Source organism: Vigna unguiculata, chromosome 5 (assembly GCF_037176805.1).
Source record: "Vigna unguiculata cultivar grain cowpea cultivar isolate G323 ecotype 2 chromosome 5, ASM3717680v1, whole genome shotgun sequence".
Lineage (NCBI taxonomy): Eukaryota > Viridiplantae > Streptophyta > Magnoliopsida > Fabales > Fabaceae > Vigna > Vigna unguiculata.
The window spans coordinates 21,034,329-21,106,417 of record NC_140796.1 but is presented as its reverse complement, the minus strand read 5'-3'; the positions used below and the strand labels follow the sequence as shown (position 1 = coordinate 21,106,417).

Below are 72,089 nucleotides of genomic sequence, written 5' to 3'. Positions count from 1 at the left end.
TCCTATCGTTTTTGCTTTTGCAATGTAATCTGAATAAAACTTGACACTTTCTTCAGCAATATATCTTTCAATCATTGAAGCTTCTGGAAGATATTGATTTTTCACATACCCTTTCAAAATCTTCACCTAACGTTCAATGGGATACATCCATCTTAAGTATACTGGTCCACAAAACTTGATTTCTCTCACCAGATGAACAAGTAAATGTACCATGATGTCAAAAAATGATGGAGGGAAAAACATCTCTAGCTGACACAAGATGATAACAATTTTGGCTTGAAGTTCATATAACATTAAAGGATCAATGACTTTGCTACAAATTGAAGAGAAGAATGCACACAAACGCGTTATAGTTTGTCTAACATTTTTGGGTAAAATTCCACGAATAGCTACAGGTAACAATTGTTGCATTAAGATGTGGAAATCGTGAGACTTTAGGCCAACAAGCTTCAAGTATTGCATAGACACTAAACTCTGAATATTTGAAAAGTATCCTTGAGGTACCTTGACACTCTTTAAACATAAGCAAAAACTTATCTTCTCTTGTCTGGACATAGTGTAACATGTAGGGGGAAAATAAGTACGCCTACCAACCTCCCTTGGTGCCAAGTCTTCTCGGATCTTCATTTCAACCAAATCCAAACGAGCATTTACTCCATCTTTTGTCTTTCCCTGAATGTTAAGTAGTGTACCAATCAAGCTATCACACACATTCTTCTCTACATGCATGACATCTATGCAATGCCTAACTTCTAACTTCGACCAATATGGAAGGTCAAAGATTATTGATTTTTTCTTCCAAGGGCTCGATGCAGATGACTTCTTGGACGTTTTACCAAATACATGATGTACTTTATTAACTTTTTCATGAATTTGAATGCCAGTTAATTGAGTTGGTGCTTTTTCATTCTCTTGATGTCCATTGAATGCTTTCTTTAACCTTCGATAAGGATGATTAGCTTGTAAAAACCTTCGATGGCGCAGCTACACGGTTTTCCTTCCGTTTTTCAACTGATGAGATGCTGTGTTTTCTTCACATATAGAACATGCTTTATGACCCTTGACACTGTACCCTGACAAATTACCATAAGTTGGAAAGTCATTAATGGTGCAAAATAACATTGCATGCATCATGAAAGTTTCAGAAGCAACAATATCAAATACTTCAACACCATCAACCCATAACAACTTCAAGTCTTCAACTAGAGGATTGAGATATACATCTATGTAATTTCCAGGCTGCTTTGGACCAGATATCATCATAGACAACATCATGTATTTTCTCTTCATGCAGAGTCCAGGAGATAAGTTGTAAATGAATAATATAACGGGTCAACAACTGTGGTTTGTACTTAAATTACCAAATGGATTCATTCCATTGGTAGCTAAGCCAAAACGAATATTTCTACATTCTTCACCGAACTTGGGAAATTCCTGATCAATATTTTTCCATTGCATTGAATCAGCTGGATGACGAAGGAGTTCGTCACATCTTCTCTCAGTTGCATGCCATCTAAGTTTTTTAGCGTCTTTAGGATTTGCAAACAAACGCTTAAGTCTTGGCACGATTGGAAGGTATCACACTAGTTTCAAAGCAAAGCCTTCCTTCTCTATTTGACCATTATCTTCACTGTTTCTTTTCTGCTTGTATCGTGATGACCCACACTTTGGACATTTTTCCAAATCTTCAAATTCTTTTTTGTATAATATGCAATCATTAGGACATGCATGTATCCTTTTATACTCTATACCCATCGGACAAAGAATTTTCTTGGCGTCATAGTTTCGAGTGGGTAGAGTATTTCCTTCGTGAAGCATTTCATTCAAGAGCACAAGCAATTCTGTGAAGCTTTTATCTGTCCAACCATTGGTTGCTTTCAAATTCATAAGTCTTAAAACTGCTAATAATCGCGTGAACTTAGTTGAACCAACATACAATGAAGTTTTTGCATCAGCAGACATCGTCTCATACACATGCGCTTGGGCAAAAGCTTATGCGCCAACATCCCGTATCATGTCGTCCATATTGTCTTCTTCTACTCACTCTTCACATCGCTCTTCCCGTCGCTCTTCCCGTCGCTCTTTCATGGAGGAATCGGCAAAATATTCTGCTCGAGAAACAGTTGGAATGCGTATTAATTCACCGTGCCATGTCCATATTGTATAACTTCTAAGGAAATCATCACAAATGAGATGTTCCCTAACTTGAGTTGCATTCAATTTTCTTCCATTCAAACTGTTGAACAAGGACATCTGAACTTCACCTCATCATCATTTATAAATTCTTCTACTTCATTCTGATACTCAACGCTGATACATGGTAAATTAATCCAATCTCGATCCATACTGAAATTGCGTGAACAATTTCAGTAATCTTTGAATCAATGCTCACGTCGTAATCAAGGAGTGACCCTATCCCATTTAAGAAGATTCACTTTCTTTATTTTATTGGTACATATTACTTTAAAAATACATATCTTAAATTTCACGAAATTTTGCCAGCATTTCGCATTGGCCTTCAGGATACACGAAATGAAAGTGATTATAAACCACAATCAAATATGCACCCGAAGATCAATACAAAACACAATTGACAAATATTCATGAATTTTAAGAAGGGTATTAAGGTCATAAGATCTGACAATGGTCCAGAATTTGAGTATATTGATCTCTATAACAAATATGGCATTATTCATCAAAAGAGTTGTGTGGGAACTCCACAACAAAACTCTGTCGTCGAAAGAAAACATCAGCATGTTTTAAATATTACTAGAAGTTTACTTTTTCAATCCAATTTACCTAAATGCTACTGGTCTTATGTTGTTAACCATGTTGTTCACCTAATAAATAGAATGCCTTATACTGTTTTAAAGGATAAATCTCCTTATGAAATTCTTTACCAGAAACCTCCTACCTATCTTGATTTAAAAACCTTTGGTTGTTTAAGTTTTGCCTCTACTTCTGATGTTAACAGGAGTAAACGTGATCCTAGGGCAAGGAAGTCTGTTTTTATTGGGTTCAAAAATGGAATAAAAGGGTATATCCTTCTTGATTAAAAAACCAGAGAGATTTTTATAAGTAGAAATGTTCTGTTCTATGAAACTATCTTTCCTTGCAACTCTATGGATAATGACACTACTGAGAAGACTATACCTCAAGATCTAAATTTTTTGAATGATTCTCGAATTAATACAAGGAAGGCCATGTCTATCTTAACAATCCTGCAGAAGAAAATCAAGATGATGATGAAAGCATTACTGATGTTGTTGAAGACAAGATTATTAATGATTCTAATCAGGGACAAACTGAACCTGCACAGATTGAGAACCAATCTGCTCATGGTCAGGGCAATCAAAATACCAGCATAACCTATCAACATAATGAGGCAGAAGAAGACATTCAGAATCTGAGAAGATCCACAAGGAACAAAAAGCTTCCTCAATACCTAAAAGATTACCGGGTTAATGGTTCCTTTATTATTAATAATTCTTGCCAATCTAAACATACCAGTCAACTTAAAAACAGCTATAAAATTGCTTATCCTATTAATTTTGTTGTATCTTATGATGATTTGTCTAAGGAACATCTCAACTACACTCTTGTTATCACTGCCAATCATGAACTGCAGTCTTATACAGAAGCCAATAAAATTATTAAATGGATGGATGCCATGAATAGAGAAATACAAGCTTTGGAGAACAAAAAGACTTGGTATCTCACTGATCTTCCTGATGGAAAAAGGCCTATAGGGTGCAAATGGGTTTTCAAGACCAAATATAATGCAGATGGAACTATAGAAAGGAACAAGGCTAGATTGGTTGCAAAAGGATATTCTCAACTTGAAGGAGTGGACTACTTTGACACTTTCTCTCTTGTGGCTAAGCTCACGACTATGAGGATCATTCTAGCACTTCCTACTGCAAGGGACTGGTACTTATATCAACTTGATGTTGATAATGCCTTCTTGCATGGTGACCTAAATGAGGGGGTCTACATGACACCTCCACCAGGACTAAAACTTACCAAACAAGGTCAAGTTTGTTGCCTAACCAAGTCCTTGTATGGCCTCAAGTAAGCTAGTCGACAATGGTTTGCTAAGTTGTCTTCTTTTCTCTTAAATCTTGGTTTTGTTCAATCTAATTCTGATTATTCCCTTTTTACATATAAAACCACTAGTACTTTCACTGCTCTACTTGTGTATGTAAATGACACTATTCTAGTAGGGGACTCTATGGAAATCATCAATAAAACCAAGAGTATGTTGCATCAGACTTTCAAAATCAAGGATTTGGGCAAACTAAAATACTTTCTGGGTTTTGAAATCTCAAGAACTAAAAAAGGGATCCATATGTGCCAAAGGAAGTATACCTTGGACATATTAAATGAAACAGGAATGATCAACATCAAACCTTGCCAAACTCCCCTCATGAGTGGCATAAAACCTCTCTTTGACACCAACAATCCCCCAAGCAATGTTGAGTCCTACAGACGGCTGATAGGGAAACTTCTTTACCTCACCAATTCTAGACCTGATATCAACTACTCAGTGTATCTCCTTAGTCAATTTGTTCAGACACCCACTACTTATCATCACCAAGTTGCTCAACATATCCTAAGATACATTAAAGCTGTTCCTGGTCGTGGACTATTTTTTCCTAAAGAGAATGACCTACAAATTAAGGGTTTCGGTGACTCCGACTGGGCCACTTGCCCTGAAACCAGGTGTAGCATCACTGGTTACTGTGTTTTCTTAGGAAATTCGCTCATATCTCGGAAGTCAAAGAAACAGAACATTGTTTCCAGATCATCCTCTAAAGCCGAGTATATGGCCCTAGCCACCACTTCCTGTGAAATCCAATGGATCAGTTATATCCTTCGTGATCTTTGCACTCAGCTTCATCCACCACCAGTTCTCTACTGTGATAACCAGTTAGCTCGACATATCGCTCAAAACACTTAATTCCACGAGCGAATGAAACTTATCGACATCGACTGTCATGTGGTTCGTGAACGGCTTCAGAATAAACTCTTCCGTCTTCTTCCCATCTGCTCTGAAGACCAGCTCGCCGACGTCTTCACGAAAGCTCTCCACCGCACCAACTTTAAGCTCAACGTTCATAAGCTTAGAATGTTGAGCATTCACCATCCAGCTTGAGGGGAGGACATTGAAACCCTAACCCCTTAGGGTTTCTCCCTTTTCCCTTAGTTTGATTACTAGTTAAATTAGTAATCTAGGGTTAGTTGTTCCTCCTTTTCCCTTTTCTAAAAACCCCTCTCGATTTTCCCCCTTTATTGTAATTTTTTCAACAATACAGAAATATAATAAAGTTTTCGTTTTTCTCACCTTGCCTTACGTCTTCTCTCCCAGCGCTACACGATGTTTTGCTTCTGTCCTAGAGTTTCTCTCCTCCTGTGACAACCCTTTCTCCTTCTCTTTTTCGCCTTTCTCATTTGCAGCCATGAAACTCTTTTCCTCTTGCGAAGCTATGAGAAGAAGAGTGTGTTTGGTACTTCAATAAAGGCCATTCTCATTGCTTTCTTACTTTTTGCTTTTGTTTTCATCCTTCCCACTTCAACTATGGGTCGAGAATTAAAGGGTAATAAAACTCTCTAACTTCTCTACACTTCCTCAATTCTCATAATAATATTATTTTTCGTCAACACATATTTCCATCTATATATATTATAGGTTTATGATGTGAGAGATGAGCACTTTTGTTAATGATCTATATACGCTCTTTGTTATGGGTGTGGATAGGCCCAACCACGTGGCCAATGATCCGAAAGATGAGGTAACAAAATTGAGATGCATCAAGAGACAGAAATGCAAAACGTGGAAGCTGAGGGAATCTGACGAAGAAAAGGGCATAAAATGATTGGTGCATGACAGGAGGGGTGTGGGAAAATTTTGTCTGTTCCTTTTTTTCGTACTCTCTGGCCAACGTCTCCGACTTTTGGAATTTTCTTAATTGTATCTTTTGCTTTAATGTTTGTATTTTGGAAGATTAATATCAGAGAGGATTACTTTCTATTGGTTTTTGGCATTTTCTTTTAACAGGACCATAACATTTGGTGCTTTCATTGACCTCCCGATGGTTGAAAACACTCGCTTGAAGAATCTAAGTGATGATGTGTGAGCCCTCCAGGAAACGCTATGTTCTGGGCGTCTTGACCAGCTAGAACAAAAGCTTAATGCTATGATGCTAGCTAACGACCCTTCGCGTCTGGATCGTTTAAAGTCCACGATGGATTCGGTTACCAAGTACCTTGACAAGCTTACCTAAAATCTTGATAAGCTGGTGCGTTCGAACATATGTATCGTTGGTTCTGTGGCAAACTTTGTCGGTCCACCTCTCTGCTCTATGAAACTCGATTTTCCGCGTTTTGATGGTTCAGAGCCTTTGAACTAGTTGTTTCGAGCAGAAAAATTCTTTGCCCTCTATCAAACTCCAGAGTCTCAACGATTATCTATTGTCGCGATCCATATGGAAGGAGAGGCAGGGCCCTGGTTTCAGATCTTACAGCACAACAACCTTCTCCTTTCGTGGCAAGCTTTAGCCAATGCGATGGAGAAGCACTTTAGGCCTTCTCCATTTGATTCCCCACGATCCACCCTATTCAAGCTTCATCAAGTGGATTCTATTTCCCACTATTATACAACATTTGCGTCCTTATCCACTTGTGTGGAAGGTCTCATCGATGAAGCTTTGTTGGATTGCTTTATTAGTGGACTCAAGCCTGAAGTTAAACGAGAGGTGTTAGTCCAGTCCCCTCCTACCTTGTTGCATGCAGTGGCATTAGCAAAACTGTATGATGCCAAACTCATCTCCTTTTTGAACCACCCTAAGCCTCGTTATTCCCCCTCCCTTAGCCCAAATCACCAAACCCATCGTTACCCCACCTCCATTAGCCCAAACCACCAACCCATTATCAACCCTTCCTCTCTAACCGGTTTGCTTCCAGCCCCTTCCTGTGCCACCAAAGTCACCCTCCATCAAAACCATTACCCCAGTAGAGATGCAAGTACGTCGCGAACACGGCCTTCGCTACACTTGTGATGCTAAATTCACCCCTAACCATCGTTGCCCAAATTGACAATACCTGTTTCTTTGCCATGATGATGAGCCACCCCCTGATTCCAAGGCCTCTCTTATGGATGAGAGCAGGTTACCTATGCAAGAAGAAGCCCTAGCTGAATACCATCACCTCTCCCATGATGCTTTGCACGGTGCAAATGGGCTTACAACCCTTCGATTCCAAGGGTCAATTCGGGGTCATGTCGTCAAGGTCCTTTTGGATAGAGGCTCGTCCGATAATTTTATTCAACCCCGGCTTGTTATGTGTTTGGAGCTTCCGATCAAATGTGCACCAGAGTTTAAGGTCCTAGTTGGTAACGACCACTACTTGACGTGTGAGGGTTGTGTCCGCGACATTCCTCTTACCATCCAAGGTCATACTATTCACCTCTCGGCGTACCTGTTACCTGTTTCTGGTGTAGAAATCATCGTATGAGCATCTTGGTTGACAACATTGGGGCCACACGTTGCGGATTATAACCAATTGACGATTAAATTTTATGATGGTCCTTCTTTTGTGACCCTCAAGGGTGATCCGAAGGTTCGTCCTTCTGCCCTGCAAGTCCAATTTCATCATTTGCGTCGATTACAACATACAAATGCTATTTCAGAAGTTTTCACCCTGCATTCCCAACCACCGCCTGCATCGTTAGAGGATCCTTTTGTCCTATTTTGTCCTCGTCTTCTTATGGACTTATTGGGTGTTCTTCATAAATTTGCTTTTGTTTTTCGCAAACCTCAAGGGTTACCACCGGTTCGGAGTCATGATCACGCCATCCCTCTCCTACCAGGTACAGCTCCGGTTAAGGTCCATCCTTATCGGTATCCCTTCAGTTACAAAACAGAGATTGAAAAAACTGTTCAGGAGCTCTTGCACGATGGCTTAATCCAACCCAACACTAGTCCATTCTCATCACCTATCATTTTGGTGAAGAAGAAAGATGGTTCATGGCGATTTTGCACTGATTACATGGTTCTCAATTTTTCTCTAAACTGGATCTTCGTTCAGGATACCACCAATTGTTGGTGAAGCCCGTTGATCGCTATAAGACAACCTTTCGCACCCACCAAGGCCATTACGAATGGTTGGTTATGCCGTTTGGCTTGACCAATGCACCGACTTCCTTTTAAGCCGATGAATCACATTTTTCTAACTATTCTACGCCAATTCGTGTTAGTTTTCTTTGATGACATTTTGATTTATAGTGCTTCTTGGCGTGACCATTTGTTGCATTTGGAGAAAGTGTTGTCTATATTGCAGGAACATCAATTACACGTTAAATTGCATAAATGTGCTTTCGGAACAAAGCAAATCGCGTACTTGGGTCACATGATTTCTTCTATAGGTGTTTCTATGGATTCAGATAAAGTCGTTGTCGTGCTTCAGTGGCTTGTTCCTTCTAATATCAAGCAACTTCGTGGATTTTTGGGCCTCACCGGTTACTATCGTCGGTTCGTGAAAGGATATGTCGCCTTGGCCTCTCCGTTGCATGACCTTTTAAAAAAAAATGCTTTTGAGTGGTCTGAACAGGCTCAATCAGCCTTCCAAGATTTAAAAGCAGCTCTCACTAAGGCTCCAGTTCTTGTTCTGCCCAATTTTTCTATACCGTTCGAGTTGGAAACAGATGCTTCTGGAACCGTTATCGGAGCTATTTTGGGACAACAGGGTCATCCCATTGCCTTCTTCTCTAAGAAATTGTCACCTCGGTTACAAGCTAAGTCTGGTTATGTACGAGAAATGTTAGCCATTACGGAGGCGGTGGCTAAATTTTGCCATTATTTGCTCGAACATCGTTTTGTTATTAAAACAGACCATAAAAGCTTGTGCTCTCTCATGGACCAGGTTCTGCAAACGCCCGAACAACAGCAATGGATGCATAAACTCATGGGTTATGACTTTGTCATTGAATACAAACCTGGCCCACAAAATTCTGGTGTTGATGCCTTATCCAGATTGGACTATTTTGCTTTATCAGTTCAACATTGTGACTTCCTCAATACTTTGAGGGCTGAATTGCTTCAGGACCCCGAATATAGTTCCATTCTCCTTGCTTTGTGAAATGGCGAGTCAAATCCCTTTTATCGAGAATATCATGGCCTTTTGTATTGGAAAGATCGTTTGGTGGTTCCTACTAACTCTCCTCTAATTGCAACAATTATGAAGGAGTTTCATGATTCTCCCGTGGGTGGTCATGTCGGGTACCTCAGCACTTATCAACGATTGATTATGCAATTTTTTTGGCATAGAATGCAACATCACATTAAAAATTATGTGCGACATTGTCAAGTTGTCAACAGGCCAAGATTTCTCATTCCCTACCTGCTGGACCTTTGCATCCCTTGCCCATTCCGCAAAACATTTGGGAAGATGTTGCTATGGATTTCATCACCGGACTTCCTCCGGTGCACGGTTACACAGTTTTTCTTGTGTTCATTGACAGATTATCAAAATATGCTCATCTCATTCCTTTAAAAACTCATTTTACGAGTGCATCAGTCGTAGGGCAGTTCATCTAACATGTTAAATTACATGGGACACCTAAGACCATTGTGTCTGATTATGACAAAAAATTTATGAGTCATTTTTTGCAACAATTATTCAAAAGTCAGGGCACCACTTTAGCCATGAGTACAGCGTACCATCCGCAGACGGATGGCCAATAGGAAGCTCTCAATCGCTGTATTGAGATGTACCTTCGCTGTTTCATTTTCGAGCGACCTCGTAATTGGCTCCAATTTGTTCCATGGGCTGAGTATTGGTATAACACATCTTACCAAACTGTTGCAGGGTTCTCTCCTTTTCAGGTTGTTTACGGGCGGCTTCCTCTAGTGCTATTTAGAGACCCTATCGCCACTATTCCAGCTGATGTGGAACAGCTCCTTCAACAACGTGATGTCGTATTATCAACCTTTAAGATCAATCTTGCCCGAGCACAAAATCGTATGAAACAGATTGTTGATCGCAAGCGTGCCAATGTTGAATTTCAGTTGGGTGACATGGTCTATGTCAAGCTTCAACCATATCGACAAGTTACGTTGCGCGAACACCATCACCAGAAACTTGGGCTTTGCTATTTTGGACCTTTTCCTGTCATTGAACGGATTGGGACTGTTATGTACCACCTCCTATTGCCTCCTTCTGCTCGCATTCATTCTGTTTTTCATGTGTCAATTCTGAAGAAATGCATCGGTACTGGTCACCAACAGTATTATCCCCTTCCGTTAGCAGCCATAGTTAATGCTTTTGTACCTGTTCCAATGGCTATTTTAGATTCCCGGCGTATCCAACAACAAGGAAGCTGGGTTGATCAAGTCCATGTCCAATGGTCCCATCTAGATGCGTCTGACAGCACTTGGGAATCTGTCGCCCAACTAAAATTTCAATTTCCTCAGTTTGACCTTGAGGAACCTTGAGGACAAGGTCAATTTTAATGAAGGGGCATTGTTATGGGTGTGGATGGGCCCAGCCACGTGGCCAATGATCCGAAAGATGAGGTAACAGAATTGAGGCGCAACAAGAGAGAGAAATGCAAAACATGGAAGCTGAGCGAATCTGAGGAAGAAAAGGGCATAAAATGATTGGTGCATGATAGGAGGGGTGTGGGAAAATTTTGTCTGTTCTTTTCTTTCGTACTCTCTGGCCAACGTCTCCGACTTTGGAATTTTCTTAATTGTATTTTTTGCTTCGGTGTTTGTATTTCGGAAGGTTAATAACAGAGAGGATTACTTTCTATTGGTTTTTGGCATTTCCTTTTAACAGGACCATAACACTCTTATGCAGAAGGGTCATTTAAGACAGAAAACCCTAATCGTCCTGTTATTCGATGTCGTGCCAAAGAAGGTTATAGATTTTGCAGTCCAAAACTGACACTAAAAATGTCGAAATAGCCTATTTTTTAAATAATGTCAAAATAACATAATAATTGGTTGAGGAGAAAAATATATTAAGTGGCATATGTTTTTATCCATATAAATCCAAAATGCATAGCATATAGTTAATCCCAATACAAATTGATGAAGCAAAACAACTTTAACACGAGTTTCAAGATATAAATAATGTGACATAAGCTTCAAAACACGCCTTTTTGGTCAAACATAAGAAATGAACATTCCTAAGTATATAGAATAAGCGTATAAATATTTATGAAATAAGATTTTGACTTAGATTATGCCTCTATCTTCTAAGGAAGTGTTTCTTGAAGGTTTAGTTTTGATTGATGTCTCAACTTTATTTAGACTTAAATCGCATAAATGTGAGTTCTTTTCTTATGGACCTAGAAAACACTTGTTTTTCAATCTAATAAGGGTGTCTTATGTTTAAGAATCAACAAAGAAAAATAATTTGTTGTAAAAGTCCTTATTTCGTTAACTAATGAATTCAATCTTCTTTTTACTTGTACTTCAATGAAAATTTCATTCATAATAGAATTCATATTTTTATTTCCTTTTGTTTTTCCAGTAACAATGGATGAAGTCTAAGGTAAAAGTGGTAAAATATAAAAATACAACGCGTGGTGATATGAGAATTACACAAAGGGCAGTAAAATGAAAAGAACACCAAAGTAAATTGCAAGAAAGAAATTACCACGAAAAATAAAGAAACTTGTAACATAAATCAATGAAAGCGGTGACCCCAATTGCAACAACCAACACTAGGTTAGCCATTTGTCTTGTATGTATTGTTCCACAATTTGTAACCCTTATAAACTGCAAAATAAACCTTTTTTATATTTTGTAACCTTCTCTCGACAGTTGCAAGATTTTGAATTTGAAATTTTAACAAGTTACATGCCTAATAAACCTATAATTGTCCTTAAAACTACCTTTTAACGATTTTGGAGTTCACACATCTTAAGCGTTTAACACCCATTAAGTTTACATAGTGGTGCCTTTGCTTCGATAAGCCTTTTCTCGATCGATTACCAGTGCCTTTGCTTTGACCCTTTGCAATTTTGCTTTAGTTCCAGAACCAAGGCATATTGGGGAGAGGTAAAAATAAGACAAATTTTGACCTCGGGTCCCAACCAATTCTACCTTGATTCCACAGATAACCAAAGTCATATAGTCTAGAATTAAATAACTACTTTTGGAATACACTTGGCTTTTGGCTTCGGTTTAGGTATAACAGAAGCCATATGTCCCAACTTTTGGCCTCAATTCACACCACAACCGAGTCCTATGTGTGTTTCTGCTTCAGTTGGTGTAGTAACTGGGACCATATGCACTTTTTTTTTAAATAATTTTATGTTTTAGGTTATTCCCAAATTTTTTAACTTGTATATTTTTAGCAAACTAGACCAGAACAGAAACAAGACAATACATTTTATGAAACCTAACATCATCCAATGTCTAAATACATCAAAAAGTCTTTAGTTAAAACAAGTGAATATCCTAGTTATAATACTATTATACATTTGAATTATTAATTTGCCACAAGCTATCCTACCAAACTTTATGAACCTCGTGGGTATTGGTGTAGTACTCTTGAATGTCTGCAAAATAAGGCATTAACTTCAATTATTATATAGAAAGACAATGTTGTAAAGTATTTAATTCAATTAAAATATATATTATTGATTCCTAACTAGTTGTAATACGAGCACGCATAATGGTTGTCATCCATTGCATTACATAGTAACCTCACTCATAAGAGTCAGTTTGTTTATTACAATACAATATATGAACACCATTATAAATAATTAAGGAAGAAAACCCAATCAAACAACTATAAATATATGGATAAAAATACCAAACGTGGACAACAATGCAAGATCTTTTTCCTTAACCTTTGATCTCCTTAACAACATGTTGTGTCCAACAATTGAACTATGATAAAGGGAATGTGTTAGGATACTTTTATATAACAAAGAATATTCATAAGATTGACATTGAGGTTCTTACCAATCTATTACTTGTCTAAGATGGTTGGGGGAGGGTGGTGCAAGGTGCAAAACCACACAAGAAGGTTCTCCCTCAATGAAACCATAAGTAGTTGTCAATGACGTCTGAGAAGAAAATAAGTTCATTGCTATGCATTAAAATGATAGATTATATTCACAAGTTAAAAAAGATGACTTACCCAACATTATAAGGTACAAAATAAATTTCTTTTCTCCGTTGAAAGTATTTGGTTACATGGGTGTCATCAAACTTGTTGCCTTCATGAGTGAGTTGGAGGTCAATAAACCCATATACATCATTCAGCCCCGTATTTTCAATGACACCACACATATACCTAAACACAAAATTGATTTGATACAAGTGAATAGATAAATAAATCAAATAACGGTAATAAATGAAAGGCTTACAAAATCCATAACTAAATAATAGTAATATTTAGTTCCTCTTGTCCCGATGCAAACTCCAAGAAATCTTGTTTATGCAAGTAAAGTGGGATCTCAAGGTTTCTCCCAAAAATATTAGAATCACAGGGAACCTACATCAACTTATTAATGATGATTTCAACAAGTTGGTGTAATGCACCAAGAGGATCGTTCAAAGAGAGAGAAATCTTCTTTGTTTAAGGATTTTTTTACTGGGGATGATAATTAGAATCAACCAAATCTCTAGGCCAGGCGAGGAAACATTGGAATGTCTGTTAAAACAAATGGCATGGGAACCTCCTCCACCGTGAAGATAACCTCATCCTCCGTTAACTCCATACCATGAAGAATTGTGGCTTCCTGAAATGCTTTTCCACGAGCCATAGTGTCTTTATTGTACCATCCCAAATATATAGCTAACATGGATGAGTGTCATCCATGTCATCCCCTCGTATGGTTGGAACATAAGAACTCCCCTTTCCGCTTGTACCTGGCAGAGTCAATGTTTTATTAATGTTATTTAATTCGTAACTTACAAAAAAAAAAAAGATTGTTAATTTTACCCATGGGAGGCACAAATTATTCTGGTGGAGGAGATTAATGCGGACGGAGGATATAACTCTCAAATTGTTATTGGAACTAGGCCATAACGTTTTCAGTCACCTTTTTAGTGAATTCTTGTTAGTCTTTCTTCATGAAGATTGATGAGAGGAGACACCAATTTTGGCACAAGAAATCTTGAAGCAAAGAATTGATAAAGCCTAGTGCATCAGTATCACATATGTTTGATGTAGATTGATGAAGATCCACTTGAAGATTATGTTTTTAGTCTGTTAAATCTAGGAATAATATATTAATTGTAATTATTAGATGTTATATCATATTGATGTAGGCTACATGACATAGGTTATATGTCTTGTTAGTCTTAGTGTGTCTCTTTTAATTTCTTAAAATGGGTTTCAACTGGTTAAAAGTCCTGTAGTTTATAGTTTCTGGTATGAATGTTTTTAATTAGTTTAATTATTTTTCAATCGACTGATTTCACTTAAGTCGAGTGAAATCAACTAACTGTACGAAAAATTAAAACGACTTATTTCATTTAAACCAGAGTATATATGTTGTGTTTTTTAGAGTAGAGGTGTAATTCTGAGTTTTAGAGCATGAAAACTTGTCATTCTTCTCCAGAAAACTCTCTCTCTACAATACACATCTGCAGCGTGCTGATTGAAAATCTTGGTTGATCTTAGCGGCATTTTGGCTTATGAGTAGCTTGAAGAACACATGTATGGTTGGCTAGGGAGAGCCATCATTAGGTTTGGATGTTCTTGTGCCTCTGGTTGTTTTGCCTTGTGATTTCAAGTCTGTAAGTGTGATTCTTGCACGGTGTGTAAGACCCGTGGAAATTAATTAATTAAATAATTAATTAATTAATTAATAAATGCGGGTGGAGGGAACTTTGATGTCATTAAATGTTAAATGGTATGAAGTGGAAAAGTACTAGCTCAAGTGGTTGAGAATACTTGGTTTGTGTGAAAGGACTTGGGTTTGAGTCCTATGTATGTCTTTTATGTGTTGTTTGGATTATTCTTATTATTTTGATAATATATTTGTGACTAGTGAGTGATATTATAATCATAGGATTATAATAGTTATCACTAAATCTAAATTGGTACAATGGTTGTGCTTTGGCCTTACGAGTGGAGGGTCACGGGTTTAAACCTTGATGGACATAAAGTAGGCTTTATTTTTGCTAATTCTAGCTTGGAGTGGAGGTGAAAGGGCAAAGGTAAAACTAGAATGAGGAGCAGCCAAAAGGCTGGAAAAACAGTATTAAACCACTAAGTAATTACCCTTAATTGGAAATTAAAAACACCATAAAGTATATTTTTTCGTTTAGCACTTAAAACCCTCTTTAAGACACATATAAAAGGCAAATTCTATGTGAGAGGAAGGGCTTTTTTCTGCAGTATAGTGATTTTATTGTGAGAGGACAACGAATTGAGAGGGTGAGTGGTGTTTTGGGTGCACAAGGGGCTGAATTAGGGAAAGCTTGAGGCAAAAGCTTGGTGAGCAAAGGAACACTCCTTCCCAAATTTTTTAATCAAGGATTCCAGGTTAGGGGAAGTTGTCCATGTGTGTGCTAAACTAAATGTGCTGTGATTTTTCGTTTTGGATTTCTCAATTGGTTTCTGTATGATGGAAATTTCGTGCTACGTGTTATCAGACTGAGAATTGTGTTGATTGGTACTGTGTACAAATCTTTTATTATGCCTTATGAGACGAGAATGAGGGATTTTGGTACTAAATGGCTATAGTTGGTTAATTTTCGAGCATTGTTATTTCAATAAGATAAAATACATGTTTCCATAGTTTGGTTGTTGATTGAGATTGAATGGGAGTGAGTAAACTGTATTCTGGTCATGGTTTAACGAATTGTGTGCGTGAACAGAGATGAAACTTTGCAAGTTTCGCCCAAGCGAGTCCATCTCGCCTAAGCGAGAGTTGCAGAATCTCGTTCGTGGTATTGGTTCGCGTTTCTCGCTTAAGCGACCAGAGCAGTGTTGAGCGACAGGTTATCTCGCTTAGGCGAGAATGGCTCGCCGAAGCGAGGCTGCGAAAAGACCTGTGTGTGTTAAGCGTGAATCCTCGTCCAGGCGAGGAGTTGTGTGTGTTTGAGCGAACCAAGTCTCGCTCAGGCGAGAAGAGCTCGCCTAAGCGAGATGATGTGGGGAAGCCATTGTTTCACACTCGCTTAAGCGAGGTGGGGTAGCTTAAGCGAGGCTGATGGACCAACCTGGGCGAAGACCCATGGCTTAGGCGAGAATATGGGGAAACCATGTTTGTTTATGTGTTGTTTGAGCTGTTTTGCTTGATGTTTTATTAATTATAGGGGGTGTACCCATGTTTGGGGTGGTTGGGCTTGAAGGACTAAGTCCATAGGATTTGGGATGTGCTTGGTTTAAGTCGCGAGCGAGGAGTTCGTGATGGGTGCACCGCATGCGGAATGTGAACAGATTAGATCACCGGAGGTACTCTCGTTGGGATGAGTAAGCGAGGGATTTCATCTCATGCTCAACTTGAGAATGCTATGAGCGAGTGAGTTCATAGTAGGAAAGGCAGGTATGTGTGTCCGGGTCCGAGCGAGGAGTTCAGTGAACGGGCGTGAGAGTCCGTGAAGATGGACTACAAGCGGGATAGGCTTGTAGGTGGACCACGAGCGAGGAGGGTCATGGAAGCACAGGAAGTCCTAAGTTTTAGTGTACATGCATGAACTCATAATGATTAAATAATTGTGATTTATCGGGTGGGTGAAATTCATGTTTATTTTATACCTATGTGCATAGTTCACCCTATCTCTTTGTGTGTGGGGATGATCGGATAACTTGTTATCCAGGAGCAGATGATGTTTCAGGTGAGCCAGGTGCTGCATAGTGGCGGAGAGTGGGGACCAGTGGCATGGGAATTTTGTAAAATCTTTTATTTAATTTTCATGTAATTTGAATTATCGAATTTTACTATTTTCTTGTTCTTTATATTGTAAAGGTGGATTTTGGAATATTTTAGACTATGAATGTTTAAAGTTTTAAAATTTTCCCGCGTTTTTTTCTGTCTTGTTAATTTATTTATTTTTAAGTAATATCCTACCGTGATGTTACCGGGTGTAAGTCTAGATTTTTGTGAGTCAAAAATCTTGTGAGTTTCTTTTTCAAAATTGTAATCTTGGTGTGTGATTTGTAAAACTTTTGAATATAGTGGAAACCATGCTTAGTGATTGAGTGAACCAGTATAAAAACAATTGTGCAATTCTCTTTCCCTCATCTCAATCACTTTGAATCACTCTAAAAACTCAAGAAAACCAAGGAATCCACTCTTTATTATGCTTTAATGCGTTCTTCTATAATCTGAGGCTGTATACTTGTTAAAAATATTGATTGGAACAAGTCTTGTAGGTAAAAGTTTGTTGTTTGAGTTAAATCTGCGAATTCTGCATTTTGCATAAATTCCCAGTATTTTAGCCAACTGATTTGAAATTTTAATTGATTGTTTCATAGCTCAAGAACAAACTAGTTGTTGTTTTATTTTTTGACCGATTGAAAGTGTACTGATCTATAACTTTAACATTCTAATTCTCTAGTCTATTTGATTCAATTGAAAGGGGTTTTATGCTTTCAAAAAAAATTTAAACAACCAATTCAACCCACCTTCTTGGCTTAAATCACCATTTCAAAACTAACAACCAAAATATTGGCATATCCTGACTTCTAATCCATCACCACACACATATCCAGGGTGCTCAGGTCGTCCAGTTGCAGCAACAAGTATATGATGATGACCTTCTGGAGTGAAACTTCCTTAGGAGCTCTCCTCAACCAACCAGTCCTACAATGTAACAAAGAAAAGTTATAGAAAATCATAGAATAATAAAAGACTTATACATGACATATCTATTTAAAGAAAAGTAATATCTTAGAATTTTTTTAGGGATTTCTTATGCAGTGTCAGGAGTATAGGTGCCCAATGTGTGTAGACGGGTTAACTTTCACTTTTCGTAGAGGGATGGTGGTGAAGGAAGCTCTGGAACTTCACCTTCAGGAGGCGAGGGCCTAGATTTTTTCTTTTTTATCATTATCTTCTCTTCAATTTTTCAATACCCACCCTGAGACAATATATGTGGATGTTTATTTTGAGCACTTATCTCTTTTCCAGTAACAAAAAATTAACTTTATCAATTAGTTCAAAACAATTGATGATTTCAAATAAACATACTTGTCATCCCTCAGATGTTTGAAGCTCAACAAACTGACTACATTTGAAACAAGAATTTTCATTGTTTTTAGCTCCAAAGATAGACATGCCAAAGTGAGGCAACCCGGCTCACACGGGTTGACTCACCATGAGCCAAGTTGAAAATGAGTGAACCCAACCCAACTCACTTTATGGTGAGCCAAAAATTTTGCAACTCAGCTCAACCCACCACGTGTTGGTGAGTTAAGTGGGTTGGCTCACCAACCACAAAAAAGAATTATTTATTTATTTTTAAGTATTTAAATATTTAAATAATTTTTTAAGCAACCAATGAGATTACAATCACAATAAAAAGAACCAATGTCTTCATCATGCTCACCACCAATATATGATGAATTGTTTCCAAGAAAGTATTCATATAATCTAAGAAAACATCGCCAATATTTCACATTTTTTGTCATGCTATTCAACAAAATCTAAATAAAAAACAACTACACATTTTTGTCATGCTAATTTAGAAAACTTTGTTTATAAGACGGTCGTTTGAGTAATTTACTATGAAGATTATAGTTAAAGATTAAAGTATCACATATATAACTTGACAATCAAATTAATTAAACATTCAAACTATTCAAATATTATTAAGCAATATTCTAGAATTTAAAAATATGAAATTGTGAACCTGTATAATTAGGAGTAGTAAATAATTATTAAAAAAAACCAAAAAAAGGTAAAAAAAGATGTGTGGGTTAAGTGGATCAACCCACCTTCAACCCATTTAACCCATGAGTTAAGTGAGTCGGGTTGAGTTCAAACCACTTTTGAGAAAACTAATTTTTTGTCAACCCAACCCAGCTCAAACTCGTGGTGAGCCGGGTTGGCTCATGGGTCGAAACCCATTTTGACATCTCTATCCAAAGATTATACCTAGATGTCAACTTGGTCTTAAATCCAAGATATTTCTTAGCCACCGATGACAAACATTTATGTTTAAGCATCGCCACATTCGGAATATGAAATGTTATCTACAATATAGAAAATCACAAAAATAATATTTAATAAATTATCAATAAAATCAAACTATAAATTCAATACATTAATATTAGTTACCAATAAATCCTGCCATATTATGTTCCATTCAACTTCAGTCACGTGATCAAAAGATTGAGTAAGGATTGATATTTTGTTTCATGCCAATAGTCCTAAATAGATTTTGAAGATGTCCGCATAAGGACATGTAGCTTTACAAGTGTTTACATCAATATCAACAAGTGTTTTCTCACCATTAGCTCTTCTAATTAAGATTTGTCTTAACCCAGTTGCTCCTTTGTTGGGTCTCTTAGTGGGCCCTTCATACTCTAATGAAATATGATGTTCAGCCATATATCCGTGAAAAAAAAATATCGCAAAACATTAATAACCAACATATAAAATCACATATAAAACATTATTTAAGAAAACACGTAAATTTTTACAAGAATGTGAAATTCATACATAAAGTTATGGATTGGTCATATGTATATTCCCTCATTGTGATCTTCTCGAATTGCATGTACATCATCAACTAAATGGACTTCATCGAAATTTATCGTTCTTTTAAATGGGTGGGTGTCAACAATATTAAGATTGCTCAGATTCTTTTCATACACATCAATTTATTTATTTTTTGCATGAAGAGTGATAAACCAATGTTCAGACATAGGATCTTTAACATAAAAAACCTGAGATGCTTGTTGTGCCATGATAAATGGCTCGTTTGGATGACCCACCTTTCGAAAATCAACTAGAGTCATTCCTAATTTATTCATTTTGACAACACTCTTATTGTCAGCACATTTACATTTGAATAGTGGAATAGTAAACATAATATAATCAACCTCCCATATTTCTTGTATTATGCCATAGTATGTCATTAAACCAAATACATGATGTTGATCTTTAGATGTAGAAAATTGTAATGACTGAGCTTCAAGATTGACTCCACTATTTTGTACTGTGCTTTTATCATCCAAAGACTTCATATAGAATGTGTAGTTATTAATTTCATAACTTGTACAATAGATGACATCAAATTTCAACACATTAGCTAACCACATCAAAGTCTCAGAAGATTGCGAATCTTTCAAAACCTCAGATTTAAACCAAGGCATGAATGTTCTATTATGCTTCATCAATTGTCATTTCTCTAATTGTCTTGGATTGTTCTCTTTCACAATGGCTTTGTGTGCAGATAAGTAAGGGATCACCTCATTTGTGTTGTTCAATATGTATAAGTGTGCTTGCAACAAATCTTCGCGATCTTTTCTAACCAAATTCACACCTCGGATGCTCTTACTTATGAAACACATGTTCAACCATGACCTATGAGGAACTCCTATCGGTGTTGTTTTTGTCATGTAATCTGAACAAAACTCGATACTTTATTTAGCAATATACCTTTCAATCATTAAAGTTTCTAAACGATATTGATTTTTCACGTACCTTTTCAAAACCTTCATGTAATGTTCAATGGAATACATCCATCTTAAGTATACTGGTCCACAAAACTTTATTTCTCTTGCCAAATGAACAAGTAAATGTACGATGATGTCAAATAATGATGGATGGGAAAACATCTCCAACTGACACAAGATGATAACAATGTCTTCTTGAAGTTCATTTAACTTTATAGGATTAATGACTTTGCCACAAATTAAAGAGAAAAATGCACACAAATGAGTTATAGTTTGTCTAACCTTTTTGGGTAAAATTCCACGAATAACTACAAGTAACAATTGTTGAATTAAGAGGTGGCAATCGTGAGACTTTAGGTCAACAAGATTCCAGTAGCTCTTCCATGGTGGAATTGACAACATGTTCAGTTTGGGAAATAGTTGGAAAGTCTATTAATTTGCTATGCCATCTCCATATTGTATAACTTCTCAAGAAATGATCACAAACCCTAAACCCTAAACCCTAAAGCATATCTTAAAGTTCACAAAATTTTTCCAGCATTTCGCATTGGTATTCAAGATACACAAAATGAAAGTAATTATCAACCATAATCAAATATGCACCCGAAGATCAATACAAAACATAGTTGACAAATATTCATGAATTTTATGATATGTATATTAATATATATATATATATATATATATATATATATACACACACACACACACACACTCAAACAAATTACTAGGAAATATATATATATATATATACACACACACACACACACTCAAACAAATTACTAGGAAGTGATTAATGTTCTTAAACTGTCCAACCGGACAATTCAAGATTCAATACATATAAATTATTAGTATTATCTCCCCTTCTATTAATTTAAAGAAAATAAAAACTTTCTCAAAAATAAAACTCAGGGACAATACATAATTTTCATATTAAATCTCAAACAGGAAACTAAGGTTAACTCAATGTAAGAAAATCAAGCAACATATTTAAGCAAGTAATTAATCACATCTACCTATCATAAAAAAAATTATAAACTCATAGACTCATATTAGAAATAAGAACCTGGGATTGTGAAGAACGGATGACAACGAAAGAGGATGCAAAGTTACCCACGTTAGAGCTACACAATCTCAATGCAAGAATACTTGATAATAAAACGCAACCAAAAAAATGCAAAACACCATAAACACATTAGGAAAAAAAACAAAAGAGGAGACAGAGGTGGTGATGCAACGGAGAATAGTGGCGTACGATGGCAATACGTGGTAGGAGGCGTTGCAACGAAGGACGACATGTGAGGGAGGCGACGACATGACAAAGGACGACACACGATGGAGAACGACGACATTGGGAGGCACTACAAATACGTGGCGATGGAGAATAAGAGAGTTTGGGGAAGAAGAAGAAGAAGAAGAAGATAACACGCCTATACAATTCATGATTTTAAGCCCTAAATAAACCATAAGGCTTCGGTTCAATTCATAATCAGTGCCATAAGAGGCTTTGGCCTTGAGTTAATTAATAATTGTGGCCAAATGTCATGCTGCCAGTGGAAAATTTGAAATACTAGGCAAATGTTTTGGCTTTGGGTGCTTGAAAACCAAAGTAGAAAGAGTTATAGGCTTCAATTCTATTTTAATCGAGGCAGAAAACTCTTTACTGCTTTGGTAACTATGTGAATCGAGGTAGAAAAGTTTGAAAAATTCAAAAACAGCATAGTGTCCTTATATGCTTCGGTTCCGCAATAACCGAAGCATATAAGTGTTAAGACTTTGGCAAGTGTACCAAGTCGTGCAAGTAGTAACCGGTAAGTCCGGGATATCGTTTCCCAAGAGACTCATGTGTACTAAATAATTGCGTAATTAGTGACTAATTTAAACTAAAGAATAAATCCATAATTTGGGTTTTTGTGTGCAAGAAAGTAAATATTTGCATAAACAAGTAAAAGGTGAACTTGGATAGTTGAAAACTCTAGAAGGTGGAAAAGACTAGAAATGCAATGGATTGATATTGTTGGAGTTAGACTTCGCCGACTTCACTCTCATGTATATAAAACAATAAAACTCTTCTCCATTAAATTACTAATGTCAACCCACAAGTCTACTCAAACCATAATCCCTTAGTTGAATGAGCCTAGGTTTCTTTATTAAGAGTCAATTCCTTGATACCCTAAATAAGCAAACCTGCTTTACAAGCTAGGGTTTAAGACAACTAATGGGTCAAGTTCCATTCGTAGATACAAGTTTCATTAGGTATCTTGTTCCAATTCTAGGTTTCAAGAGATATTTTCCAATACCTAATGACCAAAATATCATGCAATGAATGGTTAAAACAAAGCAAGCTTTAAGTAAATAAACAAGGATACTAGCAATTAATGGAAGAAGCATATATATATTCAAATCATCCACAAATACATGAGAATTCAATGGCTACATCTAACCACAACAAAATGGGTTAGCTCTCCATTATCATAGAGAGCCCAAGCTTATAAAATGGAAGTGGAAGAGGGAAGAGAAACAAAGAAGAAGAAGTAGTTCCCACTAGCCCTAGCAGACCTCCAAGCGCTCCAAAACATGTTGCTCAAGCTCTAAACCGTCCAATATGAGTTTCCCCTCGCAAAATCAGAAGAAAAAGGGCCAACTTGCCACATCAGCGAAATTGGCACCTGGCGGAATCCTCTCACCACCAAGCGCAAGCTACCCAAACAGTGCAGGAAACTTGCGTGTACTGCCCGACGGTGTCCAGGTGCCGCCAGGCAGTGAGCATTTGGAAGCCTGGTTGGCACCTAGCATTTGTTATGGCCCGCCAAGCACCGAGTCCCTAGAAGAATGGTGTCGCATGGCTCTGGCCTTATGTCGTCAGGCGGTTGCTGTGTCTTTCAAATTTTAATGATTTTGGACTTCTTCTTGCTACTAATGATCACTCACTTGTCTGGATTTTTGAAATAAGGCTTCCCATCTACAAAAAGGACACAAAAATGGGGATTAATGGTATATTTAGATCAATGTAACCCAAAATGTATTTATTTACAAAAGTAAGGTAAAATTGAGGATTAAGTAGGATTAAAGCTTTGGAAGAGATGATTTTGCAAATAAAATGTAACTTGGATAATGGTAAAAATTAACATTATCAACTCCCCCAAACTTAGAACCTTGCTTGTCCTCAAGCAAAAAGGGGTAACTTGGCATAAAAAGACATCAATTCATCCATAGTCTCCTAACTCAGAACAAATCCACAAAATCAATTCAGATATTATTCATGCATGCTTTTCTTTGAAAACATCTTAAACATAGAAAAGTTGTTGCTAAGTTTCAACTATAGTGCCCACAAGATAGGAAAACCACAAAGTGTCAACACAAACTTTTGAAAGATCAACAATCATGGCAAAAATTTCAATTCACGATCAACTCCTAGAACCTCCTCTCACTAGAATAAGTGTTTCACTCAAGCTCACTAATGTATAAGGATGTGTGTTTTTCTCTCTTGTCATCACAATTTCCACACAATTCAACTTTGCTATTTGTTTCCACAAAGCTAACAACATTCACAAACATTTAACATCACAAGGACTTTTATGGGTTGTAATGTGGCCAAGCTAAGAAGGACAATTGGTTTTTCTGGATAACAAAAGTACATTGAGTGAAAGAACAAGTAGATCAAGTCATGTTGTAGCATTCTATTCACTCATCTAATACCAAACACACATGATTCCCATTTTTCTTCCAAAGTATTCATTTATTCACAAATTCTTTTTTTTTTAATTGTACATCCATTCATGAACCACCAGTATTTCAAGATTGTTCTTAATGTTTCCTCTTCTTTAGCAATCTCCCCAAAGTTGAACCCTGTTACTACTTGATTCACACTCATGACATGAAGTTCTTGCTCTTTCAACTCAAAGTGAGGTGGTCAAGGGTTTTTCTTACAATAGGGCTCCAAGGATGAAGGGAATCTCAATTAAATTCCAAGGATTGCATAAGAATACAAATTTAAAGAATATTGGCTGTTTGGCTCAGACAAAATAATTGAGTCACAAAAATGGCATTGATCATATGTTTACATGCAAGTGATGCATCAATAAGGAAACTCAAGCAAAATCAAAAGTGCATCAAAAGTGACAACACTCTATCAAACAATTTCAAGCACAACATCTCACATGGTTTGGCTCATGGGTTCTAGGAGTTGTCCACACTCTGCCACAATCATTAACTCTAGCAAAGAATGTAATTACTAATTCAACAAAATATAGCAACCACAAGTTTCTACTCAACAACGCCATCATCTCAAAAATTATCACCTATAAAAGCATGAGCAGCACAAATCATCATCATCAGCATCCAAAGTGTTTCAAGTCATGGATTCACAGGCATCATCTTAGTCAAATAAGCCAATTCACAGAATTTCCTAACTTCAACTGAAAACTAAAGACTGAAATTTAAAAATTGAAATCTAAAAACATGAATTAAATCAGGACTATCCACAAAACAAGTCCTGCAAAAGTGAGTCTCTCTCCAAGCCTAGGCATCATCCTCTCCTTCTCCATTTGGCTCCTCTTCATCATGGCCTTCGAAATCATCTTCAGCAGTTGTGGCTCCACCTCCCCTTGTAGAGGTGGCCTAGGCCCCAGGCCAAGCGACTGTGACTGCAAACTCCTTAGCTGATCGAGTGCTCAGCTCTGGAATCGTAAGGAAGATGCCCCTAAGCATATATGTGTTTACCATTCCTAACCGGTATAGAGTTTGCATCTGAGGTTTCAAAAGCTGAAGATGATCTAATTTCGCCTATAAAGCCTGCAACCGCATATCAATTGTGGGGGTTGCAACTAGCTTGGGCTTTGGCTCAGCCTATTACTGGTGGCGCCTCTGGGTTTGGGAGTAACTGAGCAGAACCTCTAAAAATAGGAAAAGTCTAGGTTCTACATTGCTTTCTCCAAAGGGGGTACTGATGAAGGATTATCTTGTTCCTTTTTAAGAATATTGAACATGGTGTGAGTTGATTAAGAAAGCTAAGTGAAATCCCCACTGGACATAAAGATAGCAAGCTATCTAGATGTGAAGGTTCCTTTCACAAAGCTCAAGAGAAGAAGATGATGGATTGATTCAAAACAAAAAGGAAATAGAAAGCACATAAACCATAGAATACCAAGAACAATTAAAGGAAGAAGAAAACATAAAATGGAAAGGAAAGAAATGGTAAAAATGTGAGAAGCACGCCACTACAAGGCTAGGCTAGAAGCCATGACAACCTTGAAGATGAGTGGATGTGTGCCGCCACTTGCTATGCAAGATAAGGCTTAAAAGTATTCACTCCCAAGGGAGGAAACTCTCACAAATGGTTGAGACACAAGAGTGTTTTTACTTCAAAATGTTCAACCCTTTTACATGTCTAGGAGCACCCCTTATATAGAAGAGTTTAGGGGCCTCTAAGCAAATAAAAGATACCTAAGGATGTCTCTACAAAAACCTAACCCTAGCTTCTAGAAGACAAAAGACCTAACTATGGTGTGTGCAAGGCTAATTTCGTTTTAACACAAAAGGAGACAAAGAATGTGTCTCATATGTCTCCAAAAAGTGGCCAAAGTGTGCTAAAAACAAAGGAGACCAAAGGTACATAGGTACACTTGTTTTATGCCTTTTACTTTATGCTTTATGCCTTTGCTTTACTCTCTCCTCCAAATCATTTATGCTCCCCAATCACCATGCGCCACCTAGCATTGCTTTCTTACTCCTAATTAACCTACAAAGCAAATAAACATAAATTAGCATGTTGGAATAAGCCAAGTCAACTATAGTCAACAAGTCAAACCTAGTTAAAGGTCAACAAGTCAACTAAAGTTGATTCAACTAAGTCAACTTACGGAATCAAAAATAACAAACACAAATGAAAGGGATGAAGGATTAGTGAACTTCCTTTCTAAACATGCTTAGTATTCTTAAGCATGTGCCTCCATCCTTGGTTGGGGTCAATCCTTCATCATCCTCCTCTCCTTGGAGAGAATTTGACCACAAATTCTTTAAGCCTTTGTAGATGGAGCTTGACTCGACTTGGGGGAGGATTTACATCTCCCTTTTATGAGCTCTTGTTCCATCCTTTCTAAGGGTATTACCCCTAGCCTTGGTTAGGCCATTTTTGTTTTCTAGACTACTCTTCCTCTCTTGCTTGTGTTTTGGGCCTTTCTTTTTGGCTTGGAAAGAGAAGGAAGGGTGATGCACATCTTGCTTTGGAAGAATTTTTTTGTAGGCAAGTAACACCTTGGTGAAAGCTTGCCCCTTTTGTTTTTCTTCTTTATCTTTTCTTATTATATTTTTATCCTTATTAACTTCTTTAGGTGATAGAGGTAGTAAAGTTGTCTTTTTCCCATTTTTGAAGAAAATGTATTGGTTGGTATGGCCATCATGTAAAGTTTGTTTATCAAATTGCCATGGCCTACCTAGTAAGATATGTGTGACTTCCATGGGAACAACATCACATAACACCTCGTCTTTGTAGCTTCCTATAGAGAAGTTAATTAGGACTTGTTTATTGACATCTATTTCCCCCTCTTTACTTATCCAAGTAAGCTTGTAGGGCTTAGCATGAGGAATGGTCTCTAAGCTAAGCTTTTCCACCAACCTTGTGCTAGCTACATTGGTACTACTTCCCCCATCAATAATAAGAGAGCAAACTCATTTGTTAATTTTGCATCTAGATTGAAAAATGTTTTCTCTTTTAGTGGGCTTAAGCTCACTTTGATCTTGACCTATCATGCGCCTTAATAACATAGGGTCTTTCTCAAAAATTTTAGTTTTACTATAGGAAGAAGATTCTTTTGAAAGAGAATGGAGAGATGAGTGTTCACTTTCAACATCATTACTCTTCTTTAAGATCATGGTCCTCTTGGTTGGGCAATTTAAAGCAATGTGATTATAACCCAAACATTTAAAACATTTAATGGAACTTGATCTTGAAGAAGTGGAATGGTGAATGTGATCACTTGGAGACTTACTTTTACTTGGTGGTTCTTGATGAGAGTTAGAAGGGAACTTAGCATGTTTCTTTTTATCCTTTCCCTTCCATGAGTGACTAATGTAGTGGTTGTGTGAGTAACTCTTCTTTGCCCTTCTTTTTCTTTTCAATTGAATTTCAATCCCAAGGGCAAGTGTGAAAACATTTTCAAGAGTGGAGTACTCATACAACTCTACTTGGTCTTTTATGTCTCCCCTAAGACCATTCACAAATCTTTTTATTTTCTCTTTGGGTTAGTTTCTTTTATTTCAACCCTACGCATTTGAGACTCTAATTCTTTAAAGTATTCACTCACACTCATAGGACCTTGGTGAAGCCTTTGGAGCTTCATAATAAGTTCCTTCCTATAGGAGGGAGGAACAAATCTAGCACGCATAAGAGTTTTAATGTCCATCCAAGAAGCCGCGGGTGGCCCTTGGTCATAATTCTTACAAACTTTATGCCACCAAGTATTGGCATACTCCAAAAATCCTAAAACTACTAGATCAACTTGTGTTTGATCCTTTACACGATTTTCAATGAAAATTTGATCAACTTTAGCTTCCCAATCAAGGAAGATTTTGGGATCACTTCCACCATAGAACTTAGGAATCTTTGGAGTTTGCTTCTCTTGTGATGGGTTGCGCCTAAAATGCCCTCTTTTCCTAGGATCTCTTTCTTTCTCCCTAGCTTCAAGCCTTTGAATGTGCTCTTGGATTCTTAGGTCACTTTTCTCCTTGTCTTTTCTCAATTGTTCAAAGGCCTCCTTCCTAGATAACTCCAAATCCCGAAGCAATCTCATCAATGTATTGTTTTTGTTTGGTGTAGGTGCATTTGATGAACTTGCCATGATTCCTACAACAAAAACACTCAAATCCGAGACAAAATAAATGGATTAAAGGTTAGACATCATGAAAATCGAGACCAAATCCAACCCAAATTGTAACCCAAGTGTTTAGATCACTCTCCCAAAGTAACAAGGCAAGGCTAGCACTCAAAATCCACCAAAGGAGTGAAGCAAACACTTTTAAAAACTTGTTCAAAACCTTTCAAATGCAAGACAAGTGATTCGGCCACAACATCCCAAGAGTTTCAAGAAAAGAAAACTACTAAGACACAACAAAGAACACCTAGTGACAAATTCCAATAATAACAATTTAATATGATTTATTTTTTTTATAATGTTTTATTAAAATTTATTAAATAATAGTTTTTAAAATTTAATATTTTTAACTAATTCAAAAATCATTTCATATACTTTTATCATCAAGGATATTTTAGTAATCTTTAAATTTGATCTATTATAAATTTTTATTTAATCTGTTACATTACTCAAATCACTCACTAAGTTTTAGAGTGTGTTCGCTTGACATAATTTCCTATTTGGAAGGAAATGGTAGGATGGATTAGGAGGTGAACATTAAGTTCGTTTGACTTGATTGTAGAGCGAGTGAAAGTGATAATTTGCAGGATACACTACTTTTTTAATCTTGAGTATTTTAAGCAGATTTGAAGGGATTGTTTGAGCAAATACCCTTTTATGCTCTAGAGGGATCTGATTCATGGATATTGGAATCAATCTTCGCAAGAAGTTTGTGGAAAGGGATCCATGCACTTTGGAACCAATCCACCTATTTGCGGAGAAGGGATCTGATCGCATTTGATGTTGGAACGAATCTAGCCATGGAAGAGATCCAATCCAGGTTTCTGCAGATCCGATCCCATAGCAATATCTATTTTTTTACAATTTTAGTATTAAAAAAATTAAGAAAATAAATGTAACACATACAAATATTAATTTATATTACTTTTATATAAAGGACAATATGGTAATATATCTATTACTTCTATTAAAACATTTTACATTTATCATATCAATCAAATCACTCATAAACTTTACTTCCAAATCCACTCATTATCACGTTTAAATCCCTTATAAAAAACAACATACAATTCACTCTCAAATCCATTAAAACCCAATCACTCCCTCTCTCTCAAACTCATCCACTCAAGTGAACAGAGCGTTACAAAATTTATCTCCAAATTTTACTTTAGCCTCTAAATCCACTAAAAAAAACACATATATCCATTCACTCAAAATCCTCACAAATTTATCTTCACACTCTCCTCCAAATTCATCTTCTCAAGTGAACACACCCTTAGGCTTTAGAAAGAAGAAGAGGGAAAGAAAGAAAAAAAAATAAGAGAAAGAAAGAAAACGAAAACAATTGAGGGCAAAATAAAATAAAATATATTAAATTTATAGTTTTTTTAATTATTTAATTATAAAATTATTAAAAAGTTATTTAATTTTTTATATTTACTAAGGTTTGAAATAAACCTACACTATTTCTCCAAGATTTAGAAATAAACCTCTAGCGGTTAACATGTGTTGTAAAAACCTCCCTTGCTTATATCCATTACAGGAGTTATATTATAGCCTATTCGATAAATAACCTCCATTAAATACAATTGTTTTTGTAGTGAATGTTTGTGTCTCAAGAAATAGGCAAAAACAATTGGAAATATGCCAAAAACTTAATGAAACATTATCAAATCATGCAAACTTCACATAAGAAGATGAACTAGTTAATGAGATAATAATATTTCTTAATTAACAGAGTCAATAAAACTAATAAATATTCACGGATGAAGCTAAAAGAGTTAGAATAGGGATATCTTAAAGAAAAAAAAAATTACTCAAAATCGAATTTTAATAGGCTAGAAATATTCTAGACTTGGGTACCTTCTAAATATGAGAAAATAAAGATGTGAGAAAAAATAGAAGTTCAAAAGCAAGGGAAAGAAAAAAAAAAATTAAGAAATAAAGATACTCACTTTGGAAGATAAAAAGAAAAGAAAAGAAGCCTCGTAAGAAAAGTCAATTAAGATTAGCTCACTCTCCCACGAGAACACACAAAGGGGTATTTGACTCTAAAAATGTTGATTAAACTGAAAAGTTGATTTTACATTGTCCTATTATGAGTTCCTATTAAACGATCTTGAGCACAAACATCCCAACTTCATATACAAATGTCCCTCTGGTAAACAATGCTTTTAAAGATAGTTAAAAAAAAAAATTAAAAATGGTTTTACAAGTTATTTCGATTAAGGACAGTTTGATCTGTTTGTTGTTTAAAGAATTTACAGCGACCTTTGTTTCTGCAATATTGTCATAACTCCTTAAAAAAATGGTCTTAAAAAGAATATAAGGCATTGGAAAAAATTATTTATCAATATTATTTTTCTTCAAAAAATTATTTATTCACCGTAGATATATGGTCTTCGTTCCTCATAAAAACTATTGTTTTAAAGTTGTTCGTCTTTTTTAATGACGAGTGAAATAAACTAATTTATCATGTAGCGACCGAGTCAAGTATTCTAGATAAAACAATTAAGTAAGTTGTAGTTCTTCTCGTCCATCAATCTATGATTATGAATTACTTATTTTCTGCAGCACTGTATCGAAGTCTTTGAGTAAGTCTTCTCTTACCATACTTCACTGAATTCAGACTATAAATACATCACAACACTCTTCACATCAATGCAAAGGGAAAAGTGAATAATATATACTAATCATATTATCAAACACTTTCCAAACATGAAGGCCATTCTCATTGCTTTCTTACTCTTTGCTTCTCTTTTTTTCCTTTCCACTTCAACTCTCGCTCGCGAACTGTATGGTAATAATACTCACTAACTCTCTGTACTTTCCTCAATTCTCATACGCAAATTCATCATAAAATTGTTTTCCATCAACACATATACGTACGCAGGCTTGTTATACTCCACCGCATAATACGTTTGTTTGAATCGAAATAAAGAACAAAATTTTGATGAGAGATGACCACTTTCGTTAATGATGTATATACCGTATTATGCAGATGTGTCGTTCCATGTGCCAACGTCACCACCACCACCCCCAGCGGCAGCAGCACCATGCCCATTATTTTCACGTAATTGTTGACCAATATCTGATTTGGATATCCAAAGATGCAATACCCGAATGAATTAAGTATACTTTTTACTTATTGCTACTGCCATTTAACACTTGTTGTGTTAAATCAACGTCGGTAATTTCAGTTTTTTTTAGTATACCTTCTCTATGTTTTTGCTTTAGAATTTCGAGTGTTTTGTCTGAATATGGTGTGTTTTTCGATTTTGCTGTAAAATAAACATTCGGCCTCTAGGCCAATCCAATAAATATGAATATGGTTCCGTTTCCTTTTAATATTTGTTTAAATTTGTTGATATATATATATATATATATATATATATATATATATATAACCTCAATTTTTATACCGAAATCAAGATAGCGAAAATAAATATATCGAAAAGCAAGATATAAAATTGTTTTTCGAGGATTTTAATTTGATACTATTCTCAATGTTAATTAATGAACCAAATCATTAATTAATGAAAAAAAAATAATACAAAATAATAAAATACATATAATAAAAGAGAACAAAATATAACTGTACTTATGTCCCATCGGTCAATCGGCCAAAGCCAATCCTCAGGCCCATCGGCCAAGGATGGAAAAAACTCGTACATAAAAGACTATCGGTCGAACGGCCTGGTAAATAAATTGTGTAGGACCATCGGTCAATCGGTTCTACAAACAAACCACAGCATCGTTAAAAGAATATCGGTCGAACGACCTGGTGAACAAACAGTAGGACCATCGGTCAAACGGTTAAACAAATAAGTCAAAAGCCACGTTCAAGCCCATCGGTCCATCAGTAACACCTAAACGAGTGACTCTGATCCCTAATGGCACATCGGTCGATCGGACAAGCACGAGCAGCACCTAAACATAACAAAGGACAATCAGTAAATCAACCATCGGTTGATCAATCTCTTTAGACTTGCGTAGTCCTTTACATGCGTCCATCGGTCGATCAACCATACACGAATCGTTCACGATAAAAACAGGACATAACTAATCCAGTCAAGCGGCCATCGGTCGCACGGTCGAACAACCAGTCAATCGGGTTAATTAACGCTAAACGAGTCAGTAATCTTGATTAAAGGATCATTGGGCCGTAATTAAGGAATCCTAATCAAAGGCCCACACCGAAAATTATAAATAGGGCCCAAAGGTAGGTTGGTGAGGATCTTAAATTCGCATTTATTACAGCAGTTACACTGATATACCGATCGGTCCTTTACTGACTTAAGCATCGGAGCCCTTTAGACAGGTACCCTGATCGTCGTCCCAACCGATCGAGCTAAGGAATGGATTTTCTTGAAGTTACAGTTGCAGAGAAGAGTGGAGTAAGCTTGAAGAGGTTCTTTAGTAGGCTCTTGGTCCCTACACCCGAAACAATAACTTATATATTGAGATATATAATAAATGCATACAAAATAAGAGTCCAATATAAATCATCTTATATATTGATATATATAATGGTGGAGCTCCAAAGGTGCATGAAGAGCTCCATGGGCAGCAGAAATGGATGGTGAAAGAGGTGATAGGATTTCCTAATCTATGCTAGCCAAAGGAAGGTGGCTAGAGGTAGAGAGAGGAAATCTCTAGAAAGTGGTGACTCTCAAAGGCAATAGAGGGAGGAGTGCTCTCAACTCAAGTTGCATCTATTGCATAAAATTTTAAGAGTGTCTACAAATGAGTGAAATTTTGGCTTTTATATGAAGCCATTTACACATGAGAAAGGAGAGCCATTGGATGGAGTGGGCCTTGATCTTGGCCCTTAGATGAAGCTTGGAGAAGGAGGCTTGATCTTGGCAATTGGATAATGCCTTGGAAAAGGAGGAAGCATTCCTAACCCTTGAATGCTTTGGATCCATGAGGTGTAGGAAGAAGTGTTGACTTCCACTTAGTCCACCTTGGCTCTTTTGATAGCTCATGGACAAATCTCTTATTGGGCTTAGTCAAGCCCAATTTTATCAATTGAACTACTCATTGTTTGACTTATTATTCTAGAAAGCAAAGCCTAAACAATGGGCCAATATTATTGCTATTCTATTGCTCTTTGAGACACCTATTCAAATCTTCACATCTTCTTTGGCCCATGTGAAGAGTATGAGAAGTCCATGTGGGTTTGGGCCATCTTGAATGAAACCCAATTGGATCTTTTTGAGCATGCTCCTTGTTATTGGGCCTCTTGATGGGCTTGGGCTTGAAGGTGAATGTGGGCCATGTATTGGGCCTTGAGCATGATTTGGGCCTAGGCGTTGACCTAAGCTATAAGCCTTGTTGGGATCACATCATATAAGAAGTTCAAACAAAATAAAATAAAAATTTTCAACTTTAATACCAAAAAAATGGATAAAGAACTTTGATATCTTTGCTTGTTCTTTCACTTTCAACTTCAAAAAACAATTCAGGGTGATCCTCTACAGAGAGTTGATGAAGAGCACAAAAGTCTTTCCAGCCAAATCCTATCTTAACAAACCTAGGTCTTATTATCAATTTACACTCGACCTCGCCCCTGGGTCTATGTAAAACAACAGAAGAAAGTCCACTCTTTTCAAAATAAGTAGCAAATTCTTTCTTCAAATACTGAAAAAAGAATGTGAAGAGATATTAATTATTAGAAAGGAATGGAAATTTAAAATAATATTAAAAATTCAAACCTTACCAGGTGGCTTGCTTGACAGTAGTATGTGGATAGTTCAACAGTAAAATGGATTAAGTTCGACATAGAGAGAGGACGATGTATGGCAACATTGTTGAGGAACTTGGTCTTGATTCCTGTGTCTGTAGACCGTTTAGAGACGTGGATTACGAAAGATGAATTTCCCACGTATTTGAACACAAGCAACTTGTCAGACTGATCTCCATAGAAAGATCTTAGTTGGTTCCAGCCTTGAGTAATCATTGGAGTGTGAATATCCATGTTGTAAGTAACATGGTGAACATTACTTTGGTAATCCACAACGGTCCATTTAGCACCAAGGTCCTTCCAATAGCGTATGATGAAGACTTGGTCGACGTGTCCACAGTCCTTAAAAGATTAGCAAGTTAAGAATAAATAAATAAATAAATTTAAATAACAAAGATAAATGTTATTGAATCAAAAAAATATACCTGGTCTTTCAAAAACATAGAAATGAATCCGCCAACCATGTCTGAAGAAAGTATGGATTGTGGTGTGGGCATGGGTTCCATTGAAGCAGAATAGGTTGGTGATGAAGTAAAATTGTAAGAGAACAAAATGGTTAACAGTAGAAAAATCAGATGTCTGACTTTGAATTGGTAAACACAGGGAATATATATATAAAAGCAATAGGAGAAGTCATAGCTGTTGGAAGTATTCGTACAAACTGAACAGTCTTAAGTGGTAAAAGTAGAGGTTAATAAATACGAATTCAAAAATTATACGTTAAATAAAAAAAAATATTATGAAACGTCGTAAAAGAATAAGAAGAATTATTTAATGTAAATTTGTAATGTTTATTTTTTTTGAGGATGGTGTATATTCAATATTGGAATATAATAAAGTTTAATAATTATAACGTGTGGTAGATGATGGATCAATTTATTTAATGCGTTTGAATACTGATTGACAGGTTGATTTGGAGATTTATAAAAGTAGTATTTGAAGGGGTAAAAGGTGATTTGAAAAATGTGAAAAACTCTTTGAAAAATGTGCAAATGAAAACGAAAATTGGGTAAAAATTTGTAGATTTGGTGATAGAATGAATTATTAAAAAAAACCATTAATGAAAAAAAATGATAGAGTTTAAGAAAGAAAAATAAAGAAGATGAACTATTTTTAGTGAAGAACTTTGCCAAAATATAGTGTAAGTTGGTAAAAATAAAGAGATTTGCTGATTAAATGCTTTATTAAAAAAAACCATGAACGAAAAAAAAAATGAAAAAGAGATTTGAAGGTAGAAAAGTAAAGAAGATGAACGGTCTCAAAAGTGAAAAAATACAGATAAACAACAGTTAGATCTACATAAACAGAAAAAAAAAGTTAGATAAAAAGTTTATTTCAAACCTGATGTTAAATCTACGGCAGTGAACCATATTAGAAATGTAGCAAACCTAGAAAATACAATGATGCAATAAACATGTTAGATATGAAAAAATAAAAGAATAATGAGTTGTTCGCTGGAGAAAAGTAGAAATAACAACGAAATCTGGGTAATAAAACCATATGTTGTAGTGAGTCATATTAGTCCTGTTAAAAAACGCATGAAAAAGTTAGATGTGACAAAATATAAGAAGAAAATTAGATGTTCGGTTGAGAAAAATCAAAATAAAAACGACTTCTGGGTTTAAAAGTCTAAAAAAACGATTGAAAAAGATAGATCTCACAAAAGAAGAAGAAGAAATGAGTGTTTCGATTGAGAAAACTCTAAATAAAATCGACTTCTCCGTTTAAACCTGTAAAAAAAAGAATGAAGAAGTTAGATCTGACAAAATATAAGCAGAAAATGAGTTGTTGGCTTAAGAAGACTGAAAACAAAAAATATTTCTCCGTTTAACCTGTAAAAAAAGGGATGAAGAAGTTAGATCTGACAAAATATAAGCAGAAAATGAGTTGTTGGCTTAAGAAAACTCAAAACAAAATATATTTCTCCGTTTAAACCTGTAAAAAAAGGGATGAAGAAGTTAGATGTGACAAAATATAAGTAGAAAATGAGTTGTTGGCTTAAGAAAACTCAAAACAAAAAATATTTCTCCATTTAAACCTGTAAAAAAAGGGATGAAGATGTTAGATCTGACAAAATAGAAGCAGAAAATGAGTTGTTGGCTTAAGAAAACTGAAAACAGCTGAAAAGAGGAAGATGAAGAGTTGTGGTATGTGCGTGAGAAAAACAGAGAAAAGAGGAAGGTTGAGAAGAAGATGAAGAGTGTGGACTGCGAAAGAGAGGAGAAGAAAAGAGAGAGAGAGAGAGAGAAAAAGAGAGAGAAACTTTTTGAAGGTGATAATAATTGCATTTTGAATTTTTTTAAAAACGCTGAAAATTGTGGTTGATTGACATGTTAGCCATTTTACCTTTTGTAGAATGAAAATTTTGAAATGAAGTGGATCAGATATATTATTTTATAGAGAAAGTTGCCATTTGTTAGTTTAGAATTGTATATAGTATTAGATTTAAACACCGTTAGTGAAAAGGACCAAATTGACCACAATTTGACGAAAATGAGGACCTAATTGAACATAAAATGAAAATAGGACCAAATTGAATAAAATCAACAAAAATAGGGACCAAATGTATATTTAAGCCTAAAAAGAATATAAGGCATTGGAAAAAATTATTTATCGATATTATTTTTCTTCAAAAAATTATTTATTCATTTTATCCGTAGATATATGGTCTTCGTTCCTCATAAAAACTATTGTTTTAAAGTTGTTCGTCTTTTTTAATGACAAGTGAAATAAACTAATTTATCAAGTAGCAACCGAGTCAAGTATTCTAGATAAAACAATTAAATAAGTTGTAGTTCTTCTCGTCCATCAATCTATGATTATGAATTACTTATTTTCTGCAGCACTGTATCGAAGTCTTTGAGTAAGTCTTCTCTTACCATACTTCACTGAATTCAGACTATAAATACATCACAACACTCTTCACATCAATGCAAAGGGAAAAGTGAATAATATATACTAATCATATTATCAAACACTTTCCAAACATGAAGGCCATTCTCATTGCTTTCTTACTCTTTGCTTCTCTTTTCTTCCTTCCCACTTCAACTCTCGCTCGAGAACTAAAGGGTAATAATACTCTCTAACTTCTCTATACTTCCTCTATTATCATGTGCACCAAACTTACCAACATCACATTTGTAACTTACCAAACTTGCTTCTGATCACTTATTTGGGTGAATGTTTTCGGTGCAAATATATAAAAGTAATTTATTTTTCTTAAATTTGATCACTAGAAGGTGAGAAACATCACTACAACAAAAAGTATTTTAGACAACACCACAAAACTATGGCCTAAATCGTAAAAACCGTGGGCTAAAGTTTAGACAACAGTTTCTTAGCCGTAGTCTAGGTGGCCGTTGCTGTAGGCATTAGGCCACGGTTTTCAGTACGACAACATTGTTAAAACCGTGGCTTAATATCCTTATAATAGACAACACCCTTATAAATATTGTCTTTGAGTTTAAGCCACATTTATTAGAATGTGTTTTTATAGAAAAGTTCAATGTGAAAAGAGTGTACCTCTTCAAATCACAATATTATACAATTAGACACCACAATAATCAATACCTGAAACAATATTCGTACACAAAATATTCATAATTGAATGCATATTAAATGTCATTCATACATATATTTCAATGTTAGAATGCAAACTATTAAAATAACTATCTTCAAGTCATTATTAAGCATGAACCTTTCAAAGTTTTAGCTAGAAAGCTAAAATATAATATGTCTAATGTTTCTTAACTACATAACAAAGATCATTATTCTATAAGATTGTCTTCATAATCTTCATAGCCTTCATTGTCTTCATGATCTTCATTGTCTTCTAGCTACAAACAACAACAAAATATATTATCACATTTTTCCAACATATTATACATTATAACAAGTTAATTAAGTCAAATTTAACATGTAAATGTGCATTGAATCACATGTTTTCAATCATTTCTAAGTTCCAACAAATGCATGTTCATGAGTGAAGTAGAGACCTAAAATGTAACATTATACTCATCATGATTCTTCTCTTACATAATGTATCATAGATGTTAAATAACAAACATGATTTGAGAGTTTATAGTATAGTATTAATCTAATGTAACACCTAATAAGCACAAAATACCAATATTTTAGTTGCTAAGAGTCTAAAGCATCAATAAGTAGTTATTGCAACATCCTAACCATATCCTATTTAGTATTAAACTTTTGGGTATCTTACATTGATATTAATGATGGAAGTACAATTAAAAACTTTCTTTACCTGCGGATCATGGGTTGATGCAGATGAATATGGCCCTGTTGCACTACTTTTTTTACCTAAAACGCGTGCCATCATATTATTTAAGTCCTCTTCATCTAAATCTGGATTTTGTTGCCTTACCACAAAATTTACAATTGCTCGTAGATCTTGTATTTCCTTTGCCATACCACTAATTGCGTTTGCATGTTCTTTCTTGATGGCAGCAATTTCTTCATTTTTCCTAAATTGTGATGGTGTCATAGTCTTTCCGTAACAACGTACCCTCCCAGGCTTTTCTTTTCCAAACAGTGATTTAAATGTTTGTTCTGCAGAATCGCTTGAGTTTTGAATGGAACCTTGAAGCTTAATCTAATAAAACAAAAATAAAAAATCATTATGTAGATCTATACAATGAATAAAGGAGATTTATTTATATTGAGAAAAAGGAATCTATACAATGAATTGTAAACATACAATAGCATTATGTGTTTCTTCATCCAATTCTTTTCCTTTTCGACCTTCTCGACGTTGACGAGTTGTAATAAACATTTCAGCTTGAGTAACTTTTTCTCCTACCTCTTTCTTGGTACGCTACAATAAGCAAAAGGTCAATTAGCATATTTTGCATTAAATATAAAACATACGATGACATAAGTAGAAATATATTACCAATTCAGCATGAATTCTAGCAAAACTAGTTGGCCCCATGCGATGGATGTACTTTTGCTTAGCTCTATTTGCAGCATTTCTCTCGCTAATGCTCTACATTAAGATAAGAGAAAAATAACAATCAAGGTAGATTATAACACGTAGCTTTAACATAATAAGACATCAAATAAACTTACCTGGATAGTACTAATGTTCCAATATTTGAGCAATTGCTTGAAATGAGCTTCAGAAAGGAATAAAGGACGATGTTTTAGCCGATCCTTCAATGTGGAGTACTTTGAAAAGTGTTTTTTCTTGATAAAACTTTTGTAGCGTCTCCATGCATCATTTATACGAGTAAATACGGCTTTCTCTCCTTTATCACTAATATTGAACTTTTCCTACATAAAAAAACATTAAATGGATGAATTTTAAGAAATATTTATGTCGCCAAATCAATATAAGTTTAGTTTTCATACCAGAACATATGTCCATATATGAGCCTTATTATCTTTATCTTTGAGTAGAGCTTTGAAACTTGTGTAAATCAAGGGACAAAAGGTTGAATTTCTCGCTATTGTGCCAAGGAAATAACTCAAGTCAGTTACAATTTTGTCAGTCGGACCAATAGGTTCTCCATCTGCATCCAATACAACTTCTGGACGATCTTGCATTGATCTTCCGTGTATTGCTAAGCATTGAGTTGGTCCTCTTGTTCTTTTCTTCTTTGTCCCTATTTTGACATTCAACTCACAAAATTAAATATTACATATGAAAAACAAATTGTCAAATGCTAATAATAAAATATTTACCTTCTTTTTCATTCAATTCACCATCTTCATCTTGGTATGTATTTCCTTCTCCAACATATTGTTCCGCCTCCTCACTTCCATTTTGAATATTTTCGTCTTCATCATCAGTGCTTCCATTTTCTTTAAGAAATTGATCAATTGACATTGACCCCAATTTTGTTTTTGTATCCTTAGGAGCAGCACCTTGTCTTGTCATTGATTCAACATCTTCAATCACTAGTCCTTCCTTAGATCTTGAGTTATCATCTACCATCGTTCCTTTCATAGGCAATCTCCTTTTCTTAGAATTTTCCTCTTGTGACACTCCCTTTTTATTGGGTTGTTGATCAGCACTTGAAATAGTGACTTGAGTGAATGCTCTTTCAATTTGTAGTAGCTTTTCCTTTGATTTATCAGCTACATTTGCTGCCTTTTTCTTGAGTTTCCCATTCTGATTTCTCGAGCTAAGCCTCCTATCCAAATTTGCATGGTCATGCAACTTAAAAGTAGGCAAGTTTAGTTGTGTTTCAGCAGCAATTCTAGGTGCAGTAGTTCTACATTGATTGCTTGTCATCTTTCCATGTGAAATTTGCATTTTCCTTAGCAATTCTTTGCTTGATTTTACTTGAGGAAGTTCCATACTTGAAGCACTCATTTGAATGTTGCTGCCTTGAGGTTTCATCTACACTTTTAGGAAGTTAAGAGCAAAAATAAGTAAGAAAAAAAAAGCAATTAAGCATAACTAACAAGCAAGGAAATACATATAAGTGAGAAGTGATGCAGATATGAAGAATAATAAACATATAAGTGATAAAGAGATGAAGAATAGACAATATTAAGTTTTCTATTCAAGCTTATTCTAGAGTTGCAGATTTTGTGTATCCCTAAAATGTCACATAAATGAACCTAAATGTGGCTTGGAAGAAATATGAGTCTGTTAAAGTTGTACACAAAATATGGTTCTTAGAGATCTTCAACTGCAGTCTGTAGCTTCTTCAACTGCTTCCTTGACTTCAAGAATCTGTAGTAAAATTTAGCAATAAAATTTGGAAGCCAAATTTTCATTCAGAGCTTAACTTTGATACATTGTGTTAGTGTAATAAGAAATTAATTTATCACCGTTACCACTGTTATGTGTTCCTCTTTAAAGTTGACCTGCAACATAAAACAAATCAATTTAATGGCTACATATTTATGTTGATATAGACCTGCCAGAATTGTACAGTAACAAGATTTGTACAGTAGCTCAATTGATACTGTCATGAAAGAAATGGTTCCACACAGTTTCAATGGATAAATCTCTCGATGAAAACATTTAAAGGTGGTCTAGCACACGAGCCTCATAAGAGGAGAGGTTCTTCTGCAAAAAAACCAACTGCACCTGAATTAGAAACATTGAAATTTACAACTGAAAAGAAAAAGACTTGAGGGATAAAGTGACATAAACCATCTACTAACATGTGTTCTATACTTGTATTTTTTGTTCAATCATGACCTTTACAACTGTGTATCATAGTTAATCAGCATATACCTAATAATCCCTGCACTCAATCAGCATAGAAAATGAAACATTTTTGAGCCATAAAAGAGTTTAAAACAACTAATTCGTTAATTCCTGGAAACTCCTTTTGAAACAAAAAAAAGTTTTGAATGCAGAGCTATTTCTATCAATACACTTCCAATACTCGGGATTCAAAAAATAGCATATAGACCCTCTTCTCAGTACAGGACAATTATACAAAATGACATTTCACCACATTTCACCAAGATTTGTACAGTAGCTCAATTGATATTTGAGGAACTTTTGCTAAGGAAATTTTAAAAGTTATTCACCACATTTCATGATAGCAACAATAGTTTATACAACCAAACATATAACAAAATTTTAAATAGAGACGAACAGCAGAAAAACAGAGTCATTCTATCAACACCACATTATATGAGGAAATGTTTAAAAAGTTATCTTACAATTATAGGAAAAACAGAGAGACTTATTCATGTCAAACTAAAGCAGAGAGACTTATCTTACAATTCTGCATCTTGTTACATAAAAAGATCCAAACTACAAAATCCATTCTATCAACACTAGCCATCCTCCTCTTAGTCCATATAGTCAAACAAAGTCTCATCAAAATCAAGATCATCAGAATAATCTTTCTCCAAATCTTTAGAAGGTTTCTCAGCTACTGTTACAGGCATGTCTTCCCTAACCCAATTGAATTCATCATCATTATCAGAATTATTTACTTGTGAGTGATCACCCATATTAAATAAATCTCTTGGAATCATCTTCAAAACATAATGTTTACTTGTTTCAAAAGGATCTTCAACATAAAAGCATTGGTGGACTTGAGAAGGCAACACAAAGGGATCATTTTGGTAACATTTTTTGTTGAAATAAACACATGTAAGCCCATATTTGTCTGCATCACTCTCAAACCAATCACACTTAAACATCACAAACTTGAAATGCCCATAATAGTCTAACTCAATTATGTCATTGATTGCCCCATAATAAGTGACGGGTTCTATCCTAGGATTTTCATCCTTGGAACTTGCATAACTTGGTGTTAATGAAACCAAAGTTACACCAGAATTTTGAGTTTTGCGTCTAGCATCTCTCTTTGTAGTATGAAATCTGTAACCATTGATGAGGTAGCCTGATAACCTCCTTGCAACAGTATTTGGACCACGAGAGAATTCCTTAAGTTGAAGTGATACATCCTCACTCATGGCTCTATCTTTGAACCATTCACTAAACTCTTGACTTTGGGTTTTAGCTTTGATCCACTTTCTTCTTTTTGTCTTCCTATTTAAAATCTCATCATACTCTCTATAAAAACAAATAATCTTTATTAGTGATTTAAGGTATAATTCAAAAGATGAGAATGAAAAAAAATAAACTAGTATCACACCTGATGTATATGTTTATTTCATCACAGTTGAATAAGAGGTATCGATGAGCTTGATCCTTAGATGTCAAATCCAAAGAGAATAGTTTACCTTTTTTCTTACCACCCAAAGCACTACCTCTATTTGAAAAGTAATCACAAACATCTACATCACATAAATCATTACCTTCATAATTTCTTCTTTTTCTATTCAATCTTGTATCTACGTCTTTATGCATATATCTTGAGCAAAGTGTCAAAGCTTCTTCTGCCAAATACCCCTCGGCAATAGAACCCTCAGGATAAGCCTTGTTTCGAACATAACTTTTAAGTCTGCATAAATATCTCTCAATCGGATACATCCACCGAAATTGAACTGGCCCACCCAATCTTACTTCATTTGCTAGATGGATAGGCAAGTGAACCATTATGTCAAAAAAACTAGGAGGAAATATCGTCTCCATTTGACAAAGTATTTCTACAATATTGGCTTCTAAGTAATCCAAATCCTGCACTTGGATCACTTTTTGACACAAAGAGTGAAAAAAAGACCCCAAACGAATTAAAGGGCCAGCCACTACATCAAGCATTGTGCATCTTATTGGAACTTGTAACAAGTAGTGTAGCATGAAATGTGCATCATGACTCTTATAACCACTTATTTTCTTTTCACTAGCATTCACACACTTTGAAATATTTGATGCAATCCCATCTGGTAATTTGGCGGACTTTAAAATAGCACAAAAAATTAACTTTTCATGTGCATTCATTGAAAAACAAGATTTTGCAAACTGTACACGACCTCCATCAAGCTCCCAAGGATGAAGATTCTTTCTAATTCCCATGTCTTGTAAATCATAGCGTGCATTGACATGATCTTTTGTCTTGCCTTGAATGTCTAAAAGAGTCCCAATAATATTATCACATATGTTTTTCTCAATATGCATTACATCAAGATTATGACGTAATGTATTTTGTGACCAGTAGGGCAACTCAAAAAATATTGATCTTTTCTTCCATGGACCATCTTTCTTATTTTTTCTATACTTTCCAAAATCATTGTTAAAATCCTTCAAGATTTCTACAATATCAGTACCTTCTAACACAGTTGGTGCAGACCCAAGTTCTTTCTTTCCATTGAATGACTTCTTATTCAACCTCCATGGATGACTTGTTGGTAAAAACACACGATGGTTCATATAACACATCTTATGGCTGTGTCTCAAGTATGACGAATGAGTGTCATAATTGCAACATGAACATGCCAACCTTCCTTTAGTGCTCCAACCTGACAACATAGCATACCCAGGATAATCACTAATCGTCCACAAAAGAGCTGCATGCATTTGAAATTTTTGATCTCTTGAGGCATCATATGTTTCTACACCTATTTCCCATAATTGCTTTAGTTCCTCAATTAGTGGTTGCAAATAGACATCAATATCATTTCCAGGTGATTGTGGTCCAGGAATTAGTAGTGACAACATTGTGTATTCGGGTTTCATGCATAGCCATGGCGGAAAGTTATACACCACCATCATGACTGGCCATGTACTATGTGATATACTCATAGTCTTAAATGGATTGAAGCCATCACTTGCTAGACCAAGTCTTACATTGCGAGGCTCAATAGAAAAATTAGCATGACATTTATCAAAGTCTTTCCAAGCTTCACCATCAGCAGGGTGTCTCATTTTTCCATCTTTTGAGCGCTCTTCTTCATGCCACCTCATTAAATCTGCAGTGTTTGAGCACATAAACAGCCTTTGAAGTCTGGGGATCAATGGAAAGTGTCTTAAAATTTTTGCAGGCACTTTCTGCTCATTCTTTTGTTGCTCTAACTCACCATGTGCTTCACCAAATTCCTTCCATCTTGAAACTTTACACTTCTCACAAAAAGTGTCATTCTCATGCTCCTTCCAATATAGCATGCAGTCATTTGGACATGCATGAATCTTTTTATAATCAAGGCCTAAATCTTTAATCACGGCCTTTGTTTTATTAAAAGATTCAGGAATGTTTAGATTCGGCATGGCTTCTTTCAATAATTGTAAAAGGTCAGAAAATGAGGCATTGCTCCACCCATGAAGACATTTCAATAGATACATTCGGATTATGAAAGAAAGACTGGAGAAACTTTGGCATCCAGGATATAACTCTTGTTTTGCTTCATTAATCAACTTGTAGAACTTTTTTGCTTCCTCATTAGGACCAATGTTGTCCCCACTTCCTTCTACCACATTTCTAAATGTGTCATGCAATAATCCATCTATATTATCTTCCATGTCGTCATCACTTGGAGTAGGCAATGATTGTATTGACTCCCCATGGTTTACCCAAGTGTTGTATCCTTTTAGAAATCCTTTAGCTATTAAATGATCATAGACCACATTTCTTGTTGCCCAATAAAGATTTCTACACTTGGAACAAGGGCATAAGATCTCATTCCCTTGAGCTCTTCCGCTAGCGTATGCAAAATCTAAAAATAACTCTACACCATTAGCATACTCTTTACTAAATCTTGGAAGTTTAGTCCACTCTTTGTCCATCATCTTTAATCTAAAAGATGATAACATAGTATAAGTCTCTCTAAAATTAACAATTTTAAATAAAAATAGGAATAACATCTTCCATAATTTGCTAATGTAAGCTAATAACAAACCTGATATTATAGAATCCACAACAGGTGTTGTAATAGTTGAAGCACAACAACTTCAAAAATCGTACTCCTCTTTCTGATCACTAACATAATATGAACTAAATTAAAGCATTTTAAACAAATAAATTAAAAACTAATATGAAAATTAAAACAATTAAAAATCCTGATATGGTTTCCATATTAAAAAGTAATATGAAAATTAAAGTAATTAAAACAATGAAAATTAAACAAATAAACAATTAAAGCATTATATAACACATTAACACCACACACAACATTTAAACAAATAAATTAAAAACTAATATGAAAATTAAAACAATTAAAAATCTTGATATGGTTTTCATATTAAAAATTAATATGAAAATTAAAACAATTAAAAATCCTGATATGGTTTCCATATTAAAAGCTAATATAAAAATTAAAACAATTAAAATAGTAAAAATTAAACAAATAAACAATTAAAGCATTATATAACACATTAACACCACACACAACATTTAAACAAATAAATTAAAAACTAATATGAAAATTAAAACAATTATAAATCATGATATGGTTTCCATATTAAAAATTAATATGAAAATTAAAACAATTAAAAATCCTGATATGGTTTCCATATTAAAAGCTAATATAAAAATTAAAACAATTAAAACAATAAAAATTAAACAAATAAACAATTAAAGCATTATATAACACATTAACACCACACACAACATTTAAACAAATAAATTAAAAACTAATATGAAAATTAAAACAATTAAAAATCCATTTCAACGAAATACACCATTGATTAGCAAAAATTAATAGTCTTACGCTCACTGCTCCTAATTCTTACCAAAGCCTCTAGCTTCAATCCCAAGGTAAAACTAAGTACATCTTTTCTAAAATTTTCTTTCAACTCAATGAAATTACCAATCTACCCAGAAGTTCTTAATTCATAAATAATGCTTCAACAAAGTTTCCACAAACAGCAAACAGCAGTGAAAATATCACCGAAAAGAAAAGTGACATTTCAATCATGCAATGCCATAGCATAGCCCGACCTTAGAGAAACAGTTCTCAATTTATTTTTTATGTTTTTTTCTTCACTTTTACTTTTAAGTGTGATATTTCTGAAAATAACTTTTAAAAATATAAAATTACACTGTGAAACAATTTTGGCTTTAAGAACTAATATTTTTTATGTCAATACCATTAGAATAAATGCAAACATCCATGCATATAACAAATGCAGGTTCAGCATTACCACCTCATTCTGTGTTACCCCATATGGAATTTGTCTGGATGATGCTGCTTCTGCCTGCAACTTAACTGTTATCAATTTGGTACTTGAATGCATTCTCAGATATAATTCGTAAATTATTTTAGCTAAGAAACACAAATTTTGAATTATCCGTATCTCAATTTCAGAAAATGCCACTCAAAGGAGTAAAGTGATATATAGTGAAGTGATAGTTACACTACTAGATTTTTCAAAGATTAAGGTGTGTTTAATAGTCATGTAGGCAACATTATTATATACTGAGGCTGTGTAGAGTTAAGTAAAGCTTCTGACCTAATCTTACCCAAATGATGCAAAGAAGTTTCTTACTTCCCTTGAAAGCTATATATGATTGTTGTAGGGAACATTGAACCAGCAAAGTCTGAAAAATCACCAATAAAAACTTTAGCAGCTTTCTCTTATAACTGTGCCCTCCACACCACTTGGTAAAACTCGCCTCAGAACAACACAAAGGTCATAATATAATACAGTAGCACAAGTTGTTGATACGAATTATTTATTGTGTTTGTTTGAACCAAAAATAGATACTATGCATAAGCAAAAATACGACATCAACATTATTAGTATGTTTCTTATTCTTATTTTGGTTGAGTGAAGGTGCAAAAGGTAGCCTTACCAAACAAATATTCTTAACCAGAGTCAATTAAGCATGACTAAAATAAGATTACATATAAAACTCATTCTGTTCTTCTTTGGAATATTTAATTTAACCAAGCAGACAAATTTGTCTTCATGTTGCTTGGATTGGATATAAAGCATAAAAAATGTCTCACAGCAAAGCGTTATATGATGGGGGCCCTGCAAAGGAAAATAGTTTACCAAACAATTGTAACAATTTGACAAAGCAGCACAATGGTTATTTTTCAATTGCATCGGTTATAATAACAATTTCTGCACACAGAGGTTTTAGCACCATTTACAATTTATATTCTGAAAAATTTAGATGTAATCACAGGTTCTGAAGAAACTACTCTGTATCTTTAGAGAAGTATGATTACAACTTTACTTCTATTTTACTTATAAACTAATTACTACAATATGATTACAAATTTAATTTATATTATATATACAGAAGCTCTTTTTCTTACACCTCCTATCTCTGGCACTCTAAGTTTTTCATGAACAATAGTTTGGTCATTCCGCAGTAAGAACTATGATAGATATACTAAGAACAAAAACAATAAACCTCATCTCAGAAGCAAAATTAATTAAACCAAATTCAAAGAAATTAAAAAAATCAGGGACTAAACACTAAATTGCAGAGGTAAGAGAAAAACCTTGATTGAACCGATCAATTGTGAAGAGATTAGAAACAATGTAGATGCAGAAGAGATAAACCCTAGAATGTGAGATGTCAAAATTACAAAAGGGGAGAACAATGAGTGTTAGAGAGAAACCATAAAGAACGACGAGCAATAAACGGAAATGAAGAGGGAAGAAACAATGGCTTAGCTACCAGAGAAATGAAAATCGCAACAGTGAATGGGAGAGGAAGCCGCGACACAGTTGGACTCGAGAGGAAGCCGCGACGCAATTGGACTCGACAGGAAGTGGCGATGGTTGATCTGGAGAGGCAACGTAGTTGAACTGGCAACAGTCAACGGAGGAGATGGAGTGGTGTGCAACCGTGAATGAGAGAGACAATATGTGAACGTGCAACAGGGAGAGACATTTTTCGATCTAACGTAAGGGAGGGAAATGAAGAAAAACTCTTAAAAGTGGTTTTCACTTTCTTTCGGACCATATCTCTTTTTAGCCCACGTGTTTTCAAGACAACATTAAAATAAATGTGGGTCTTGATTTGCTTTATGTCACATTTACAAAATTGTTGTATTTAATATATTTAAACAACATTTATAGGACTGTACTACATTTTAGTGTGGTCTAAAATGAAAAATGACGTAGTGCATGTTTTGGTATAGTTGAAGCAAGCAAACTGAGACATTTTTTTTAATGTAATTACCTATATACACTTTTATGCTGCAGAAGAGACGTTTCAGACCGGAGACCCTAATAATACTGCTGTTAAGTGTTCTCCTGGTGAGGGTTATAGAAATTGCAGTCCATCATCAACACCACCGGCACCACCAACATTATCAGCACCACCATGCTCTGACTATACACGTAATTGTTGATCAATATCTAATGAATGAATTAAGTATACTTTTACTTGTTGCGTTGCCATTTAACACTTGCTGTGTTAAACCATGAAGCTACCATCTCTCTGTCTTGTGTTGTGTGTTTATCGAGTTTGTTGTAAAATAAAAGTTTGGCCTGAGTCAATCCAATAAATAAGAATATGGTTGCGTATACTTTTAACTTTTGCTTAAATTTGTTGTTGTGTATATCTCTTCCTTTAACATCTGTTTGTTTACCAAAAGAAGTTAACAAAAATGTTAGGTCTATAGAGCGGGTTTTACTGGGGAGATACAACACCAATGAGACTTGAGCCCAACCACATAAGGCATTGACACCAGTCTCAACCCAAAACCTTAAGGCAATGATTTTATGGGTCTATAGTGCTACACTTTCTTATTTCTAGCCAATGTGGAACTTAGACTCACACTTGAATTCCTAAGAATCTCTCCCTCAAGGGTGAGTCCCTTCAACCACATTGGTACACTCCCCCTCTAGCGGAAGCATTCCCAACCACGAGTACTCCTTTTCTACCTTTTCTGTACCATCGTTCTTTTAAACGGGACACACTTACGTGAAACCCTTGCTAGGAAGACTTTCGATACAAGAATCATACTACACTCGTCTGAGCCAGTTTTAACCATCGGTTCTGATACCACTGTTGAGAAATCATGCACTAAAAATAATTTTTCCTTCAAGCAGAAGCACACCTACAAATACGAGTAGAAAAATATAAATAAAAGCACGCAGAAATTTAACGTAGTTTGACACCTCAAGGCCTACATCCACAAATACTCAACGAAAGCATTATCACTCAAGTGCAACTTTTTGGGAAAAAATTACAAACCTTCTAACAATTTTTATGGACCAAAACTGCAAACCCTTCATAATGCAATTTTTTGGCAAAAATTGCAAACCTTCCAATGACACACAACTCCCCAAGCCCCCTCATACACCCAAAAGACCTATGGAGTTGTGGTGACAACTCCAAAACCAACTCTTTACTTTTATAGTGTTTTTCTGCTACTCTCTTCTTCATATTACTCGATGTGGGACTTTGGTGAAAACCCACTTGAGAACCAACATATCCTCCCTTCACCAAAAGTGTCACATGTTATGAAACAAACATTTGACATACCACCAACAGATATGCTTGAACCACTCTAGCTACCAGTGATCCAACATATCTTCTTGAACCATTATTGTCACTGGTGATCTACACAGACTCAGTGATGATGACAAATAGAGGTCGTACCCCACCAAATTAAAACAGTTAAATGCAGTATGCGAAAGTTGAATCAAGTCGTCTCCCAACGACCAATATTTTGGTCCAAAACTTCAATTTCCAGATGAACACAACAATATAACACAGGGGGGCTTTTAGCATATTCAATTTCAACACAAAATTAAATTCGCAATGCAGAGAAATTTAACAATTATATGAAAATGCAATGATTCCTCGATTCAATTGAAAGTCCATCAATCACAGATTACCAAATTAATTGTTCTATTCGAATTTGCTCTCATGAACCCTAAGTAATCAACTAAGCAAAAATTACCATGGATTCATTGTCATTAAGCACAATAGATTTCAGGCAGTTAACACCCACAGGTTGAAGCAAACTGTGACAGAACCCATAAACATTAAGCATGAATACGAGCCCTTTAATGTGCACACACGAATTTGAGATTAAGCATGCATCAAAACTATTTTTATCATCAAAACGTAACCCGGAATCAATGCAATTCCGAATACAACCCAAAAACGATCAACAATAAAATAAAATTTGTTCAAAATATAAATATATAAAAAATTATATTCTAACTATCAATAAAATATTAACTATGGATTATAATAAAATTACAATTGATTGTAAATTCATATATAATATATTGTATAAGATATAATCGATTACAATATAATATAACTAATTATATTGATAATTATATATATATATATATATATATGTTACAATAAAATAAATAAAAACTACTAGATTAATAATAAACAAATATATTTGATTCTCTATTTTTATTATATTTTTCTTTAATATGGAGTGATAAAGTGACTTAGTGGTTAGATGGAAAGTATATGAGGGAAAGATCATGAGGTTTGATTTCTCTGATTAGTAATTTGGAGAAATAAAATTAGTTTGGTAAGTTTAAAAGGAAGGATGAGTGATATCGCTGTCGTTAGGCGATCAAATTACCACTACTTTAGCAACTTCAGTATTGCCAGTTTGTAGTGAAGAAAATAGTTAGGGTTAAGATAACCCTGAGTCGTCTCACAACGAATACGGAATTGATCTCAAATATTTGATTCTCAAAAATGCAATTTAAAACTAGCAACTATAAAAATAGGGGGGTTTTGATATGCAAAGAAAATGACACGGAAGATTGTAAACACAGTAATAGTAAATAGGTCAATTCCACTGCTTTTTCTAAATAAGATTCTTCATTGGTTATCTAGAGATTATTGTTAAATTAATCATTGTTGTTGATTTACAAATAAATCAATGTAAAGACTCAATTCATTTGTTGGCATCCTCACTTTTAATCAAAGTACAGTCTCAATTAAAAGTGAGAATTATTAGATTGTCCATAGTAAATTCAATCAAAGTACAGTCTCAATTAATTTTACTATGCCTAATCATGTCTATTCCTTTGTTTCTTTACCAAATAGAAAACTTAATTAATCAAAGTAAAGTCTTGACTAATTTTAGTTAAAGTAATTACCTCTAATCAAATTAAAGTCTCAATTATTGGCAAAAACTTATTTAATCAAATGAAAGTTTCTAAACAAAATCAAAGTAAAGTCTCAATTTAATTTAAAAACCTTTTAACTCATATGATTAGCATGCATGTAGATTTAAAATCATTATTTTCTATTCGATTAAGAAGCAAAGGACATAGATAAACAAAAACCACAACAATAATCAAAATAACAAAACATATAAATTCATCTAACCTCAGAATCCATTTAAGAAATTACAGTGGAATCAACCCTTAAAAGCTTAGCCCTCCATGGCTTTGATGGAATACATGATAATATGATGAAGGAAAGAAAATAAAAGAAGAGAATGAGAGATGTGGTGGAGACGGTATCTGCCAAAACCAGAGAGTTCTAAGTGTCTAAGCTGTGAGTTCTAAAATTGTTAGTCGTCAAATTGTGTCCCGTTTCTGCTCCCTTAAGTCTCTTTATATAGGCTTCAACTGGACTTTGGGCTTTATTTGTCAGTTGCTAAAATCTTTTATTTTTATTTAATTAATTAGCAACTTAATTCCTGTCCAATTTCCAATTCTGCCCTTCTCATTTAACCATATTTGCAGTTTTGACCAGAGTTGACTGCTGACTTTGACCAGTTGACCAGAGTTGACCAGTTGACCAGTTTGACTGTCCTATCAGACGCTGACACGTGGCGCAGAGTACACTTTCCAGAATTAGGGTTTCTGCCCCTTCCTCCTTCCTCCCTGGCTGCGCGGCTGACGGCGGCTGCTCCGGCTTCTTCTCCGGCGAGGTGGCGCGACGCGGAGGTGCTGCTGCAGTGGTGAAGATAGTGCGCGATGCTCTGTGACGGCCGCGAATGGAGGAAGATGGTGGTGGCGCGGCGAGGAGATGTGTGTGCTGCAACTGTGGCGTGCGAAGGCCGTAGATCTGGTGCGGAGAAGGTGGCGGCGCTTTGCGGTGGTTCGTCCGGTGGGCGCGGTGGTTGCAGGTGCAGTGGCGGCACTGGTTCGCGCGAAGATGGTGCTGCAGAACAGGTGGTGACTGCGCGATCTGGTGGCGCGAGTGAAGAAGATGATCGCGATGGTGGAGGAACTGGTGCAGGCGAAGGAGCTCCATGGTTGTGCGCTGCAGAATCGTGGTGGTCGCGAAGCAAACCTCGCGGAGGCGTGAAGATGGTGTTGTCATGGTGAGCGCGACGGAGAAGATGATGGAGAGAAAATGGAGGTGCTGCGTCGCGGTGTTCTGGTTCGCGGAGGTGTGGCGAGCGGAGGTGTGGCAGTTTCCATGGCTGATGCGTGAGTGAAGTGGCTGTGTGCTCACGGTGAAGGTTCGCGCGGAGCTGCGATGGTGGTCGGAAAAGGTTGGCGGCGGCGGCTGTGTGGAGGGTGGAAGGAAAGGAGAAAATTAGAGTTAGGGTTTTGGGAGATGAAGATGATGACGTGGCAGAATCTGATTGGTTAACTTGGTGAGGGTAGGATTATGACACGTGGCTTGTTCTGGTTGGCTAATTTTAAGAGGTGGGGATTGCCACATGGCGTGATCTGGTTGAGTGGAATTTAAGTGGTAGGAGGGGTGCAACTTAGTGAAAACTGGGGGTGCAGAACAGGTTTTTGTGGTCCACTTGAGGAAGGAGTGTGCCAATAAAATCTGGGGGTGCATTTAGCTCCTGATTTATTCTTTTTCAGAATTTCTTGATTTTGGACTTATTTTGTAACTTTGAATATTTCAAAATCACATTATTAATTGACCAAAAATAAATTCCAGCTGCATTAACAAACGTTAGAATATCCAATAATATTTTATGCAACTAAAATCAATTTTTACGCCACTTTTACCAAACTTACTCAATAAATCCAATAATCACAAATCCTAATTAAATCAATCTTTAAGCACAGAAAATTCAATTAAATCCCCAAATTTAAATATTAAATGAGGGCAAAAATTTGAACTCATCACACACCCACACTTATCCTTTTGCACTCCTGGGCAAAATTGAACAATTTCAAAACTTTTTTTTTTCTGAGGTCTTTTATTCCATATTTTCAGTGGATTAAAGAAATGAATACCAATGGAAACAGATCAATCTTCTAGAAATCATGTTGTCATGCACAAACAAATGGATGAAATTGTGTTTTTCACACATGAGTTAATCTTTTGAGTTTACAAGATAATCAAATATGAAAGAGAAACACTCAAGTTAAATATATATTTTCTCACCAAGATTCGCTCAAGTGTTTTGGCTTGTGTTTTCACTCAAAATACCCATGCAAGTAAACACTCTCAATGCTTAGCAAGACTCTAATATTCACAGCTTTCGGAAAACATGCATTCAAAAATCATGAGGACTTTCCACAGGTTATAATGAGGCCAAGGCAAAGGTAGGAAAAACTTTAGGATTTGTGTGTTTTTGAAATAGTAAGGAAGAAAGAGTTATGGAGCACAGTTTCAAAAACAATCTTTAAAAACAAGAAATGCCTCAGTCATATCAAATCATGCATGTTCACCTAAGATGCAAAACAACATAATCAAGCTAAACATTTAAGTATCAACAAGACATGAGCAAATCACACAAGAAAAATAGGAATGACACATGGTAGTTCATCCTTACAATAAAGCTCAAAACTCACAAGGTCAAAAACTCTTTCACAAAAGATTTATTCCAGAAACTCTCAAATCAACTCAATCAGTAAATCACAGAATCAATCCATTCATAGCACATGACTCTTATTTTCCCAGAATTATGACCGTTCCAATTAGTAAATCAAATCTAAAAATCCAATGTCAATATGTTTTATTGAAAACAGAAACCCTTTTTTTTTTAATAAAAACAAACAGAAAACAAAATTAGAAAAGGAAAAAAAACAAAACAAATAGAAAACAAAAACAGAAAAGGGGGAAAATCTCCCCACACCCTCACACTTTATCCATGCATTGTCCTCAATGTATTCAATATGTATAAAATGCAAAGAAAAAGTATGAAGTGTACTTACCTCCTCAAGGTGGAAGGTATGAGGGAGAAGTCAAGTTCATTCCATCCATCGTCTTGTTTAGCATATCTTGATTTTCATTGAATATCCGAAGACGATGCCCATTAACTTTGAAAGTTCTTGCTGAAGATTCTTCCTTGATCTCCACTGCTCCATAAGGGAAGACTTCTGTAACAATGTATGGTCCTTCCCAAGTAGAACGCAACTTACCACTCATGTGACCAAGCTTGGATTTGTATAGTAACACCTTCTGGCCTACCTTGAAATCCTTTCTAGCCACAAGCTTTTGGTCATGGAACTTCTTGGTTTTCTCTTTGTAGAACTTTGAATTTTCATAGGCTGCTAGCCTAATCTCCTCTAGTTCTTGCAACTGAAGTTTTTGCTCATTTCCTGCTTCTTCCAAATCCAAGTTGCATGCTTTCACGACCCAATAGGCCCGATGTTCAATCTCCACAGGTAGATGACAAGCCTTTCCAAAAACCACCCTGAAAGGTGACATACCTATAGGTGTTTTGTAGGCTGTCCTGTGTGCCCAAAGTGCTTCATCCAATCTTGTGGCCCAATCCTTTCGACTAGGCTTCACTACTTTCTCTAGTATCTTTTTAATCTCTCTGTTAGAGATCTCTGCTTGTCCATTGGTTTGGGGGTGATATGGTGTAGCAATGCGATGTGTCACCCCATACTTCTTCAACATGTTCTCAAGTAGCCTATTACAGAAATGAGTCCCCTGGTCACTGATGATGGCTCGTGGTATCCTAAATCTGCAGAAAATATTAGACCTGACAAAACTCATAACAACTCGAGAATCATTAGTCCTTGTAGCTATGGCTTCCACCCATTTGGAGACATAGTCTACAACAAGCAAAATATAAGAAAACCCAAAAGAAGGAGGAAAAGGACCCATAAAATCAATACCCCAAATATCAAATACCTCACAATATAGCATGGGTTGTTGAGGCATTTCATCCCTTCTTGTAATGGATCTGGCTGCCCTTTGGCACTGCTCACAATTTTCATATACCCTCTGTGCATCTTTAAAAATGGTAGGCCAATATAATCCACAATCCAACACCTTCCTACCTATTCTTTGTGTGCCATAATGTCCACCAAAAGGAGACGAATGACAGAACTCAAGCACATGAGGTATCTCGATATCTGGAACACACCTCCTTATGACTTGGTCACTACCAATGCGCCATAAGATTGGGTCTTCCCAGATGTAGTATTTTGCCTCACTCTTTAGCTTGATTCTTTCATATTTGGAGAAGGAAGGAGGAATAGCAGAAACAACCAAATAATTAACAATGTCAACAAACCAAGGTTCAGGAAACATACCTTTCACAGCAGTCAATGCTAGGAGGACTTCATCAGGAAAGGCATCCTTAATAGGAATGTTATCTTCTCCATTTTCAATCCTGCTAAGATGATCGGCTACTAAGTTATGTGCTCCACTTCTGTCTAGAATCTCAATGTCAAACTCTTGGAGCAGTAGCATCCATCTGATCAACCTTGGTTTCGAATCTGCTTTCTTCAGAAGGAATTTTAATGCTGCATGATCAGTATAAACAATTACCTTGGAACCAAGTATATATGGTCTGAATTTGTCCAAGGCAAACACAACAGCCAATAATTCCTTCTCAGTCGTGGTGTAGTTAGCCTGCGCTGTATCCAATGTTCTGGAAGCATAATATATCACATGTGATAGCTTCCCATCTTTTTGTGCAAGCACCGCTCCTACTGCAAAGTTTGATGCATCACACATCAACTCGAATGGTAATGTCCAGTCAGGTGGCTGGATGATAGGAGTGGTGGTAAGCGCCTTTTTCAATGTATCAAATGCATCTTTGCACCTCTCTCCAAAGTCAAATACTATATCCTTTTGCAACAAGTTGGAGAGAGGGTTGGCTATCTTGCTGAAGTCCTTGATAAACCTCCTGTAAAATCCTACATGTCCAAGAAAAGATCGAACCTCTTTCACAGAAGAGGGGTAAGGCAATTGTGAAATAATATCATTTTAGCAGGATCTACAGATATACCATTCTTGGAAACAACGTGACCTAAAACTATACCTTGTTCCACCATAAAATGACATTTTTCAAAATTTAGAACAAGGTTAGTTTCTTCACATCTCTCCAAGACTCTAGCAAGATTAGACAAGAAGTGATCAAAAGATGAACCATATACACTAAAATCATCCATAAAAACCTCAATACAATGCTCCAACAAATCTGTAAAAATACTCATCATACATCGCTGAAATGTTCCAGGAGCATTGCAAAGGCCAAATGGCATTTTCCTATAAGCATATGTACCGAATGGACAAGTAAAAGTAGTCTTATATTGATCCTCTGGGGCAATACAAATCTGAAAATACCCAAAGAATCCATCAAGAAAACAGTAATGAGACTTACCTGCCAATCGATCTAACATCTGGTCCATAAATGGTAAAGGGAAGTGGTCCTTCCTGGTGGCCTGGTTTAGTCTTCTATAATCAATACAGACCCTCCAGCTATTCTGAATACGAGTAGGAATCAACTCGTTCTTCTCATTCTTGACCACGGTGATCCCAGATTTCTTGGGGACCACATGTACAGGACTCACCCAAGTGCTGTCAGAAATGGGATATATAATACCTGCTTGTAGCAACTTGGTGACTTCTTTCTTCACAACCTCCATCAATTGAGGATTCAGTCTCCTCTGAGGTTGCCTTACTGGCTTAGCATCCTCCTCCAAGAGTATTCTGTGCATGCAGAAAGAAGGACTAATACCAGGAATATCTGCCAAAGTCCAGCCTATTGCTCGCTTGTGATCTTTGATAACCTGCAATAGCTTTTGTTCCTGCTCGTCAGTAAGCAAGGCAGATATAATAACAGGGAGTTTCCCATCCCTCTCAAGATAAACATATTTCAAATGAGATGGTAAAGGTTTCAACTCCAAAGTGGGTGGCTGTTCCACAGATGGCAACATTTTATTGCCTAAGGTAATTTCAGCCACCTCAGCATCACACTTGGACGCCACAGAGGTATCAAATAGTGACACCGCGTCCTCAACATCACCTGTTTTAAAATTTTCTCTTTCGTCTAAAATTGAGCCCGAAACATTCGAAAAAGAAAAATCCAAAGAAGAAGAAAAACCAGATAAAACGTCCAAAAGTCCAAAAGCATAATTGTTCACTACATTACTCAATAAATCAATGCAAAACAAAGAATGGTCTTCAATTGGGTGCTTCATGGCTTCTAGCACGTTGAACTGCACCTTCTCATCTCCTATCTCCATAGTCAAGGATCCTGCATGCACGTCTATCTTGGTACGTGCTGTCATCATGAATGGTCTTCCCAAGATGATTGTGGTTGAACTCATTCCTTCATCATCCTTCATGTCCAAGATATAGAAATCTGCAGGAAAAATTAACTTGTCCACACGGACAAGCACATCTTCTAGCACACCTGCAGGGTTAACTGTGCTACGGTTGGCCAACTGAATGACCACACCAGTAGACTTAAGAGGTCCAAGATGAAGTGAAGTAAAAACAGATAAAGGCATTACATTAATAGAAGCTCCTAAATCTAACATAGCATTGTCAAACTTAGTACTTCCTATAATGCAGGGAACAGAAAACATACCTGGATCCTTACACTTTTGTGGCATTCTGACTGCAGGCTTCTTAATTAAGCTAGAGACATTTCTTCCCATGTTCACTACCTCTTTGTCCATAATACGCCTTTTATGTGTACATAATTCTTTGAGAAACTTGGCGTATTTAGGAATTTGTCTCACAGCATCCAACAAAGGAATGTTTATCTCCACTTTCTTGAAGGTATTCAGGATTTCTTTGTCTAACTCCTCCATCTTTTTAGTTTTTGGTTTCAAACGGTTTGGATAGGGAGGAGGAGGAGAATAAGGAGAAGGATTTTCAGAGGAAGTATTAGGGGATACCAACCTGGAGTTATCACTGGGTGCAGGCATCTCAGATGTTGCTTGTGTTGCTTCATCTGATCTTCCTCTTTCATCATTAGGTACAACTTCATTGTCCTTATCTTCATCTTCTTGGGCATCCCTAAGACCTTGTATTTGCTTACCCGATCTTAAAGTAATAGCACTTACATTTCTCGGGTTGATTACAGTTTGTGCAGGCAAATTACTTGAGCCTTGTTGAGACTTCATCTGATTTAACTCATTTGCCATTTGTCCAATCTGGTTCTGCAAGTTTTGATTGGTTGCTTCCATCGTCTGTTTCAACTCATTGATTTGTCCCTTCATCATGTCAGCCATCATTTTCATCATTGCTTCCATGTTTGAATCACCAGAGGTTGCAGCTGGTTGTGGTTGTTGCCTCTGTTGAGGTGGAACAGAGACTTGTTGGTGTTGAGGCTGTTGATTTCCCCATTTCTGGCTGGGATATTCCTTCCAATCTGGGTTGTACTTGTTGGAGGACAAATCATGGTTGTATTGCTGCCGAGGTGGTCTATTATTGCCATAGATGTTTGCAGCATATGCCTGAGGTTGTTCATTGTCTAACGTCCCTGTCTCTTTTAACATAGAACAAGCCTCTGTAGGATGATTAGTAGAAGCACAAATTCCACATAAAGTAGAAGGGATAGGCTTTTTCTGTAAGTCTGTCAAGGTCTTTACCATGGCTGCTAAGTCATCTAACTTCCCTTCTAATTTCTTGTGATCTGCAACATATGAAGCTTCTACTCCATGGGTTCCCTTCAATAGAGTTATAGAATTACTCCTTATGGAAAATTGTTGATGGTTCGATGCCATAGTTTCAATCAATTGTCTTGCATTTGTTGGCGTTTTGTCCACCAATGACCCTCCACTTGCAGCATCTATCATTTGTCTATCCATGATACTCAATCCCTCATAAAAGTATTGAATGAGGAGATGCTCGTTTATTTGGTGATGAGGACAGGAAGCACACAACTTTTTGAATCTCTCCCAATACTCGTGAAGACTTTCTCTTTCTTGTTGCCTTATCCCATAAATATCTTTGCGAATAGCAGCAACTCTAGATGCTGGAAAAAACTTTTCCAGAAATAATCTTTTTAGAGTCTCCCAGGTATTGATGGATCCTGGCGGAAGGCAGTATAACCAATTCTTAGCGGCATCTTGCAGTGAGAATGGAAAAGCCTTAAGCTTGATATGTTCCTCTGTCACTGTTGTAGGTCTCATGGATGAACAAACAACATGAAATTCCTTCAAGTGATGGTATGGGTCTTCTCTTGCTAATCCATGGAATTTGGGTAAAAGATGGATTAACCCAGACTTAAGCTCACATTCTCCATCTGGATATTGGATGCACATGTTTTGTGTAATTGCTGCATCCGGTGAAGCCAACTCTCTTATTGTTCTTTCTTCCATTCTATCTTCTTGGATTTCTGGTTCAGGTGATGGATCAGAAGATATGTTAATCACCGGAGGTGATTCTAGTGGTACACTTTCAGTGGTAGGTTCAGATGATGATGGTGCTCCTTCAGTAGAACACCTGAGTTCAAGTCTCCTACGTGATTTACGCAAGTTCCTTTCAAGTTCTGAATCAAGTTGATAAAATTGACCCGGATTGGCCCGAGTCATGCACTATGCAATCCACCTGAAAAGTGTTTCCCTGTGTGTTTTTTTCTTCATATTCTTGTTTTGGAGAAAGATTTCAAGAAAGAAATAAGTTAAGATGTCGTTGGGTCTACTCCCAGGAAAGAGAGGTGCGTCACAGTGGACAACTTAAATACCAAGTCTTTCCTAGACAGAGTTTTCCAAACTAGTCTCAAAAATTTCTTAAAAGAAATTTTTAATCAAAACAAAAATAGAACTTTGCTTGGAGTATATTAACAGAAAACTAGATACTACAAAATAACAAACTATATCAAACGTATATGCGTAAAATAATAAAAAATAAAAAAATAAAAAAATAAAAATAAAATAAAAATAAAATAAAAGTAAAATAAAAATAAAATAAAATAAATAAAAACAGAATCAAAATAAAAGAAATACTAACCGTATTCCCCGGCAACGGCGCCAAATTTGATATCGCTGTCGTTAGGCGATCAAATTACCACTACTTTAGCAACTTCAGTATTGCCAGTTTGTAGTGAAGAAAATAGTTAGGGTTAAGATAACTCTGAGTCGTCTCACAACGAATACGGAATTGATCTCAAATATTTGATTCTCAAAAATGCAATTTAAAACTAGCAACTATAAAAATAGGGGGGTTTTGATATGCAAAGAAAATGACACGGAAGATTGTAAACACAGTAATAGTAAATAGGTCAATTCCACTGTTTTTTCTAAATAAGATTCTTCATTGGTTATCTAGAGATTATTGTTAAATTAATCATTGTTGTTGATTTACAAATAAATCAATGTAAAGACTCAATTCATTTGTTGGCATCCTCACTTTTAATCAAAGTACAGTCTCAATTAAAAGTGAGAATTATTAGATTGTCCATAGTAAATTCAATCAAAGTACAGTCTCAATTAATTTTACTATGCCTAATCATGTCTATTCCTTTGTTTCTTTACCAAATAGAAAACTTAATTAATCAAAGTAAAGTCTTGACTAATTTTAGTTAAAGTAATTACCTCTAATCAAATTAAAGTCTCAATTATTGGCAAAAACTTATTTAATCAAATGAAAGTTTCTAAACAAAATCAAAGTAAAGTCTCAATTTAATTTAAAAACCTTTTAACTCATATGATTAGCATGCATGTAGATTTAAAATCATTATTTTCTATTCGATTAAGAAGCAAAGGACATAGATAAACAAAAACCACAACAATAATCAAAATAACAAAACATATAAATTCATCTAACCTCAGAATCCATTTAAGAAATTACAGTGGAATCAACCCTTAAAAGCTTAGCCCTCCATGGCTTTGATGGAATACATGATAATATGATGAAGGAAAGAAAATAAAAGAAGAGAATGAGAGATGTGGTGGAGACGGTATCTGCCAAAACCAGAGAGTTCTAAGTGTCTAAGCTGTGAGTTCTAAAATTGTTAGTCGTCAAATTGTGTCCCGTTTCTGCTCCCTTAAGTCTCTTTATATAAGCTTCAACTGGACTTTGGGCTTTATCTGTCAGTTGCTAAAATCTTTTATTTTTATTTAATTAATTAGCAACTTAATTCCTGTCCAATTTCCAATTCTGCCCTTCTCATTTAACCATATTTGCAGTTTTGACCAGAGTTGACTGCTGACTTTGACCAGTTGACCAGAGTTGACCAGTTGACTAGTTTGACTGTCCTATCAGACGCTGACACGTGGCGCAGAGTACACTTTCCAGAATTAGGGTTTCTGCCCCTTCCTCCTTCCTCCCTGGCTACGCGGCTGACGGCGGCTGCTCCGACTTCTTCTCCGGCGATATGGCGCGACGCGGAGGTGCTGCTGCAGTGGTGAAGATAGTGCGCGATGCTCTGTGACGGCCGCGAATGGAGGAAGATGGTGGTGGCGCGGCGAGGAGATGTGTGTGCTGCAACTGTGGCGTGCGAAGGCCGTAGATCTGGTGCGGAGAAGGTGGCGGCACTTCGCGGTGGTTCGTCCGGTGGGCGCGGTGGTTGCAGGTGCAGTGGCGGCACTGGTTCGCGCGAAGATGGTGCTGCAGAACAGGTGGTGACTGCGATCTGGTGGCGCGAGTGAAGAAGATGATCGCGATGGTGGAGGAACTGGTGCAGGCGAAGGAGCTCCATGGTTGTGCGCTGCAGAATCGTGGTGGTCGCGAAGCAAATCTCGCGGAGGCGTGAAGATGGTGTTGTCATGGTGAGCGCGACGGAGAAGATGATGGAGAGAAAATGGAGGTGCTGCGTCGCGGTGTTCTGGTTCGCAGAGGTGTGGCAGTTTCCATGGCTGATGCGTGAGTGAAGTGGCTGTGTGCTCACGGTGAAGGTTCGCGCGGAGCTGCGATGGTGGTCGGAAAAGGTTGGCGGCGGCGGCTGTGTGGAGGGTGGAAGGAAAGGAGAAAATTAGAGTTAGGGTTTTGGGAGATGAAGATGATGACGTGGCAGAATCTGATTGGTTAACTTGGTGAGGGTAGGATTATGACACGTGGCTTGTTCTGGTTGGCTAATTTTAAGAGGTGGGGATTGCCACATGGCGTGATCTGGTTGAGTGGAATTTAAGTGGTAGGAGGGGTGCAACTTAGTGAAAACTGGGGGTGCAAAACAGGTTTTTGTGGTCCACTTGAGGAAGGAGTGTGCAAATAAAATCTGGAGGTGCATTTAGCTCCTGATTTATTCTTTTTCAGAATTTCTTGATTTTGGACTTATTTTGTAACTTTGAATATTTCAAAATCACATTATTAATTGACCAAAAATAAATTCCAGCTGCATTAACAAACGTTAGAATATCCAATAATATTTTATGCAACTAAAATCAATTTTTACGCCACTTTTACCAAACTTACTCAATAAATCCAATAATCACAAATCCTAATTAAATCAATCTTTAAGCACAGAAAATTCAATTAAATCCCCAAATTTAAATATTAAATGAGGGCAAAAATTTGAACTCATCAATGAGAGATGTTGTGCATTCAACTCCTTCACTAACAAAAAACTAACAATTAAAATTTTTCGATTAAAAAAAAATCCTTTTCTCAATTTAAATAATAATTATACTTTCCACTCTTTCTTTAATTCTAAATCATGGATCTTTTTGTATCCTAAAGGAGGAAAATATATTAAGGAGGTTAGGATGTGACTATAAAATCAAAACTTAAAATATTAGTATCGGTGAAGGAAATAAAACACAAACTATTATTAGTTTGTTATATTTGTAAGGGGTTGTCAAAATTGTGAAAGTGTGAAAGAGTGTCAAAAATCGATATGAGCTCATCAAACACAGTTGCTTTTATAAGATTGACAAAAGGCTAATTGACTTCAAGCTTCCTTATGTTGTGCTAATTTCCAAATTCATTGAATAATTTTGTGTTGATGTAGAGGACGAGCTTGAAGAATGAAATGGTACCATGAACCATATTTCCTGTCTCCATCTACATAATATGGGCTTCACAAAGGTGAAAAATTGCTAGACAGTAGATGGTGTAGGTGGAAGAGTTAGAAATAATGATGGAGAGGTTGGTCCATATGGCACTAATCAAGAGGATAAAGTGAAAAATGTTGCATAACCAATGAAATTGGTTCCCTACAACCCACTAAAGGATAGAGGTCATGCTTATTCACCATTTGAAAGGATTGTTTTGAATCAATTGCATGATCTCAATGTGGCATAAGATTAGCATCACAACTTTTGAAATTTGAGCTTCCATTACTTGGATTAACAGATCCATAATGTTCATGATATGCTGGCCATGTTCTACCATAGAGACTATCCTCAAGATAATGGCTCTAGGATCATGTATTACAGTTTATGTTTATTTTTGTATTTCTATGAGTTCTTATCAGTTTTTAATGTTTCCCTATGTTGTTGCTTCTATCAGTTTTTAAAGTGTGCGATTTAGAAATGGCAAATTGCCAAAAACTTGGTCAATCAAAATCAAACAAAAGATTTTTACAAGTATAAAATTGAATCTATTTTTTTAAAAGAGCCAATTCAATCCTCCTTTCTTGCCTAAACACTTCATTTACTTCTAATAATATCCCCTTTGATGGGTTTAAATCATACCCTCCCACTTGAAGACGATCTATCCTCAAATCGAAAAGATGTCGTAAGGACTACAACTTTGGGTGTTTATCACCTGAATACATATAAAAAAATATCAAAGTTACCTAGTGTTGAGTTATGACAAATGGTAATACAAAATAAAAATAGGGAAGAAACAAAATTACATAGGGTTGAGGGCGTAACAACAACTAGAATCTGACTCATGATTTCATTGTGTGTCCACTCTGCTTTTCACATTTGTTCATCCAAATTATCCTCTATTCCACAACTTCATTCTAAGGTGTGTCAAAGTTCCTTTAACCAATGAACAATGACATATAATACTGAACAGACGACCATCAATGATGACATGACAACCTCTAAAATGGAAAGTCCTCATCTCACAACAAACTACAATAGTGCCTTCTCCATGAGATTCTCCATGCACATGGTTTATATATATATATATATATATATATATATATATATATATATATATATATATATATATATATATATATATATATATATATATATATAAGTTGGACATTAATGATATTCCTCTAGTTTATCCCAGAAAAAAATGTCCCCTCAACATCTATTTGTGACACCTAAAGTGTTCTAAAAAATACAATCAGTTCTTTTGTTAAGAACCAGAAGAAGTAAAGCAAGAAAACTTCTTACCCGTTTATTCATGTCACTCATATATATATATATATATATATATATATATATATATATATATATATATATATATATATAATGTCCACAATTATGTTCATAAATAGGATAAGAAAATATCTCCTTAATAATAAATAACCATGATATTATCTTATATCCCTTTCAAGTTGGAGCATGATGATCTTCAATGCCTAACTTGCACAAAGGAGACTCAAATTTTGTTTTTCCTAAGACATGTGCAAAAATTTCTGCTAATAAAATGACAATCTACTTCAATATGTTTTGTTCTTTCATGACAAACTGGATTCTAAGCAATATGTAATGTTGATTGAATATCACAATACAATAACATCCCTTTAGAATCATTAATTTCCAACTCACCAAGTAACTGTTTGAGTCATTTTCATTGAAATGTGATTGCCACCATAGATCGATATTCTATCTCTACAGAAGAACGTCAAACAATTGATTGTTTTGTAGTATTCCAAGATATTGGAGACAGACCAAGAAGCACCAACCAACATGTCAGATAATGTCTTGTAAGTGGACAACCTGCCCAATCTGAATCACACCATCCTTGTAGTTACAATTTATTGTTAGTCTGTAGTAAAATATCTTGTCTCAGATATTTCTTCAAATATCTAACTTCCTATTTGTTTGGGTTAAGAATTGAAAATACAAATATAAAAAAATCCGAGTTTTGTTGTGAACGAAGGATATAACCATAATTCGCCAATTTGGTTGATTTACATTTTACATCTTGCCCCATTGACTAAAATTTCAAAGTTTTATTCTAGAGTGCAATTTAAGAATATTTATAAATATGATATGTACGATCAACTCAATAAATTTTGCATCACTTAATATTCAATAGCAGACAAATTACTAGAGATGTGATTATTTTGAACATACATAACTTTAGAAACTAAGTTCTCTAATATTTACTTTATATATTAAAGATCTCACACGAATCTAGTCATAAAATGACTCATATTAGTACCCTGAATCTATATACGTTCCAAATAATATCATTGGAAGTAGAGCTATTATTCACTTATTGATTATATCAAAGATTATAAAACCATGTTATTATCTAAGGTAAAACATAGGTTTTCAATTATGAAAACACTTGTAGCCATGTAGAGGAAACAAACTTGAATCAAGTTTTCTTTTCTTCACAATGGAATCATCAAATGATTCTCTACGATGGGGTTACCCTTGAAAAAAGAATAATATATAGGCAAATCCCTCTAAATCAAGTTGTGGTTTATAAAAAAAGATAAGAAAATGATGAAAGTAAATCACATCCAAATAGTGATTGACCTTTTGTTACTTTTTCCTAGCTTAATTTGGGCTCCATACGAAAAGATCTTTTTTACAATCCCATCTAGAAGTGTTCCCTCACAAAGATTCAGTTTTTCCTGAAATATATTGTGAACTAGAAATTTTAGAAGACCAAGTGGTAAAAGGAAGGCCTAAAAATATCTCTTGAAAAATAAAAAGCAAATGAGATAAACATCTACCTAAATGCCTCATGAACAAATATTTCAAGTCAATACTATATGAACATAAAAAGTTATTTAACATAAAAGAGAACCCAATTTCAAGTGTACAAATATTTAAATGAATATTTAATTCCTCAATTCCACATATTTACCATGAATTTTCTTGCAGGTAAGGATTGTCAAAACGAGGTCCTAAAGATGATAGGGCTTGTCGACGTCAAAGGTCATCAACATTAAGGTTGGACACCACATGAGATAGACGATAACACGAACAGAGTTAGTGATGTTGGATTATCTTGTTCCTTTTAGAAGATGAATGAATATGGTGATGATAGATTAAGAAAACCAAGGAAATCCCCACTGGACATTAAGATAGCAAGCTATCTAGATGTGAAGGTTCCTTTCCAAGGTTCTAGAGAAGAGAAGAATGGATTGATTAAAAACAAATAAGAGTGGACAACACATAAAAAAGAGTAAAACTCAAGTCACACACACAAAGGAAGATGAAAAGATAAAATGGAAAGGAAAGGAATGATAAAAATGTGAGAAGCAACCACTACAAGGCTAAGATAGAAGAAGCCATGGCAACCTTGAAGATGAGTGGATGTGTGCTGCCACTTGAAACAAGATTCAAGATAGGAAGACTCTCACAATGGTTAATACATAAAGGTGTTTAATTTCTCCAAAATGTTCAACCCTTGTAGAAGTGTTAGAGGTCCCCTTAAATAGTAGTATCTAGAGGTCTCTTAGCAAAAACAAATAAGTTAAAAAGGATTACAATGCAAATAACAAAACCTAGAGTATAGAAAGTAGATCAACAAAGGAGCACATGGACACATTCTAGACTTCTTGGTGGATGCTCCTTCTAGATGTTTCTAGACTTCTTGGTGGCTAAGGCATGTGGTAATCCTTTTTAGATGTTTCTAGAAAGCTTTTCTCCTTCTCTTTCCTCCACATGTGCTCTCCAAACACCATCTAAATGCGCCACTTGTCCTTCCTTTTCCCACTTCATAATGAACCTACAAAAAAAGTTAATTTTGAATTAACATGTTGGCTTTAGGTTAAGCTAATCCTTTGAGTCAACAAATCAACCCAAAGTCAAGGTCAACATGTCAACTTAAAAATAGTCAACCAAGCCAACTTAATGGAATTTTAAAACTAAAGAAAATAAAAGCAAAGGAAGGGATCAAGGAACTCCCTTTCTTCTAAGCATGTGTCATGGGCCATCATCCTTGGTAGGGATCAATCCTTTATCAGTTAGACAACGTTTTTCCTAGCTGGACGATGTAAGAGCGAGACGGAGTGAAGGGTTCACAAAGCTCTAGTGTATGTTTGGTTCACAATGTGAGAGTTGGATGGCATGACAACGTGAAGTTTAGGCTCACCATCATATTTGATGGCGTGAGAATCATTCAAGATTTTAGGAGATTTGGAGGTTTTGGGAGATTTTTAGAAATTGGAAGCTAGGTTTCGAGAGATTTGGAAGGAAGGGGTTTGGAGAATAGGTTTAGAAAATTTGGAACGTGTGATGGATTTCAGGAAAGAATACTAAACAAATTTTTGTTTTTAATTTAATTTGTCTTTATTTTTTATTTTACCCGAGGATCAATTAGTTATACCCATGTATTTTCTTATGCCATGAACTCTCTTCCCGTAAATAAGTTTATTATGGGTCTTGTTTTGCTTTTTTTATTAATATTAACAAAATCAGTGGGTAATCCCGTAGATAACAAAATTTACACAGAAACTTTTTTTCGTGGGTAATTCAGCTTTTTCTTGTAGTATCCCTCTTAATGATCTTTACGAGAATTCTACATAAATTGAAATAAAATATGAACAGAGTAAGCAAGATCAAGTCTAGTCACACACAAATAGATTAATCGTTCAACCAACCTTCAATATGGTTTTGGATTTTCAAGAGGTGTACCAGAAGCCAATGCTAAATTATGGTGTTGTTCCATTGGAAAATCAAGAGGCTTGACACCATACAAACCTATGTCTTCAATGATTTCCATTGCATACTTTCTCTGATAAAGATAAAACCACTCGAGATTATGGGCTACCTCCAACCCCAAGAAATATTTTAAGACTCCTAGGTCCTTCATATGAAAACAAGAACTTAAGTAAGCTTTAAAAATATTTATGGCTGTAATATTATTTCCTACAATAATTAAGTCATCCACAAAGGCTAGCACATTGTTAACTCACTTTTTCATAGGTCATTTTTGAAAGTTAAACAAAACCCAAATAATCCCCATAGTGAAGTATAGGGAAATTAACTCGGTATCGAATCCAATGAAATGGTGCTTGTCAAGTTTAGCTCGCTTAATTTAATCTTGCTAAAAAAAATCAAAAGAAAACAAAGGGGGAAAAAATAAACAAAGAAACAAAAATAAAAGAAAGTTGATTTTATTCATTTAAAGACTAAACTATCTAAATGCATGATGAAACTAAATTAGGGTGTGAGTGAATGCAATGCATGAGATATGGTTCTAATGGAATGAGGGATGGTGAATTGAACATAAAATGGAATGGAAATGGACCTAGACTAGTGAAACATTTGAGTGCAAAACCAAAAGATGATGCAATGCATATGTGAAATGATTATAGGCCATGAACAAAACATTTTGACAACATCCAGGATGCGTACATGATATTATGCAGGATATAAAGTGCTTCCACAGGATCTACATACACTGTTTCAGATCCTAATTTTTAGCCTCAAATAAGTTCAACGCATAAATGTAGAAAGTAGTGCAATGAAGTATGAAGATGGATGACTAGATGCTTGATATGCTAAAATAAAGATTATAAATGATGCAATCAAACTCAAAACACATCAGTAAAAAAAAACTAAAAGAAGTCCAACTATACATTTCAAATATGCCACCATGAATGAAACAACTTCCCATACAGTTTAAGAAACCAACTGCACTCGTGCCTTTTTCCAACACATCTTAAACTACTCCAGAATGCATAGAAACTAGAATCATTGATGCTACCACGTATTAGAACAGGGAAGAACTAAGAGAAACCACTACTATATGCGATGCAATTCTGATATGCAGATGCAACATGCATTAACCATGTGGCAACAGTGAAACAAATCAAAATTGCAGCAGAGGAAATGCAAGTGGTAATCAATTTACTCAAAAGTTTATTTGGACCAATACTAAAATGCAGAATTTGAGTTATTACAGAATTCCAGATGCAAACATAAATGCTCCAAACAATGGCAGACCCTATATGGCAGCAATGAATCAGCAAGACTAGCAGTAGCACACAAATATTTATTCACTCCAATAGAGGTTCAAAATTTCAGCAGAAATGCAGATATGATGTAGTGGAATATGAATGCATAAGCAGATTGCGATGCAAAGAAACCACTTAGCAACAGATTTTCTCAGCAATTTAAGCAAGGCAGATTAATGATGTAGGTTCAGGATTAAACAGAGATGCAGATGCAAATGGAATTCAAGAAAGGCAGCATCAGCACAGAATCAACAAACAACCGCAGAATCCATATGGCAGCCGTAAACCAGAATTGTGACAACATATTTGGTCCAGCCTTATCAACCAATATGAAAAACTAAGACTGATGCAGATGCAATGTGCCGAAGGCCTAATGATTGTGATGATGCAGATGCAGAAATAAAAATGCATGAGATATGATTAAAGCTACCAAAAACTAAAACATAAAAACTTAAGAGGAACCATTTATGAATTAATCAACTAGGTACTACAAAAAACTCAAAACAAAGACATGAATAAAATATATTTGTGCAGAAACTTAAAAGCAAACAGAATCATAATAGAATACAAACAAAATTAAATACCGCATAATCAAAGATGAATGTGAAAGCTATTTTAGTGATCAATTATAGTTCTTTTGCACTCGAGAAGACATCTCGATAATTTATGCCCACTTTGGGATCATGTGGATTCTTAAAAGGAACTAAAATTGTGTGCAAAATATGAACCAAGCCCAAACACCATCACAACATCACAGAATTGAAATTAAGACTGGAAAGCAGAAAAGAAATTCAAAACCAATGTAGAATTTAATGGCAGAGAACATGAAATACACTACTAAAAAAACACATATTTCCTGCCAATTTTGTTTTGAATTTTTTTTTTAGGAAATACTTAAAAATTCTTATGAAAAAAAGATTTGCAGGAAATTACTGCCAATTTGTTTGCAAAACATTTTGTATAAAACACTTTTCGCAACAAATTTTGTAAGAAATACTTGCGGATTTTATAATTTTGTAGGAAATAATTACCCACAAAGGAATTACCTGTCAATTAAAATTCTTAGAAAAAATAGCAGGAAAAAGCCTTTTCTTGCAAATTTTTTTAACAAATTTGCAAGAAAATTCCCATGTAATATGAGAATTTGTAGTAGTGAGAAAATTTAAAGTGAGTTGAATTTAAAAGTAAGGAAACTAGAAACGCAATCAAAACTTAAATAAACAGAAATTAAAAACTGGAGATCAGAACTGAAACGAAACAATGGTATTTCATTGCCAAAATTAGAGAAAATTTACGCGAGATAAGGAGAGTTCTAAATCTGTTGGTGATGGAGCCTCACTTGGCACACTTCTCGGCCATTTTGTGCTCGTGAAAGGCCAAGTAGAGCTACCCGCACGCTAAGGAGAAAATTCAATCTCTAAAGGCTACTTTGCCCTCATTAGAGATGGAGAAATCCTTTTACAATGCCCTCTTCTCTCTTGCACACTACCAGAACGTAAACTAACAAACCCTAGCCTCCAAACATGCTTCACTCTCATGCAACTAGGGCCCTCCGACAAAACCCTAATTATGCCCTTTTTAAACCCCCCCCCCCAAAGGGAAAATAAAAAAAAAACCCATATAAAAATTACCTAACCTAAATCCCCTTCTCGATCCAGCCAACATCACAACCCTTAAACCCTCTTCGTTGCACCCAAGATCAGCTTTCTGCATCAGCCTTGCTCTTCCTCACCCTTGATTGCACATCAGGCTTTGAATCTCTCTCGGATCAACACATTCACGTCTCAGATTTCATCATCAAGTTCTGCTCACGGACATAGGTTTTAACATCAAAGGCTCGAGCTTCTCTAACTGATGAAGTGCCCCTTTCATGGTTCAACACCACTACGGTTCACTCCTCTTAAGTTAACCGTGCATTTTCGTTCATGCGGAAACAATAACAGAATATCAAGGAGCACAAATTAAATCTTACCTAATCCTTGAATCCTTGGGATGAATATTTCTTTGCTCCTCGACTGGGTATATCCTTGTAGCCGGATCGAACATTTTAGGGATTACCTACGGAAAAGACTTTGATGATCAAGTCAGCAAAAAAAGCTATCAAAAGTCAAATCACAGATTAGTGAATTAATGAATTGTGTACTTTAATTATTGGGTTCCACCTATATTTATAGAGTATTATTCACAGTTTAGCTTATTTATAGGCTGAACCTTTATTGTGCTAAGTGGACCTCTTATGGGCCTATAAGGGCTGGGCTAGGGCCAATGCAAGACATGTGACTTGATCTTGGGAATTTAACCATCATTTCTTTAGTTATGAGTAGTCGAATTTTTGGTTGTATGCTGCCTGGTTTGCTTTGTATGCATAATCTTTTTGTGTAGCTAACCAATTGTTCTGTTGATACTGGGACTGTAAGTTGGCAGTTGGGACCGAGTGGTTAATCATACCGGCCCTAACTGCCTAGTATAGTACA

At 35.6% G+C, this 72,089-nt stretch overlaps 3 protein-coding genes and 1 long non-coding RNA gene across 4 annotated transcripts; 2 read left to right on the top strand and 2 right to left on the bottom strand.

Moving 5' to 3' along the window:
- The first annotated feature begins 2,852 nt into the window (after nucleotides 1-2,852).
- On the top strand, nucleotides 2,853-4,075 carry LOC146886220 (uncharacterized). Its single transcript, XM_085673347.1, has 2 exons — nucleotides 2,853-3,005; nucleotides 3,197-4,075. Exons 1-2 carry the CDS (start codon nucleotides 2,853-2,855, stop codon nucleotides 4,073-4,075), a joined length of 1,032 nt encoding a protein of 343 aa, XP_085529473.1.
- A 27,063-nt stretch (nucleotides 4,076-31,138) lies between these two features.
- LOC114186208 (uncharacterized) lies at nucleotides 31,139-31,817 on the top strand. The gene is made up of 2 exons (XR_003604986.2): nucleotides 31,139-31,269; nucleotides 31,471-31,817. It is a non-coding gene; the product is annotated as an uncharacterized LOC114186208 (long non-coding RNA).
- Nucleotides 31,818-38,539: 6,722 nt separating this feature from the next.
- Nucleotides 38,540-40,745, bottom strand: LOC114184471 (uncharacterized; the record flags this gene model as incomplete). Its single annotated transcript, XM_085673346.1, has 6 exons — nucleotides 39,919-40,745; nucleotides 39,586-39,839; nucleotides 39,304-39,507; nucleotides 39,128-39,220; nucleotides 38,933-39,049; nucleotides 38,540-38,827 (listed from the first exon to the last, which is right to left on the bottom strand). Coding segments are annotated over exons 1-6 (1,617 nt in total), but the record flags the coding sequence as incomplete, so codon positions are not given.
- A 1,213-nt stretch (nucleotides 40,746-41,958) lies between these two features.
- Nucleotides 41,959-48,656, bottom strand: LOC114186158 (uncharacterized). The gene is made up of 6 exons (XM_085673550.1): nucleotides 48,186-48,656; nucleotides 48,007-48,068; nucleotides 47,013-47,090; nucleotides 45,451-45,530; nucleotides 42,813-45,347; nucleotides 41,959-42,730 (listed from the first exon to the last, which is right to left on the bottom strand). Exons 5-6 carry the CDS (start codon nucleotides 45,338-45,340, stop codon nucleotides 41,998-42,000), a joined length of 3,261 nt encoding a protein of 1,086 aa, XP_085529676.1. The 5' UTR covers nucleotides 45,341-45,347; nucleotides 45,451-45,530; nucleotides 47,013-47,090; nucleotides 48,007-48,068; nucleotides 48,186-48,656; the 3' UTR covers nucleotides 41,959-41,997.
- Between the last annotated feature and the right edge of the window lie 23,433 nt (nucleotides 48,657-72,089).

Bases quoted from the DNA above. Each gene is read 5' to 3' on its own strand.
- LOC146886220 (XM_085673347.1), top strand. From the start codon at position 2,853: ATGCCTTATACTGTTTTAAAGGATAAATCTCCTTATGAAATTCTTTAC. The intron at 3,006-3,196 runs GTTTTTATTGGG...AATTAATACAAG, and splicing joins ATCCTAGGGCAAGGAAGTCT to GAAGGCCATGTCTATCTTAA.
- LOC114186158 (XM_085673550.1), bottom strand. From the start codon at position 45,340: ATGATGGACAAAGAGTGGACTAAACTTCCAAGATTTAGTAAAGAGTAT. The intron at 42,731-42,812 runs GTGTGATACTAG...TTGTTTTTATAG, and splicing joins GAAATAAACATATACATCAG to AGAGTATGATGAGATTTTAA.